The sequence below is a fragment of the Miscanthus floridulus genome, chromosome 10 (assembly GCF_019320115.1).
Source record: "Miscanthus floridulus cultivar M001 chromosome 10, ASM1932011v1, whole genome shotgun sequence".
Classification (NCBI taxonomy): Eukaryota; Viridiplantae; Streptophyta; class Magnoliopsida; order Poales; family Poaceae; genus Miscanthus; species Miscanthus floridulus.
In genome coordinates, this window is record NC_089589.1 from 102671536 (window position 1) to 102743624 (window position 72089).

Here is a 72089-nt window from a genome sequence, read left to right on the forward strand (position 1 = left end):
GTACTGCTGAAGTAGTTCAAGCTCCTCAAATATAGTGTATTCTATAGCTTTTGATTTTCTGTTGTTTTGTTTCAATTTCATTTGTTTCCTTTAGGGATTCAACGAAAGTACTCATACGGAATAGGTTTCCTTGTATAACGTGAGATGCGTCCAGCCTGGTTAGATTTATTATGCTTGGACTTTCTTGCGTGTGCAGTAAAATTTAAATAGCTATGTGGCTCCTCCTTTAGGCATTAGATCGACGCGAGACTTGATCAAATGAATTTCATTATGCATGTTTACCATACTACAGATCAGAAAGAGAACCAAAAAGAAACCTACAGGCAAAACCAACCAACAGGGGCTAGAAACCGGCTACCAAATGACCAAAGGACTTGATCTACACCATGCTCAACAGAGTTTAACCCACCTAATACAAAGTTGAACAAAAGTAAACACAGACATGCAGAGGGCTAAAAAAGACACGCCAGCCCCTCAATACTGCAGCAGCAACAAAGATCCTTGGCAATTAATATGGGCGTTCTAGTCTTTTTTAACTACTTTAGTCTCTTTTAGTCACCTAAACCAAAGACCCTAGAATCTTTGTTGTTAAACTTTAGTCCTATATTCTCTTGTTCTTGGAGTCCTTAGTAGAGGAGTAAATAAAGTTTCATTTGATGTTATGTCATGTTGCATTTGATGTATCTTCCTTATGTTGGGACTTGGGAGTTTCTTACGTGTCAGACGCGTCCAAACGAGGAAAAACTATGGATGATACTGTCAGACGCGACCAAATGTTGAGAGGTCAGACTTTCTTACGTGTGCAATAACATTTCAACACCAATGGCTACTCAGCTCTGCATTAGATAGGCGAGGCTTGCTCCTTGTTGCAAGGTTCTTGCAAGTTCAACAAAGATTGACAAAGACACCAAGGCAACAAAAAAACAAATAGAAACCAAATGACCTTAGCTACACCACACTCAACAGAGTTCAACCCACCTAATACAAAGTACCACCCCACGACCAATGACCAATGAGGCGTTTGCATGGTTTGGCGGTGCAGCTTGGCCACGTCACGTCAATGCGACGGGCTGTGAGGCGACATCCCTGCTGCAACAGGCTGCTGATGCCATGTCGGCCCCTCAATTTGAGAGTCCTAAGTGCATCTGTATTTGCGTCAGGATCATGCACAAATACGCACAAAATCACAAGAATGGTACACAGATATATAATAAAAGGTTCTGAGCTTTATTGATATCTAGAAATAAGGTCTTACAATAGTGGCCCAAAGGGGCATGGTCATGGGCTACATATCTAGCGAAAGACTACGGCCGTGAAACGACATTATTGGTGGTCTCTAGAGCGGGATTATTATACAGTGAAACACACCCCAAACCAGTATAAATCTCTGTCTCATGTGCTACCATCTAATTCGGCCTACGCGATTACATTGCTAGATATTGCTGGAGCAAAACAATCTGACACAATGTAAACTGATTTTTAAATTCTTCATCAATCTATGAATATCTCCTTGTATATGATTCAGCTGTAGTATTCAACATAGGTAGATTTGGAATGTAGGTAATTGGGTTCTTTCGGCGTGACTTAAAATCTGCCTCCAACTCATTTTCATGAAGAACCTTCTCACATTCTACAAGGAGTTCCGAAAGACCGAGTTTCCTACTCATTTTCAGCGGATGTCTGTTGTAAAAGAGTCACGGTATATAGCAGCCCACTTTGCCCTCAAAGCATATAGGTTTGCCATCCATGAGTTATTCTCAAGGTTGTATTTAGCCAGCAATTCATGTCATTTCTATATGAAGTAAACCTCTGATCTATCTTCGTACACACATTTCTTGAAATCTGGTAGGAACTTGTTATTCGACTCATGAATGACAAGACTAAGATGTTTACTAGCATTTAATCAGATGTGCCACAAACAAAGACGGTGGCTAGTATTTGGGAATACATAAGCAATTGCGCCTGCCATTGCCGTGTCTTGATCAGTGAAAATTCTGCTTGGGTGCTTTCCAGGCATTGCTGTGAGGAAGGTTTCAAAAATCCAAACAAATGATTCAATAGTTTCATTAAATAGAAGCGCACACCCAAAAATTAATGTCTACTTGTGATGGTTGGAGCCAAGAATTGGAGCAAAAGGCATGTCGTGTCAAATGACACAGCATCACCAAAGCATTTGGAATCCATGATAGACTGACCATGTGCACAAAAGAAATTTGCAATACGACCATCCTCCTTGTCTACCTGAATCGCATAAAAAATTGTAGGATCATGTAGCTGTTTATTTCTCAGATATTCAGATAGTGTTTGTGCATCATTGGTTTCTAAGTACTATCTGCGTTCGCAACCAATCTCATTATTGCAATCCATCTTAGACATAGGCATTTTGTCTTCCCCTCCATAAAACTCCTTCATGAATTCATACACTTGGGCTGGCTTCATTCCGGCTTTCTGTATCTGCCCATTTAACTTCGTGTCTACCTCTATGACTTGTCGTTAGGACCTCAGTTTGTGTGACTTATTTGGACTAGCAAGATAATGGTTGTGCTCTACTAATACCTTTTCCACGGTCCAAATCCCCTCCCTGCTGATGCTAAACTAAACATGAGCATCACAAACCGTCCTTGTGATGTCCTTCTGTGACAACTCATTTTCTCTATGTCCCTGGTTACTGCAAACTATATGTTACTGACATAAAGTACTATCTTGGCGGTGCTTTGTCTTGCTCTTTCTAATACTGAACCCAACCTTACCGACATAGGTGTTGTACATCTCATAAGCCTTTTCCTCTGATGGATAAGTCATTCCAACTTCAGGAGTGATCAAATTTTTTCTAGCTTTATCAACCACATCCTGTACATAACAGTTGTCACTTAAAGTTGTAACATAACAAAACAAAACATCATATATCCTGTCAAGTTTGTTACTTATATTTTTATTACCTTAGCATGTACTTCATCCTCTATTGATCCAGACATGTTACCAATGCCATGCACACTGCCATCAATACTGTCGATGGTTTCTACTCCCATGGTAACCGACACAGTGTTCTGTAAAAATATGTGCACTATATTCATGACCAAACAACAACATAGATGAAAAGGCCAGATCATCTAAACGAATACACAAGCTGTGTTAGCTGATCTTCGTCATCTCCACGAGTACCACCAACACCATCAATTGGTAATGCGCATAAAGCCTAAATCAGAGAAGATGTTGCCATTAAGTACGATGTCTTCTTGGTCTCCAACGCTGGCCATAGAGGTTGATTGATTCATCAAAGTGCGGCTGCAGCGGTGTGCAACTCCCTGCACGCAGCGACGGCATGCAACTGCCTGCAAGCAGCAGCGGCGTGTGCGACTGCGTGCACTAAAAATTCAGTGGACTCTGGGCTCATTCCGTCGAGGCTGAGCCCCCTCCCTAGATGCACGACGCGTGGCCTGGCTTCTAATCAGACGACCAGCGTTCACTCGGCTCCCTGGCAGCTCGTATACGCATGTAAGGCCGGCTTGCTCCTATCGGCTCGGCTCCTCCAAGGTAAGCTCCTACAGATGCGATTGAAACTAGGCAAATAGATGGTGCCGTCATCGGCATGCAGACAGTTGCACGCTGCAGCCTCCGCCGTGCAGGCAGTTGCACGCCGCCGCCTCCGCCGTGAATCTAGGCGGACCACATCCCACTTCCCCTGGCCAGATATAACGTCATGCTAGGGACACAATGGTTCGCGTCATTGGGCCCAATCCTAACGGGTTTTGGCGCCCTCACCATGTCATTCTGGCGTTAGGATCCACTATCTTCGCTGAGCCACATGCCCTGCCACCTCCTCGCTCCGGTGACCACGACATCACCATGGTGCTGGGCTCGCAGCCGGTGGACGTATGGCCATAACGATACCTGGCGATCCACTTACAAGGATGGGTTGGAGCACCAGTGTGCCGCCATGCAAGGATGCAAAACTATTAGAGTATGGGTTTTCGACACTTTGGTCAAAAAATAAATTTTATAAGTGGCTTGTAGTAGTTCTTGGCGATGTCTAGTATATATGTGTGACTAATGCTCCTTACTAGAAGGGGAGGCCATGTACGTAGGCACCAAGCAGTGACACCCATAAGTAATGGTTATAACTAGTGCCTCGTATATATTATATGCACCTCGTTCACTTATTATTACTCATGTGTCGTTGTTTTGTCGACCGACTAATGAATTTGTATGAATGCCGTGCTGCTCCAGGAATACGACTGTAGCATCCAAAAGACATAAGGAATTATATTGGTTTAGGCCGGAGCCCCACGTCTAGTCTCAGAGAAGATCGAGTGCGTGTTCCTCGGTTGAATGCTCCGAAGTTCTTACATTGGGGTTGCAAGAAGAGTGAAAGGGGTAGGAGAGTGGAGAGGGACTGCCTGAATGAAATCTCGAGAGTCCGTCCCCTTGGATGGGTGCCCTGCCTGCCCTTATATAGAGTCTGGGGCCAGGCCAAATACAAAGAAGGAGGTTCTCCCGATCGTGCGGTCGTGAGCCTGAGGGAGGGAAACTAGCTAACTTGGCTGGCAAGGAAGGTGGTCTTGTCTTGGTGTAACGCTTGTCCGGGCGTGGTTGTGGTCATGGTCTTGTGCCCACGTCATGGTATGGGGTGGCATAATGCTACTGTGCCAGCTGTGGCGGCACTATTGGCACAGTTGTGGTTCGCCAGCCATCCTGTGCGACATGGTATTTGTGGTGGCCTTCGTCATCATCTCCTGATCTCCCAGGGGCATCGTATTGTAGTTGGTAGCCGCCCCTAGGTCGTTGGTTGTCTCGCTGCTTGTGCAGCTACTGGCCATGATCTCAGGCTCCGGGGTCGTGGCCCTCGTTGGCCTAGACGGCCAGCCGCGAGCCTCATCCCGTAGTGGGTGGGACCGTATGCCCGTCGCATCAGGCCGTATCTGCACGGTGGTCAACGTATTTGTCGTCACCGCCAGTCGGTCCTGTCTTATCTGCGGCATGGCATAGGGATGGCGCCTCCTCCGAGACGGTTGTCCCCTCGGTCCTGGCGGACTGAGTGGGTGCGCCTGTCCTTGTCTAGACAGTTTTACCTGGTGAAGCTCGACCCCTCCTCGCCTCTTCTAGGGGTCAAGACGAGAGAGGTCGTGCGACGCCATGAGGTGTGTGGTGAAGGGGAAAAGGGAGAGGTCGTGGCATTCGGCCCATGCCCCAACAACTTAATTGGGCCGCGGTTTTTCAGGCTTGTTCCAGCTTACGTAAGGTGGGCCACCTGAGCGGCTAACTAATCGGTGCCTTTAGATACCCGGTGTATCATAACCCCGACATCATGTCTTAGAAATGATGTCGATCACTAGAAGAATTGGATCAAAAGCTACTGCGACATTAATCCATGATGGGAATGCTAGGAACCATCCCCAAGTGTCAAATATTGCTCGCCAATTTCTCATGACATAATTGTGCCTAAACAGGACTCATACTTCACCAGACATACGTTACTCATCAACACAAGACATCTCATTGTTTATTATTACATATATATTGAGTAGGACACTACAGAACAAATTCATCACAGACGCGTACATATATGAAATCAACCATGAAAGCAAGTTGAGATGTCACACTCGCTCTCGCTCGCATTATTCAATTGATGTTTGCCTTTCATATATCAAGGCATAAAAAAGTATAGAGGTAGCCTTTGCTAGGCAACCTAGCCAATACGAGGAGGCAGCGCCGGCGGGGCAGAAATGCGATAGACATTGTATGCATTGTCCATGTAGCAGTTGATAAGAAGGCGTACAACGTCTCCATCACCTTCTGGTGGCTCCGAGTCGTCGTTAACTATGAGAAGAAGCGCTTCTATATCTGTCCGCTCTTTCATGATTCTCCAAGTTGCATCTGGAACGCTCCAGCCTACCAGTTCGGGCCACGTTGTCCTCGAGCCAGCAGGACCAGGAGCAGGGGCAGCCATGATCACGTACTATCCTTAGCTTTTCTCTACTTTGAAACTGTTAGAATACCAATAAGAATCAATAATATAGCAACATTGTCATAATCAATAGAAACATAACATGTTGTTTCAAACTAATGCTATCATAGTTTGGTACTAAGCAGATGTCTTAATGGAATGCACTACATACCAACCGAGCAGCAGACTGTCTATTAAAATGTTAAAAGGAATTTTTTTGAAAGCAATAACTAACAAAAGAAATATATGACAACCTCTGCAGAAGAAGAAGAACGCAGTAGCCTATGGCGATGATACGTGCTCTATGTAAATGTGCATATATACACACTGACATTTGTAGTGTAGCTTGGCTCTTCTCGGTGAAAACAATATAAGTGTTTTGTCCACAGTTAATTAGGAAACACCGTCATAGTGCCCTTTTGCTGCAAAAGACGATAGTTGTCGACAATAACAATGCATGCAATATGTTCACTTTAACTTAGTAAACATCATCGTTGATGTCATACACACTGATATTTGTACAGTAGCCTGGCTCTTCTCAGTGAAAACAATGTAAGCGTTTTGTGTTAATTAGGAAACATCATCATGAGGTCGTTAATGACATCAGAATGGGAATTTAAATATCCTATGGTGACTGTACATGCTCTGGATACAGGTGTTTGTGACCATACGCCTTTGCTACTTTGCTTAGTAAATATCACCATCATATATGGTCCTACTTAGTAAACATCATCCTTTATATGGTGCTACTTAGTAAAGATCATCGTCCCCTTGTCGTTTCTCAGCCAGGCTCCACCGTACTGTCCGTGACATTTCCTCCCTTGGCCATTCCGCTCTTGGTGATAGCGAAACCTGGGAATCGCCTGCAAATGAAACGACACTCACCGGCACCTCGCCTAATCTACAAACTTACTATTTTGATCCAAGCTCCGATGAAATAAGATCAAAGCAGCCTAACCAGATGGTGGAACCGGTACTAACGAAAGACAACTAAACAAGAGATAAACTATGGTACTAATGCTGAGAGCAAGCACCTAAGCTCACTAACGATGGACAATAATGAACTAGAACTTGAACTACAAACTTACTACGTCGATGCACGCATCATCACCGCCGGATTGTACGCCGGGCCGACATCGATGGATGCATCATCACTACCGGATGGTACACCGGGCCGGCGGTGGTAACATACCATCACTGCTGGATGATATGTCGGACCGACAGTGGTAACATACTGTCACCGCCGGTGCGCAACCGGCGGAGTAAAGGTCACCGATTACCACTGACTTACAGCAACGGTGGCCAAAAACATTGGTAATGCGGGTTCTAGAGCCAGTGGTGATTACATTTTTGTAGTAGTGTATGTCATGACACGCTGAGTGTCAGGCTGTGTCGACTTGGACCGGACTCCACCAGGTGCACCTTCTGGAGGCTTCGTGGTGGCTAAGGTGGCAGGTTTGAGGGGCTGATGTGCGGGTTCGGGAGCCCCTGAGCACCTAAAGCCAATGGAGGAGTTTGTCTTCTTGCGTCATGCCCCATGTGTGACCCTATCGGAGGAGCGGTTGACAGAGCCGCGCCTATGGGGGAGTGCTAGAGAGCCCCAAAGTCTCCGTGGTTCGGGGCGCCCCTTTCGTGCCCAGGCCATGGCTGGCGCCAAAGGCTGGGAGGGAGCCTAGGATTGGGTCCAGGCTTCCGTCGATCGGGAGCCCGTGGCTCGGGCGAGCCCCCGAGTCCTGAGCAGAGGCAGTGAGCGTGCTGGAGCTTGGCCTGATTTCTTGCTAGAGGGTACGCGTGAACATACCAGATGGGTATAGCCCTCGAGCCCCGGGCGATCCAGGAGGGGTTGGTCTGGAAGCCGTAAACCTGAGGCTTGACATACCCCTATGTTAGGATGTCATCACTACTCCTATGTTAGGATCTCGTGACCATGCACGACACGTCTCTATAGCTAGAACGCCACAACAACATTATGGTAATCGTGACCAATGGCCAACGCATCTCCCTTGCCTGGTCATGTTATGTAAGACACCCTTCTCCATCGATGGCGAAGCATTCTAGGTAGGCCACTTCCCACTTCCCCTGTCCAGATATGACGTCTTGCTAGGGACACAATAGTTCGCGTTATTGGGCCCAATCCAACGGGCTTTGATGCCCTCACCATGTCATTCTAGCGTTAGGATCACCGTGTTAGCTGGCGTGGCTTGGCACGTCTGCCTATCCTAGCTTTACAGGCCTACACCAGCTACAACCTCTTGGAGGCTCTGCTCGCCGAGTTTTCCCCTAACTTCGCTGAGCCACATGCCCTGCCGCCTCCTCGCTCCTGTGACCATGACATCACCTTGGTGTTGTGCTCACAACCGGTGGACATATGTCTATAATGATACCCAGCGATCGACTTACAAGGATGGGTTGTAGCACTAGTGTGCCGCCATGCAAGGATGCAGAACTATTCAAGTATGGGTTTCGACACTTTGGAGTAAAATAAATTTTATGAGTGGCTTGTAGTAGATCTTGGAGATGTCTAGTATATATGTGTGTCTAATGCTCCTTACTAGAAGTGGAGGCCATGTACATAGGCACCAAGCAGTGACACCCATAAGTAATGGTTATAACTAGTGCCTTGTATATATTATATGCACCTCATTCACTTTTTTATTACTCATGTGTCGATGTTTTGTCGACCGACTAATTAATTTGTATGAATGTCATGCTGCTCCAGGATAACGATGGTAGCAGATTATACTGGTTTAGGCCAGATTCCTACGTCTAGTCTCACAAAAGATCGAGTGCATGTTACTCGGTTGAATGCTCTAAAGTTCTTACATTGGGGGTTGCAAGAAGAGTGAAAGAGATAGGAGAGTGGAGAGGGACTGCCCGAATGAAATCTCAACATTGGATGGGTGCCCTGGAGGCCCTTATATAGAGTCCAGGGCCAGGCGACATACAAAGAAGGAGGTTCTCCCGATCGTACGGTGATGAGCCTGAGGGAGGGAAACTAGCTGACTTGGGCTCCAAAGAAGGTCATCTTGTCTTGATGTAGCGCACGTCTGAGCATGGCTATCGTCATGGTCTTATGCCAATGTCGCGGTATGGGGTGGCGTAGTGCTACTCTGTTGGCTATGGCGGCATGGTTGGCACGGTGGTGGTTCGCCAGCCGTCCTGTGCGACATGGTCTTCGTCGTGACCTTTGTCATCGCCTCCTGAACTCCTGGGGGACATCGTACTGGAGTTGGTAGCCACCCCCAGGTCATTGGTTGTTTCGCTGCTCGTGGAGCTAATCACCACGATCCTCGACTCTGGGGTCGTGGCCCTCGTTGGCCTGGATGGCCTTGAAAGTCAATGTTGTAGTCGCAAGCCCCATCCCATAGTGGGTGGGACCGTACGCCCATCGCATCGGGCCATATCTAGATGGTGGTCAACGTATTTGTCGTCACTGCCTGGCGGTCCTATCTTATCTACGGCGTGGCAAAGGGATGACACCTGCTCTGAGATGGCTGTCCCCTCGGTCCAAGCGGACTGAGCAGGCGCGCTTGTCCTTGGTTGGACAGTTGTACCTCGTGAAGCTCGACCCCTCCTCGCCCCTTCCAGGGGTTGGGACGAGAGGGGTCGTGCGGCGCCTTGTGGCGTGTGGTGAAGGGGAAAATGGAGAGGTCATGGCCGACTCCCCGTTGTAGCATTCAGCCCATGCCTACACAACTTAATTAGGTCGCAGTTTTTCGGGCTTGTTCCAGCTTATGTATCGTGGGCTGCCCGAGTGGCTAACTAATCGGTGCCTTGAGATACCTGGGTTATCATAACCCCGACATCATGTCATAGAAATGATGTCCATCACTAGGAGAACTAGGAGAATACCCCGCGCCTTGCTGCGGGGATTCCAGATAATATAAAAATAAATTAGACTATTTATATTTGTAGTTATATGAATAAAACTATCTTAAATTAATTTTGGTTAATGCTTTGACACTACGATGTGGATAGCTAAATGCATGTTAGTAGATGAAGAGATAACTATCATAATTACATGTGCTAGTTGGCTATAATTGCAAGTTGTAGTGGATTGTTGATGTGGGTAGCTTGCATGTTGAGAGAAATCTCTAGTGGGGTTTAGCTTTATAAGAGTATAGGATTGGATCAAAAGCTACTGCAACATTAATCCATGATGGAAATGCTTGATGCTAATGTTAGGAACCATCCACAAGTGTGTCAAATATTGGTCGCCAATTTCTCATGACATAATTGTGCCTAAAAAGGACTGATACTTCACCAGACATACGTTACTCATCAACACAAGACATCTCATTGTTTATTATTACATATATTGAGTAGGACACTACTGAATAGATTCATCACAAACACGTACATATATGAAATCAACCATGAAAGCAAGTTCAGATGTCACACTCGCTTACATTATTCAATTAATGCTTGCCTTTCATATATCAAGGCATAAAAAAGTATAGAGGTAGCCTTTGCTAGGCAACCTAGCCAATACGCGGAGGCGGCGCCGGCGGGCCTTTAACGAGTTTGACAAAGTATTGATCCCTGTAGTAGTTGACAAGAAGGCGTACAACGCTTCCATCAAAATCATCATCTTGAGGTGGCTCCAAGTCGTCGCCATCTATGAGACGAAACGCTTGTATATCTCTCCGCTCTTTCATGATGTGCAAAATTGCTTCTGGAACGGCCCAGTCTACCAGTTCGGGCCACGTTGTCCTCGAGCCAGCAGGACCAAGAGCAGGGGCAGCCATGATCACGTATTATCCTTAGCTTTTCTCTATTTTGAAACTGTTAGAATACCAATAAGAATCAATAATATAGCAACATTGTCATAATCAATAAAAACATAACATGTTGGTTCAAACTAATGCTATCATAGTTTCGTACTAAGCAGGTGTCTTAATTGAATGCACTACATACCAACCGAGCAGCAGACAGTCTATTAAAATGTTAAAAGGAAATTTTTTAAAGCAATAACTAACAAAGAAATACATGACAACCTCTGCAGAAGAAGAAGAACGCAGTAGCCTATGGCGATGATACGTGCTCTATGTAAATGTGTATATATACACAATGACATTTGTACTGTAGCTTGGCTCTTCTCGGTGAAAACAATATAAGTGTTTTGTCCACAGTTAATTAGGAAACACCGTCATAGTGCCCTTTTGCTGCAAAGGACAATAGTTGTTGACAATAACAATGCATGCAATATGTTCACCTTAACTTAGTAAACATCATCGTTGATGTCATACACATTGATATTTGTACAGTAGCCTGGCTCTTCTCGGTGAAAACAATGTAAGCGTTTTGTCCACCGTTAATTAGAAAACACCATCATGAGGTCGTTAATGACATCAGAATGGGAATTTAAATATCCTATGGTGACTGTACATGCTCTGGATAGAGGTGTTTGTGACCATACGCCATTGCTACTTTGCTTAGTAAATATCACCATCGTATATGGTCCTACTTAGTAAACATCATCCTTTATATGGTCCTACTTAGTAAAGATCATCATCCCCTTGTCGTTCCTCGGCCAGGCTCCACTGTATTGTCCGTGACATTTCCTCCCTTGGCCATTCCGCTCTTGGTGGTGGCGAAACCTGGGAATCGCCTGCAAACGAAACGACACTCATACCGGCACCGCCGAAAAGGAAAACGTTGGTGCAACGCAAACGAGATCTCGCTCCGATCCCATGTCTGGTCCTACTTAATAAACAACCTAATTAAACTAGCGAGAGAAAAGTCCTCCTTCCTCCATGCGCCAGTAGCGAAAATTTCGCATTTGATTTCTCCATTGCTAGAGTAAACATAACGTCTAGTCGCTTGGACTTAGTAAACATGGTCTAATCTTCTCTTTGTTCGAAGGATCTAGAAATGCATGGTCACACGAAAAAACAAAATCATAAGAAACAAACGCAGTGGTAAACGAAAACCAAACCGAAGCAATCAATGACAAATTCATTGGTTTCTCCCTTTTGCAAATTAAAATACAAATATAGACACTTATACATGTAGGCATACTCACCCTATCTCTATGAGGACCTCTGAGAGACTGAAATTGAAGTGACAAATCTCGAGATTAACAAAGTCAACATAGTGGTGTCGCTGTCGACAGGCATGTCGTCTACCACTGAAAGAATAATTACTTTAAAAGATTGAGATTGAACCGACATATTCGAGATTGATGAAGTCACCGCAAGGTCTCACTTTCGACAGGTATACCGCCTACCACTAAATATACATCCGAAAGATCGAGACTGAACCGTCAGATCTCGAGATCGATGAAGTCACCACAGGGCTCTTGCTGCCGATGGACATGTCGCCTACCATTGAAAGAAACACCATTGCTGCAGTCATAATGGGTGAGTCTCGTTGCTGACGGGCACGTCGTCTATCACTAAAAGAGCAATACCATCGACGAAGTCACAAACATCTCACTGTTGATAGACATGTTGTCTACCATTAAAAAATTATTAAATCCAAAAAATAAATCAAGAAAACACAAGCACTTGCGTCAAGTCAAGAACATGTCACACCGAGTAACCTAACCAAGTGAGCTTGTCCATTAGTTTCTACCGATCGGTTTTTACATTTTAGTAAGCCCAACACCGAACTTTCACCAACCTGTGAAATCAAACTGAAATTCTTGGGTTACACAGATTGCCCACACTAACTTGCGCTGGGGAGTGCATCTGGGCCACATGCTGTGGGTGCGGGTGTGCTGGGCTCTTTTCCGATGTGAGACTCCCCATTGTTTCACGATACGCTTGGGCCCTTGCACTACTACAAGTCTGTGACTTCACAGAACGGGCTGCTCCCTCCTAGGCGGCCTGGCTAAGAAGACATTGGGCCACTTCCTGTCAACCATCGCAGCCAAGAGAAAGCCCAGAAGCCCATTTGCGAGAGGGTTCTCACAGAGCATGCATCATTATTGTTTTTTTTAAAGGAACATGCATCATTATTCATTTACTTACCTTTTTTTGTGACCAGTTTGCCTTTCAATTATATTTGAACGGCCTGAGCCTCAGAAGACACCAAGTCACGCACACAGGTCGCAGGGTTTCATGTCACACCTCCGACTGGTTTGTATGTGTGACTTGTTTTGCTAGTACATAAGCAACCTTATTACATGATCGACTAACAAATTTAATCACGAACTCACTAAAGGCAAGCTTAAGCTCATTAATCTCTATCAACACCGGATCAAGTAGGGATCGTTGCATCTCCTTCTTTTCCCACAGGTGAAAAATCTCATTAGCTTCCAAGAATATCATTACCTTATTACAAGAATATAATTACCTTACAAGAATATCATTACCCAGAGTTGAACAATCTCATTACCTTACAAGAATATTATTGACTTACCTCACAAGAATATCATTATGTTACAAGAATAACAGCCTCACGAGCGTTTGCCTTGCGTTTTTACCCTCAAGATTGAATTCGTTTTTTTTTTATGAGTTTGGGTGCACTATTGTGTGATTCTCCTTTTGGCGAGCTTTGCCATAACCATATGGGCATCAAAAGCAGAGCAGACTTACACCTCCCCTTATAATATGTAGGAGTAGGGATAAGGGTGGCAAATGAAAAATTAAAGCCAGAGAACAAACGACAACTACGCAGGCTGGTCATCATGCACACGGGGGACATGGACACACTTAAAACTTTCAAGTGTTCGGATGTATAAAAGGAATTTGAGACGCAAGCGCATGACTGAAAAACTTTTATTTCGTTTTGCATACAATAAACACATCTAGAAAAACTGTCGCGTCAACAAAAAAAATCCTTCAACAAAATATACAAGACACAAACTAACACATGGATACTACCGGGGAACCGTTAACTGTTTGCTTCTTCATAAGTCGTAACAGTTCTCCAGCGATCTGTGTATGTTGAGGGTTATTTGGATCCATGCCATTGCAATTTCGTACTTATGAGATTTGCCATTACTATTCAACTATTTGGAAACTTGCCATTATAATTGTCTTGCTACCATGGCATTTTCTACGCCTGAAATGACATCGGACCCCCTTGCAGATTGACGTATTTTCGTATAGCCCAAAATACCCTTCTGACTACCCTCATGTCATTGACTGCGTGGGTCCACATGTCATTGAGTAGAAAGAGGGCAGCCTTAGGGTTATTTTGGGCTATACAAAAATACGATATGAAAGTGGGTTCAGTGTCATTTCAAGCTTAGAAAATGGCATGAATTATGTATCGAGACAATTATAATGGCAAGTTTTCAAAAAGATAAATAGTAATGACATCTTAGAAAGTACGAAAATTGCAATGGCATAGATCTAGATAACCCTATTATCAAAGAGTCCAAGCCAAGCGGCCTGTTCGCTGGTTGGTTTCTAGGCTGGTTTGAGCTGGCTGGTGCTGGTTTGCTGTGAGAGGGAAATACTGTTGGCTGGCTGGTGCGAACAGACTGAAGAGCTATTCAACCAAGCTTGCTGCCCATTGGAATCAGTGGCAATACCATTGGAATCAGTGCACGGTATACCGTTGGTCTATCCGAAGCAGCAGCAACCGTCGAGCGCGTGGCCACGCACGTTCCATTGCCATTCAATGCTATCACCTCAAGCGACGACCCAAGCTAGCGAGCATGACCCGCACAGATGCTTCAATTGTTCCGACCTGTGTCGCGATCCCTCTGATCGTCAGTTGGAGGGGGCCAGCCGCGGGCCGCCGCCCTACGACGCAGCCGCCCAAACGCCCAGTTCCGTCGCCGGCCTACCCGGCCACGCACTAACGCCACCCATGTGATACATGGCTGTCGCCACGGGCACCCCCTGCGTGCCGCGCGCCTCAACATGAACCTGTAGTACCCGTACAGAGACAGCTGAATGCCCACAGTTTACACAGGTCGTCACTCATCAAACAATGTGGGTGTAAGCTCAAACATGTATATATGTGAAGTGGCATGTACGTGATAATAACAAGTATGTTGAACTAACACATACATAGTATATATGCGTAAATAATGTTTAATCACTGAAAATTTACTGTAAATTCATCCTAGCTCAAATAAAATTATGTTTATTGCACCAAAAACTTACTATTACTAATTAGAAGCTCCAACGTTAATTCTCACCAGATACGTGAAAAAAGATATGAAAATTTGAAAAATTCTCACAATAATCAGAAATATCTAGACTTTAATTTGATATACTCTAATCATCATTGCCAACAATAGCCATTGGATATGTTTTGTTTTATAAAAAATAGCCATCTTTATACATATGAAAAATACATAAAATAACCCCTAAATTTGTATATAAACCAGATGATTGCCTATACATTGTAACAACAAGAATAAAATATCATAAGATGTAGTTTAATTTGATAAGTCAAAGTTAAGAGGGCGGCAACATGGAGCTTCGGTAATTTAGCTTAGAATATTTATGTTGAGGAGAGAGAATATGCAATAATTGAGAGATGGACCAAGCCTTGACCTAATCATGATCCACCCAATGCGATCTCTCTGTAAAAAATCAACACAAATTTCGGTGCATTAGATTAGGTTTTATTTATGAATTATGATTTTTGACCTATGATCCCATCCAACTCAAAAAAATGACCCACGGTAGATAAACATAAAAAGCCCGAGCAATATGCCAACCCGCCAATGCATCTGGAACGTGATTCAGATTATCATAGATAGTAGGTTGAACTTTTAAATTTCCGTCAGGTAACGAGGCGCCTATGGTAACTTTGTGAATTTCAAAATCTACCGGCTCTCATAGGGTAGGTGTTGACACCTGTGGGTGCACGCCGAATACATCCGCAAGCGCACAGATATCATAGTAGCTTTTCACCCGGAGTATTCCAAAGTATCGTATCCACAGGAAAACATGTGAGATTAAGTACAATCTAACTTAACTAGGGATAGCAACAAGGTTAAGGATGAACAGGAGTGTAGAGACGACTACTAAGATTCTCTATTTCTAACTTAGGTAAGCTGTGTATTCTAGTGTTCACCTGTGGATATTACAAAGGGAAAGCACAAACGGAGTATGTTGTTGCCATCGCAACCGGGTCCTACTTAGCCTACGGACGAGAGGCGGACTACAGAGGACTCAACGAGGCTATCACCCTCGTGATCTACCACGATCCGGAATGCAGGGTGCATCTAGAAGTAACCAAGAGTTTAAGCACCACGCTTACACTAACGATTACTACTTTACTCCTCTAAGGAAAGAATAAAGCACTCAAATGAGTTGCGATCCCGATGAACAATATAAACATGATGCTCACTTGAATCAGAAATCAATTACGAGAGATGTCTCAGAAGCAAGCTAAGGTAGAACTTGGATCCACCAAGGAACACGTTGTAGAGAGCGCACCGACATGTCGACACTTCCCTCACTCCCTATCTCACTATTTTCTATTTACAAAGAATAGATCCTAATGTGGAGGACTATTAATTGTTCTCTTAATTGTTGTCCCATCTGGAGGAGGTATGGGTGTCCTTTTACAGGGGGCACAGCCTATGGGCCCATGAATCCGTGGCAACTCATCATCTCGACCCTCGATTCAAACCGACCTTGATACACGGCAAAGATGGACTCTCAAAGGCGATGGAGCACCGACCTTCGAAGCAGAGACCGAGAGGTGGGCCAGGGAGACCAGCCGGCCTACCTATAGGTGGGGACGATCGGCTCCACCTTGTGTCCTTTCGTCTTGATCTTTCACAAGTTGTCTTGGATGGTGGATTTGACGTCTTTTAAGTCAGTTCCGTCATGGATGATCGTGATTTGCTCTAATAATATGGTCCTGATGGTCGGTTTTCTGATTAAATCCTGCTGCAACCATAAAATCACGAAAACTTATGGAACTTGTTAATTTAAAACACTATACCTATGTTGGTGATATATTTTGAGCATATATGTAGGGTATATTAAGGTTTTATGATTGACATTAACAACCGTAAAAGGTAGGGTTTGCATACGTGTGTTGATAGGGGTGAGTGTGCGTGCGTGTTATGCGCATCTATATTGTATTGTGTAATTCTTAAAAAAATGAATGAATTGAATCAACATGATTCAGATTATTTGAGATAGTAGGTTGAACTTTTAAATTTCCGTCGACGTCGAGGCGCCTATCGTGACTTTGTGAACTTCAAGATCTGCCGGCCCTCATAGGGGTAGGATTTGCGATAGGGGTAGGATTTGCGTACTTGTGTTCATAGGGTGAGTGTGCGTGCGTATTGTGGGCGTCTACGTTGTACTGTGTAATTCTCAAAAAATGAATGAACTGAATAATTGTGATTCAGATTATCAAAGATAGTAGGTTGAACTTTTAAATTTCTTAGTACATCTATCAATAAGCACGGCAGTACAACAGTCACTGAGACCGTGGTGGTCGTATATATATGAGCTGATTAAATGAACTTTGCAATCTTGAAATGCTGCAGTTGAAGTAAGCAGCACCATGGTTTACTATGGACATGATTGAATAATGTTATATATAAAAAAGTAGACTTTCAGTCTCTGCCAGCTCATTAGCTTCAATCTGACATTTTTATGCTATAATAAAAACAAATGGAAGGGCTTTGTAGGATTAGTTTCGTTTAATAGTACATAGTACAATATATTATATCTTTATTTGCCATGCAAAAGATGGATTTGAGTAGGTAGAAAGACGGGTGGGCATACAAAGAAATTAATAGGGGTGTTGGAAATATAGAGTCGAGGACTGGGCTTGGGTTCAATTGAAATATTTGACATTGATTTTTTATTTAAATATCTTTAAAGGGCTCAGTTGAAATTAATCGACACCAGTGTCATGTTCAACCATATGCCGCACGAGGCTTTGCTGACCACAGTACATGGGCCGCTTTCACACTAATGCAAGGCCTTTTAGTGCTCAGTTCAGTGCTATGGAAACAGATTTGACAAAACACAACTAACTAAGCACTTCAAATTTGATAAAATTAAGACTTAATGTGACCCGTAGCGTTATCATGTGCAATATACTATGGTTTAGAAATAGAGAAATATATAGTAGTTGATCAAAATGAGTATAGAGAGTAGATGGTGACTGCTTTCGGGTCGTGACCCTCGCATAGGGTTCCTGAGTGACTGAGACCGGACCGCCCTCTCATTGCATGTGGCGAGTGTAAGTAGAAGACTATGTTAAAGTACAGAGTGAAGCAGCAGTGTCCCAACCATGGTCGCGTCTTCTACAAGTGTCTGGATCGCATTGTGAGTTCTTTTGGCCACGTTTTTTTATGCTTTATAGCCTTTTTTATGATTTTAATTAAAGTTCTTGATTTGGTGTTCTAATTTTAGTGAGATGCTATGGATATAAAGGTTGGTACTAGGAGGAAGACTATGTAAAGCACGTGCAAAACAATGGTTGAGGCGGCTGATGAGAGTGCACCTGTGCATAATGAAGAGGCAGTGAACTAGCAGAACAAGCCCATCAATGTAGGAATAAATTTATCTATTTTAGTAGGAATTGATCGTGAAATCTGTTGACGGTAAGTAACAACCATTATAAACCGTCAATAAAACAAGTATAAGGGCATAATTGTGATCACCAACAAAGGTCTAGGGGTTTAAACTAACAAATTCCATGAGTCTTGGTGAATTTATATTTTCTGCAGGGTTTATCCAGAAAACCGTCAAGGCGGACCTACATGTCAAAATTAATCGTACTTATCCGCCATGAAACGGGCACTAGAAGGTTCCAGAGGACTCCAGAGGACTCCACACCGAAGCGGGAGCCGAGGGGCTGCCGGCCCCACCTACAAGCCGCCTGGCCCCTGGGGCCACCCATCAGCCTCCACCTCGTTATGTCGGTTCTCCACCACCTAGGTTGCATCTACGCCGTTCTTTAAGTTGGTTTGATCCAAGGGCTCACGATGGACGCTCTGGCCTATATAAACAGCCATGTACCCCCTCCCTTAGCAGATCCCTGAAACCCTAATTTATATCTTCAGGATTAGAGCCAGTAATCAAGAAAATATTAGTCCTCTATAAGATCTAGTCTTATAAATAGAATAGTGAGATATAGAGTGAGGGAAGAGTTTGGAGGAGGTGCCGAGCTATCGGTGCTCTCTCTATAGCATGTACCTTGGCGGATCCAAGTTCTACTTGAGCTTTTGAGATTTCTCTAGTAATCAACTTCTGATTAAAGTAAGTAATTGTTTATATTGTTCATCAGGATCACGACTCTCTTTTGAGTGCTTTAATCTATAGACGCTCTAGGTTAAAGTATTAATCGTAAGTGTAAGCGTGGTGCTTAGACTTGGATTAATCGGCTAATCGTGGAGGCCTCCTACATTCCGGAAGGTGATAGATCGCGTGTGTGACATAAGTTCTATATAGCTTGTACTATATAGCTTCGTTGATCCTTTGTAGTCCACCTCCTGTCTATAGGCGCACGTAGGACGCGGTTGTGAAGGAAAGCATCCTCTGCTAGTGTCTTTCCCTAGTAATGTCCCCAGTTGAATAGTAGTAGACATAAGCTTACCCAAGTCAAAACTAGAGAACCTTAGTTATCCTCTCTACGCTCCTATTTATCCTAACCTTATTGCTACCCACCTTATTGCTACCCCTAGTTAGGTTAGACCGTAGTTAGTCTCATATGTTTCCCTATAGATACGACACTTGGAATACCTCCGGGTGAAAGCTACAGCGGTATCCGTGCGTTTGTGGATTTATCTATGTGCGTTAAAATATACCAACAAAATCCTTTTTTATTGAAGTGCATTATAGGTTTAGTTTGTTTAGTGCTATTTGGGATTGTCTACATTGTATCAAGGCTTTAAGAAATTAACGTTCAAGTGAAATAGTTGTCATATGATATTAATTAATCATGTTGGGTAATGTATGTTGGTATTTATTAACTTGTCACTTGTTTTAAGTAGCCACCTATTATATGCCTACATCTCTTAGCATTACTTGTACTAGGTTGTCATCCCTAATGATGGCGCCAGAGATGCTTGTTGGCTTTACCTAGTATTACTACTAGAATGATACTGAGTTGTTCTTTATTTTTTCATGTGACTAGAAAAAATATATATAGATATGAATGAAAAGGAATATGCAAGCGCACAGATAATATACCATTGTAGCATTTCACCCGAGTATTCCAGTTATCATTATTTATATTTTTACCACAAGGAAGATATAGTGTGGACATGTATTGATAACTTATACTATTAATGGAGAAGTAAACCATAACCAATGTTCTACTCATAACAGTGGTAAGTCATAGGATAAGATATATGATAAGTATTGATCAATGACAATGATAAATCACTCAGAGTACTTCTTTCTATGGCATTAGCATGGTCAGGTAGAATATTAGAGGAATAATTCATAAGTCATTCTTAATTACAAGTTAAAGCATACATTGATTAGTGCAATTACACCTAGTAGTCATTGCTAAGACCATCGTCATATCTACACATAAGGAATATTACTAAGGAAGATTAAGAACAGAGCTTGTCTTCCTTCGTAACCGCATCCTATGTGCATACCTATATTTGGGGAGTGGACTACAAAGAACTCAATGGTAGTGTCATATCCGCGTTCTACCACATGACCTAGAATATAGGGTGTATGCGCAGGTAAACAACGTATAAGCACCACACTTACACAATGTCGAACACACACCCATGGATCCTTAGAGTGAGCGTTGTACAAACTTATGCATGAACATGATGATAATCCAACTATACTAAGCATATAATCAAAGTAGACGATGAACATTATAACTAGAAACATGAACGATATGAATAACAATGTCATAACAATTGTAGCAAACATATAAAAGTAATGAGAGATACAAAAGAGAGGGTGTACAAAGATTATACCAAACCATGCTCTTGACACGATCAGGAATCCAAGCGAAGCCTGCTTACCTCCCTCTAGACCTAGCCTAACTAGCTATGCCCTAGAATTGATGGAGCTCTAAGGATGATTAGGGTTTCTATCTTCTCAAATGACTTGATGACTATGGATGCCTCAGGAGGGGTGGCAGGGGCTAGTATATATAGGCTGGAGCGTCAATCTTGAGCCCTCGGATCAAACTGACTTGAATAAATGGTGTAGATGCAATCCTTAAGGCGATGGAGAACCGACGTAGCGAGGCAGGACTGACATGTGGGCCCCAGGGGCCGGTTGGCCCCACCTGACAGCCACTCATGGTCTGCCTTGGCGCGGTGTCCTTTGGAACCTTCTAGTGTCCGTTTCACGATGGATAAGCATGATTAATTCCAATATGTAGGTCCACCTTGATGGTTTTCTGGTGAAACCATGCAGGAATCACAGATTCACCAAAACTCATGGAATTTATTAGTTTAGACCCCTAGACCTTTGTTGGTGATTGCTTTCATGCCCTTATTCATGTTTTATTGATGGTTTATAATGGTTGTTAACTACCGTCAACAAGCTCCCCCAAGCTTAACCTTTGCTAGTCCCTTAGCAAAGCTAAACTCGGCAAAATGGATTAGGAGTTGCTACGATGCTTTGACTCCTCAAAAGTACACATGCGTTCAAACTAGAATTCTCCATCGGATTAGAATAAACTGATCTGACTTTCAAACTTACCCATATTACCTTCAACCATGGGCTTCTTAGCCTTCACTTGGGTCTTGAGCAATTAAAAGACAGAATGATCAAGTTAAGCACTATGTCTCAAGTTCTTTGCTCAACCATTATTCTAGAGTTTTTACAGATTTTCAAAATAAAACTCAGAGCTTCTATTTTATGACACTCTCAAATCTCTCAATATATATGGTATTTATGGATCCTTACCAAGGCAATAATGTTATTATGCCTTTCTCTTCCTATAACTAAGGATTATGTGGAGCTCATAGGAGTGGAAATAGCATGAAAGAGCATACTTGCAATACATATATTGTAAAGTCAAACCTCGAATCCAAAGAGAGTTTAGTCATACAATCAAATCAAGATGTGCATATGTATGGATATATATGGTGGATATATATAGTGGCTATCCTAATTATACTTTGCTCCTTGAAAACATATCTCTCTTTTTGGAAATTAGAAAAACAAGGGCTATCTTATTCATCTTTTTTATCTTTTTTTCAGGCGGGCATTTGAGTACCCATTATTTTTAATATATCGGACACTTGTCCATTTTCTCAACACTTTTTTTATGAATAACTTTTGCATAGTGTAACACCCTAAAATTTCATGTTTTTAAAATAGCATAAAATGATTTAATTCAGAATTTGTGTGCTAATGAAAACATAGGAAAAATAATAATTTACATTAAATTAAAATTTATCATAGGAATTTAGTAACATTTTTGTGCATTCGTGCTGATGCATACGTATTTTTGTGATGAGTGGTTTTGTCCAAAATTCAAAATAATTTCAAATGCTTTTGAAATCATTTGAAAATAGATTTGAAAATAGAATTTAGAAAAAAAAGAAGAAACTCTCTCTCTTCCTTTCTCGGCCTTTTTTCGGTGGCCTGCTCGCTCCGTCTCCGCTGGCCCAGCGCGCTGCGCTCCCTTCCAACCTAGCTCATCCTATGACCTAGTCACCCGTGCGGCCTGCCCTGCCTTTCCCCGCAGGCGGCCCAAACCCGCTTTCTCTCTCTCTGTCGAGCCAGCCCAGCAGTAAGCGGCCCAACATACCCGCGCCGCGCTTCTCTCTCCCGCGCCTCCCCTGTCACTGACTTATGGGACCCGCCTATCAGCGTCCTCTCTCTCTTCTACCTTGCATCGTGTCCGCACCAGACTCCACCACCGCGGAGTTCGCCACTGCTCCGTATCGTCGCCCTACCGTGTTCCCCACGCCGCTTCCCCCCCCCATAAATAGTAGCTCCGTGTGCGCCACTCCTCTCTACCAACCTTAGTGCAAACGCGCTACATCGTGCGAGCAAGCAAAGCCAGCAGAGCACCCATGCGTGCCTAGTTTTGCTCTTGATAGCTTGATGGCATCATCATCACATCACCCACACATTATGGCCGTTTCTTATAGAAAAACAAATCTAGAAATACTATAGAAAAACACCGCTTACAATCAACAATGGATCCCCACCGTTTCTTTATTTTAATTCTGTTTTGACCCATTCAAGTTGTGTTAGATTCATAACGACGAGATCTACGCCTTGGTAACAATGTTTAATATATCACTAACTCTAGAATTTTATGGTTTAACACCTAACTTGAATAATGAATATGCAACAAATATATAAATAAAATATGATTAAATTTACTTTAATTTCCTAATTTCAAATATAATTTGATTTAATTCCAATTGGATATTTCTTTGAAATATCTTATATATGCTTTTATACAGTTAAAATAAATGAAGCTAGTAGTTTTCTTTATCTCCTATAAAGTAAATATTTTGGAAGATGTTTCTTTTGCACCATAGTTCCGATTAGCATGCTTCATAGCAACGTGTCGGACATCTTTAAAACCTTTTCACTTGTTGTTTCATATGTCGGGTGTACTATTCTAATTTAGTTCTATTGTTTGCTTCGTGTATGATTGCATGGATATTTGTGTTGTGCTTTATGAACATGTCCCGTCAGTGCAAGAAGCATATCTTTGAAGATTTGGACTAGAAGAAGATCAGAGTTTTAAGGAAAATATAGCATGGGATCTTCTTTGTTGTCCTATTCACCTTAATATCATTTTAATCATATGCATATGTCTACCTTGGCAACCGTAGTAATTTTCCTAGCTATTTGATATCCTGGATTCCTTGATACCTATGGGATATGCATTGGGTAGTATGATGCTAGTGCTCAACTAAAGCCATGATCTTGTAACTTGACTAATGGTATATGCAATAAACATTAAAAGATGTTTTTAGCAACATGGAACAAGGGGGCTAGAGCGTTGGGCTATTTTATGGTGCTCTAGATTCCTCTCCCTAAGGACTTATCTGTAAGCGAACATCCAGGACTTATAGTACAACTGTGAGGGCTACATGGCTCTGGCTTTAGCTTAGTATGAGGACCTTTTCTAGCTTGTTAGTGGTTACCTTTATGGCGCAAGAGGGGCTCCGACAGGTATGATCTTGGCCTACCAAGAGGATGCACTTTGGTTTCTTGGTATTTTGTTAGTCACTCCTTGGAGGGATGTTCATGCTTATTGATGGGGAAATCTTAGCGGCCCTAACTTGTTAGACGAACATTTGAAAGGCTTCATAGTGAACCTTGTCGACCTTCCTTGGAAGTGGGTCAAGAGATTAGCTACCTCGAGCGATAGGATAAATCATGACTCATAGTGAAAGTGTACAACTTCTGCAGAGTGTAAAACTGGTATATCAGCCATGCTCATGGTCACGAGCGGTCTTGGACCCTTATGGAATAGATGATAAACACTGATGATACTGATGATGAAGATGCTCACTAAAGATTATTGTTTATGCTATTCATTATTCATGTTTACCAGATCATGTGTTTATATGGGCTTGTGAATAAACTTGTTGTCACCCAATTGCTAAAAGATGACTCATTAAAAGCTAATCGCAGTTGAACCAGTGTCAGCCTTTTGAGCCTCATGAACCCCATGATATATTTGTTGAGTACGACATGTAGTTATGCTTGCTTTATTTTTTCAATTATTTGGATAAAAATCCCAGATGGGTACCAGATTGCTAGAGTTTGAAGGAATTAGGCTTGTGATCAACTAGTCAGTTGTCTCTGTTGAATTGGAGTCTTCACCCAAAGATCGGAGTTATCTTTCCGTTGTTTGCTATCTAAGGTTATATCCTTTATACTAAGTACGTTATATATTGAGCATTGTCTTTTGATATTACCCTTATTTGTGGCTATATGTGAGATTTGACTTCCTGGGCTCACATATAGTGTGTATCTGGTTTAGTTCTTAAAACCAGATGCTACACATAGCCACATACTTCTTTTTAACAAAGCTTTTGAGAGATGGCAACGAGACTTGGAGCATTTATTTGGTGGATATCCTATCAGGCATTTGTTTTGCATTCACTCCCAGTGTAGGATTAAAACATTTTTGGGTGGATCTAGATGGGATGGCATGTTTTTGTGTCTACCACCAGTGTAGGAGTAGTGCATATGTGGGTGGTGTGTACATGATCTTGATTTTAAGAGCATGACAAACCTCTCATAAGGGTCAACAAAGCTTGACTAAACTCAATGCAAAACAAGCAGCATATATGTGGAAGTTTTCCTATTCTAAATATCATGTATGGCTCTGGTAGCAATTCAAGCTTTGTCATACAAGAGCTCATCATGTAACATTTTTATGTTTTTCAAAAGATAAATCTCCGGAACTCTAGTACAACTTGTGTCGGGGAGCAATACTAGGGTGCCCGAAGAGGAGCTAATGACCATCAATATTGATTCATCCGAGCAGTCAAGAGCGCGACTATGGCTCCAACCGTCCCCCAGGTGCGTGGGCTCCACCTCGACCAACCTCTGGGGAGCCTCTAGGGGCAGGGTCCACCTTGCGCCGACCTCTGGGGGCAGGCTCCACCTCACCCGACCCTGAGGTCACGGGCTCCGCCTCGCCCAACCGTAAGGCCATGGGCTTCGCCTCACCGAACCTCTGGGGGCACGCTCTGCCTCGCTCAACCCTGAGGCTACGGGGTCCGCCTCGTCCGACCTCTGGGGGCAGGCTCTGCCCCACCCGACCTCGAGGCCACGGGCTCTGCCTCGACCGACCTCTAGGGCTAGGCTCCGCCTCGCCTAACCCTAACGCCACAATCTTTGCCTCGACCGACCTCTAGGGGCAGGCTCTGCCTCGCCCGACCCTAAAGCCACAGGCTTGGCCTCGTCTGACCCTTCGGGGCAGGCTCTACCTCGCCCTACCCTGAGGCCACGAGCTCCGCCTCGCCCAACCTCTGAGGGTAGGCTCCACCTCCCCCGACCCCAGGGTCGCGTTCTCCACCTCACCCGACCCTGAGGCCACGATCTCCGCCTCACCCGACCTCTAGGGGCAGGCTCCGTCTTGCCCGATCCCAAGGTCACGGGCTCCGCCTTGCCTGACCCTGAGGTCGCGTGCTCCGCCTCGACCGACCTCTTGGGGCAGGCTCCGCCTCGCCCGACCCCAAACCACGGGCTCTACCTTACTCGACCCCTTAGGTGTGGGATCCATCTTGCCCGATGGGGTCCCATACCACCGCCAACCACTCCCTGTCCATGCGTATGGGCCTGGGTCAAAACTCTAATACCAAGGAAGAGATCGGCAAGCCCCGATGTAACCCGTGGCCATGACAGGCTATACTTTGGGATTCACATCAGGAACAATGTCGGGCGTGTCGGTGCTATTCCGCCTTACCTCGGTACGAACGCTGACAGGTGCATCAGCTCACCACGACACCCTCTACGACAAAATGGAACACCATGACTGGCAGACGACGCCTGCGCATGGTGCCAGTGATGGATAGGGCCACGACGTGGAGCTATCCCTGTTGACATCTATAGGGTTGGTGGGACCCACATGAAGGAGAAGAAGGGTCCGACGATCCTGAAGGACTTCTTCTCTGTCTCTCTCTCGTTCTCCTCTCTTCCTCCGCTGTAACCCGTGCTTTCCCTTGGCCTATAAAAGGGAAAGCAGGGCATCCCACAAAGGGGACTAGAATCTGACTCAAGCTAGATCGATCGATTCAGGCCAGACCCGATCGAACCATGACAAACGCATCAAACCTCGAACCGATCAGAGCACGACACAAGCACACGGCTAAGCAGCAACTAAGCTCTCGGCACACATTCACTCCTTCCATCAGAGACCTAGGATCCTTTCCCTCTCTCGCCCATTTGTAACCCATACTGCATATTTTTAGTGCTAGTAACACGAGTAGCAGCGACGAACTGGACGTAGGGACATGCTGCCTGAATCAGTATAAACCTCGTGTCCTCTTAGCATACCATCTGAGCTAGACGTGCAATATTAGAAATTTACTCATTGGTGGTCACTCGAAACAACGATAGTTGGCGCGCCAGATAGGGGTCTTTTGCGCGTCTCGACATCTACACCAGGCCTCAGATGGCTAGTCACAACGTCAGCTGGGTCCCGGGCGTGCACGTGCGCTTTGGGGACCTGGACTTCATCATCACGATGGAGGGAGGGTTGGTGCAAGCTTCCGCCGCCGTCCAACCTCTCCACTTCACCGGCCTCGACACGATCGCCGAGGCGCTTGAGGAGCTACAGCTGCACGCAACAGAGGCCCGCGCCCTCGAGAGTGACCAGCCCCTTGACTTCGACTATAGGAGGTTAGAGCACCATCTCAGCGCTTTCCTGGGACCCCGATCGTCCCTGAGAGGACATGTGCCACCTCACCTTCTCATTCGCCAACTTCATGGTGCAACTTGCCAGAGGAGAGCCGCTCTCCCCAAAATACCTCATCCGAAGCGCCCCGATGGCACTCCCGCTCGGTCTACGCAACGTCATAGAGACCATTGGCCACCATATGGTGCAACACACTCCTTGGTCCACCACGAATGACGAGTTTGTGGGGATGACCAAATATGTCGTGGAATCTTTCCACGACCTCCTCGTAGGAGAATCGGAGTCACCCTCTAGCTCTGACTCCAGCAAGGGGAGCCATCACCCCTCTCATTAATGTTTTATGGTAGGTACCCCTGGGGGACACATCAAAAGCATCCATGAGGGGGAGGCGACCTCGACAAACGACCACAACGACGAGGTCGAGGGGGATGTAGGGGCCCCACCTTGACTGCGGATGGAGTAGTTGAAGGCCCAGCACCAAGAGCTCGAGGAAGCAGCACTCCAGCTCGAGCAGGAATGTGCGGAACTCGATCGAGAGATCAAGGGCCATGGAGACGGTGGGCGTGCGTGCGCCATGGCCAGCGACGTGAACTAGAGGTTCATCGAGGACAATAAAGCCCTCCCACACTTCACCCATGCAAGCTAGAACATTGCTGCTATGGCGGCCTTGCTCTAGGGGCTTTCGGGGCCCGCGACGCCTGAGGATCATCAGGCCCATCGTGAGATTCGCACGCTACTTGAGTGTGCAGTGGTGCAGCAGGCCGAGAGCATGCTGTCCTAACGATGCAAGCTTGACGCCACCTAGCACGCGCCCTCAGAGTGACCCGACAAGGATGCGTCAGTCCACCAAGCGCCGCAAGGCGGTAGGCTGCGCACCGTGGTCCTGGTGCATGAGCGTCTTGGCTACCACCATTGATGCCTGCACCACGGTCATAGAACGCTGGCTCAGATCCTAGGGAGGGGGTACGTGCGAAAACTAAGAATAACATTTCTAAAACAAGAGACGCTTTCTCCTACTAGTTTCGCTATCCTCTCCTCGATCTTTAGTGACTCCCGACCCCAGCAACTGCAAGGGGTCAGGTCTCTCTCGGGGCTGATAAGGGAATATATATACCCTTTCTAAAACATTCGCCGTGCCCGACCCCTTCATCACGTTAAAAACCTAGTGGTAAGGTTCGCCGAAATGAACGACTGAGTAATGCTGGTTGGACAGTAAGAAACCTACGCCCTAGCAGCTATGGCATTCTTGCTTACCAGCGTAATCAGAGTTTCCCTCCTACACCTTGAACTCTACGGTCTTAACAAACGGAAGGGTCGGAACGCATTAACCCCTTTTCACACATAAAAACGCAGGAAAAACAAATTCATTCACACCGAAACAAAAGAATAGACTTGTTCAAACAAGACACAAGGGTCGAAACTTGTCTGATTATTACAAAAATGATCGTCTGACCTATCTAACTAACTAGCCCCTCCAGAGGAGAACTACGTCTTCTATCCTGTCTACCAAGTCTTGCGAAAGGGGAGCCACCGCCGCTTCCATCTCCTCTAGCTCGTGGACTTCATAGCCAGGCGCGTAGCCATGGCTCATCGTCTCCAGGTCGATGTTGTCCCCATAATGAGAACAGGCAATCATGAAGGGTTGATTGACCCCAATGCGAAGGGCATTCTTCTCGAGCTGGCACACCCGAGCCATGATCTCAACGGCACAGGCCACAAGCGAGCTAGTCCCCTCCAACCGTACCACCTCAAGGTCATCGCAGACCACTCCGAGGGTGGCGCTTAGGATATCGAGCTCGTCACTCTCTACCTGAAGATTCCTCCTCACATCGGCAAGGTCCATCGCTAGGTCGGCAGAAATGCTTTTGGCCTCTAGCTTCTGGGTTGTAGCGCTTTTGAGCTCGGCCTGGAGTGAGCCAACCTTCTGCTATGCGTCATCACGCTCTTGGCAGGCCTAGTAAAACTCTCAGAGGGACTGGTCGTAGTCCTCGTGAGCCACGCCACGTTCTGAACAGAGCCTCTCCGTGGTTTCAAGCAGCTCATCCCGTTCCTTGCACAGCCGAGCGACCACCGTGGCATCCAGGCTCGCCCTCTTCTCTAAGGCCGTGAGCTTCTCCTCGGCCCCTAGTTTTAGTTCCCTTTCCTTCTCAACCTCGGCCAGAAGGTCAAGGATCCACTGGCGGGTCTCGGCGTCCTTCTGGAGCAGCTCATCCCGCTCCTTCCTAACCTTGGTGGCCTCCTCGTCGTCCTTCCATGACCTCACCGATAGGGCCTCGAATGCTTTTTCGGCCTCGTCAGCATCCCGACGGGCCTCGGCCACCCACGACTGGAGATTGGCCGCCTCCTCGACAAGGGGAGTCAGCTCGGCCACCCTCTGCTAGGTGACAACAAGCTGAGCTATCACCTCCCCTCGTAGCCATGCCTCCTTGACGAGGCGGTCCTAGGCTTCCTTCTGTTCATGAAGGAACCAAGACTTCCCCTGGCTGCGAGCTATGAGGGACTACAAGAAGACGATGGTCAGGATACAGAAAATATAAAAGAAGATAAGGGCAAGAAGCAAGACCAAGCAATACCTGGCAAGAGGGAATGATGATGTCGCGCAATGTGCCCGTGGCGTGGTTTAGGGCCTCGAGCACGGACATGATCCCTACGTCGAGGCTCTCCCGCCCCATGCTCTCGGTGGCATCATCAAGGGTGAAAGTGTCGACGCTGGATCCTCCGGAGTCATCCACCAGAGCAGGGGCTCACCCCGTGTAGGCGAGCCGCTGCCCACCGACGTCAGGGCCAGGGATGACTCTTCACTGGCTCCAAGCACCGCTGACCCCTCTCGCCGTGACGTCCCCACCGGAACGCCCCCTCCGGCGACGGAAGGGGTCCGCAGTGCGGACGCCGACCCTTCTTCCAGCACCACAACTCCCGGGGACCCCTCGGCCGCGTCCCCCTCCGTCCGGCCCTCGCCAGGCACCATCACTTGGGCCGCCGATGGCATGGGTCGCACCGGTGCCTTAGGCGCCGCTGTGGTTGCGCCTGACTGTGACCCATCTATCACGGCCACCGCCACCTCCACCTGCGTTAGCGGGGTCACGACCGGCTGCATCGCGCCCGCCACGGTCGGCGCCACGAGTGCGGTCGGCAGCCCCGTCCGCCACGTTGCGGCAGCAGTATCGAGGCCATCATCGGCTGCTCCGCGACCTCCGAAGGCGCCCCTTGAGCCCCCGCGTTCGTATGTCCCTCCAAGGGCACGGGCGCCACCATAGGCAGCACCTGATCGGCCGGCGATGCAGTCACACTGGCGCCGCTCCCGCCCGAAACAGGTGCGACACCAGCCGATGGCTGCCGCCTCAATTAGAGGGCGACGCTCTTCTTCAGCGCCAGCACCAAAGGATTACGCTGCCTGCCAACGCTGCAAGCGACGAAAAGCATAAGTCACGATGAAATCCGAATAAAACAGGAAAAAACAGAGGAATTGATAACTCACCTTAGCTCCGTCGGGTGACAGATGCGTTTGGGGGGCGATTTAAAGCCCTAACAGATTCAAATGAAAAAGTTTCAACTATAAAGTTTTAGATTTCGTTGAGATCAACAACTTTGCTTTTGATCTTTTTTTCATCTGAGATCATTTGAGAAATTCCAAAAAATATGAATTTTAAAATCATTAATCTTAAAACACAATTTCTGAAACATAAATGAATTGCCCGGACCCACATATTATGAATCGCCGGTAGAAAAATAGCAACCATCTGCAAAAATCAATTGTGTACTAGTGGATGCTACCTAGTTAGTGTACATACCGTGAACGTGACGGCAGCGACGGCCGCCTGAACCAGCTGCAGCAGGAGCACGCACTTACCGACTTCTCGCTTGGACACCTTTCCTCGAATGCAGCCTGTACTTGTCCATGGACTTGCCAAGTACCATGTACATGCCAGAGTACACCCAGTACACCAGGATGGGCACGAAAATGGCCAATCCTTCGTCAGAGAAGAACTCCAAGGACGCGGTCGCGTTCTCGTCGTTGCTACAATTATCAGCTAGCTACACGCAGCTTTTGCATCTACTGCATGCATGGTGGCAACAAACACCAGACACTTGTTTAAATACAGCTCGCTAGTGCACACGCATCGAACCTCAGCGCTGATCACACCAGGTTGTTGCTGTTGTCCCCTCCTTCCATCTTCCTCACATGCAGCCTGTGTTAGATTGATCTCTAACCTAACTGGACCCAACGGCCTATTTGGGCCTTTGATTCGCGCTCTCATCGGGGGCACCCAGCCCACCATGCCTGGAGGGCCCCTGTCACCCTGCGCTATAAAAAGAGATGGGGGCCGGTGGCTCTAATAACAAGGTTCGCCTGAGCCGAGCTCCCCACTGACAAACCCTAAACCCGATCTAAGTGAGGGGCGTAGCCAGTGACGGAAAGTACCTCCACCACATCACTGCGCCTCATCGATCTTCACCGCCGGCACCGTATCTCCGACACGTCTTCCCCGACCGTCGCTGCACGTGCGCAGACTTCACCAACAAACCCGATGGAGGCCTCTGGATCTACCCCCTCCGCGGTGTCGGGTTCGTCAGACATCATCCACCTCTCTCTGTCTCTCTATCGTTGCACTAGAACGTGTTCTAGATTTTTATGTCATCAAGCACCCCGGCTAGATCTATGGTCCTAGCGTCCAACAGATCTAACATTGGCATTGGAGCCAGGTTTAGGAATAGATCTAGCTTATCAGTTTAGATTCTTTCAGATCTGAGAAAAGAAAGGAGGGTTCAGATGAACCCTAACCCTAACTGGGTAAAAGAAAGAAGAAGGAGAGCTCGGTTTCACGTTTAAACCGAACCCTAAAACCCGCAATCAATTCGGGAAAAGAACAACAGCGATACCATAACAATGAACCTGGAACCCTAACCCTAACCCTAACTTCCATCCCCATCCCCAACCCTGAAATTGGATAGATCCGAAAAGAAAAGGTAGAAATTGGATAGATCAGAGAAGAAAATACGAAAGAAAATCCAATCAAAGAGAAAAGGGGAAGGGGAAATGGCTGTACCGCCGCCGGGCGCGTGCTCGCAAGGCTGAGAGAAAGAAGGTGGAGAAGAGGACGGGAGATCTAGGGTTTCGTGGTTTCGGGAGCTCCTCACCGTGGGGAAAAGGGTGTCGCCGCTAGTCCTCTCGACGGCGGCGCGCTCACCCGCGTGGGGAGCGCGCGCGCTGGCGAAGGGTCCGACAACGACACCAGTCGCTCGGTCGCCGCGGCTGCTTGCTCTCGGTCGTCGTCGCTGCTTGCTGGCTGCTGCTGCGCTGAGGAAAGAAAGAAGAGAGAGCGGCGAAGAGAGAGAGAGAAGAGAAGGTCGAATGGCCGCTGGGGTTCGGGGACCGCGGCCGGGAGAGGATTTTATTCGGCCGAAATGACCGGATGGCCGTCGGATGAGATCGACGGCGATGGAAGAACGGGCCGTTTCGCAGCCTAGGCGGGCGCGCGCGGCTGCGACACTTTGCCGGCCCAGGCCCACGTTGCGGCCTGGGTGCGGCCGGGCGCCGCGCAGAGGTGTGGGCCAAGCCGAATTGTCGGTTTTGGGCCTAGTAACAGTAAAGAACGAGCCCGGTTTCATATTTTTCTTTTTCCAGCAAAATTGAAAAACAAAAATTGGCTCAAAAGAAAATAGAAAAAGTATTTTTCCCTGTGGGTAAAATTCAAGATAATGAGTTCATTTTTTTCCGCTGCGTATTTAAAGATGTTATTTTCATTATTAAATTCGAAACAACAGGAGAATTTATTTTTGAAAATTAGATATGTTTTAATTGATTATAATATTGTTATTATTCTTACCAACATTGATTAATGGCAATATTATGATGTTTTGTCATGCATTAATTCTATATCTGCCCAACGGTGATGTAGAATTAGTGTAGAGAACAATTGTATGTTTTAATTTTGACCAACGTTGAAACTAAGACATGCAATTGTTATTGTTATTATTTATGTTCTCACACTATTTGAATTGTGTTTTCAGGCGGATACAACTTGATGAGTTGTATCAAAGAAATCCCCACTCTCAAAGGTGATAACTACATTGAGTGGAAGAAAAAGATCGACCTGGCCTTCATCTTGGCTGAGGTGGACTGGGTAGTCACCACACTGTGTCCCACAGAGCCTGTGGCGCCGGTGAGGGTGACAAACGAGGCTGATGCTGCTTGGGCAACCAGAGAGAGGGATTTTGCATCCCTAAAGATGTCCTATGACCTTGAGCATAGGAAATGGGTCACTGCCAACAAGAAGTGTTTGGCTGTGATAAAGAACACGATTGAGCCTACAATTGTGGGCTCAATCGCAGAGTGTGACACCGTCATCGAGTATCTCGAAAGAATAAAGAGTCAGTTCACTGGCTCTTCAAAGACATATGCTACCCAGCTGATAAAGCAGCTGGTGACAGAGATGTACTCAAGTAATGGTGGCATAAGAGAGCACATACTAAGGATGAGCAATTTGGCATCCAAGCTAAAACCAATGGATTTGGCTCTCAAGGATGAGTTCCTTATCCATCTGATTTTTGCTTCCTTGCCAAAAGAGTTTAACACTTTTGTTGTCAACTACAACATATAGCCCGAGAAGTGAGACATGGAGAGGCTCATGGCTATGTGTGTGCAAGAGGAGGAGAGAATGAAAGATGCCAATGGTGGCTCTATCAATTATTTGAAAGACAATAAGAAAAAGAATAATAATGCTAACTCCTCCTCAAAGTCAAAGGGAAAGGGTCCTATGCTGCATCAGCCTCAGCAAAACAAGTTCACAGTAGAGAAAGATCATTGTCTCTACTGCAAGAAGACGGGACATTATAAGAAAGATTGTCCCGATTACCTAAAGATGATCATGGCAAAGAAAGGTGAGAACATTATTACATTCATAAATAAATCCCTGTATGTACAGTATTCGAAATCTACTTGGTGGATTGACTCAGGTGCAACTGTTCATGTTGCTAATTCTTTACAGGGATTCCGTTCGACGAGGACTACGCAAAGAAGCAAAAGACACGTTAAAGTCACAAATGGAGTCTGAGCAGAAGTGGAAGCCATTGGCGATCTTTCTCTAGAGCTTGCTGATGGTTTCAAACTTATACTTAGAGATGTTCTTTATGTTTCCTCGTTACAGAGAAACTTGATTAGTGTTTCATGTTTGGACAACGATGGATATGATTGCCATTTTGGAAATGGCAAATGTAAGATAACATTTAATGATGCATGTGTTGGTCTTGCTATCTTACAAAATGAGCTTTATTTGTTATCACTATGTGATGATGAGAATGTTGTATGCAATGATGGGAACGTTGCATGCGACAATGTGAATGTATCCTCGTCTGTGGATGTAAACAGAAAACGAAAGAGAGCTCACGATGCGTTGTCGAAATTATGGCACTGTTGTTTAGGCCATATTTTGAGGGGGAGAATAGAAAGACTAGTTAAGAATGGTATTCTTCCTCCATTAGAGCTCTCAGATTTAGAACAATGCAGAGATTACATAAAAGGAAAGTATATAAAGAAAATTAAGAAAGATGTCAAACGAAGCGCAGGAATTCTACAGATTATTCACACAGACATCTGTGGTCCCTTTCCTGTAAAAAGTGTGGATGGTTATGATTCATTCATAACATTCACAGATGATTACTCCCGTTATGGCTATATTTATCCAATCAAAGAAAGAACAGAAGCATTGGATAAATTTAAGATATTTAAGGCAGAAGTTGAAAACCAACACAACTTAAAGATTAAGATAGTCAGGTCCGACCATAGAGGGGAGTACTACGGTCGGCATACCCCATATGGCCAAGTTCCTTGACCTTTTGCAAGGTTCTTACAGGAGAATGGCATAGTTGCCCAGTATTCAACACTAGACGAACCTCAGCAGAATGGAGTAGCTAAAAGACGCAATCGTACCCTGATTGATATGGTGCGCAGTATGATAAGTTACTCCACCTTACCTTTGAGTCTGTGGATGGAGGTGTTAAAAACCGTCATTCATATTCTCAATAGAGTACCAAGTAAGTCGGTGCCCAAAACACCGTATGAGTTGTGGACAGGAAGAGTACCCTCACTAAACCACTTGCGTGTGTGGGGGAGCCCTGCTGAGGCTAAAGTATTTAACCCAAACATTGGGAAGCTAGATCCCAAAACAGTGAGTTGCCATTTCATTGGCTACCTAGAAAAGTCAAAAGGTTTTCGTTTCTACTGTTCAAACAGACATACAAAGTTTATGGAAACGAGACATGCTGTCTTCCTAGAGGATGAAATGATGAGGGGGAGCATGGTAGCTTGAGAAATTGACCTTAAAGAGAAACGGGTGCATGCGCCCACTCCGATGATTCATGAGCCATTTTTCTCACTACCTGCTGTCGCTGCACCGACAGTGCAGGATACTGTGGTGCCAGCACCTGTTGTTATTCCGCCTGTGGCAACAATGAATGATGATGAGGAACCTGTTCTTCAGGATCCTGTAGAACCTATTGCCACAAATGAGGGGGAGCAACAAGAGCCTCAAACAGAAGATGTGCCAAATGTGGAGGCCCCTAGAAGGTCTCAAAGAGTTAGAAAATCAGCTATTCCTGCTGATTATGAAGTGTACAGCACTGAGGAATTTCAAATAGAGGATAATCCCACCTCATTTGAAGAAGCCATGAGAAGTGATCATTCATCAAAGTGGCTTGAGGCCATGGAAGATGAAATAAAATCAATGAATACCAATAAAGTTTGGGATTTAGAGATAATTCCTAAAGGAGCCAAAACAGTAGGCTGTAAATAGGTCTACAAAACAAAGCTTGACTCTCAAGGGAATATAGAGAGATATAAAGCCCGACTTGTGGCAAAAGGCTTTACGCAAAGAGAAGGGATTGATTACAAAGAGACCTTTTCTCCAGTCTCATATAAGGATTCCTTCATAATCATAATGACATTAGTGGCACATTACGATCTAGAATTACATCAGATGGATGTAAAGACGACATTTCTCAACGGAGACTTGGAGAAAAATGTTTACATGGCACAACCGAAAGGTTTTGTCATGGAAGGAAAAGAACGAATGGGATGCCTCCTAAAGAAATCCATTTATGGGTTAAAATAAGCTTCAAGACAGTGGTACTTGAAGTTTGATCAGACAATAAAGAATTTTGGGGTTAAAGAGAATGTAGGGGACAATTGTGTCTATACAAAGTTTAAGAATGGTAAGTTCATCTTCTTTGTCCTGTATATGGATGATATCTTACTTGCTAGTAGTGATATCAGTCTACTACTGGCGACAAAGAAGTTTTTGTCCTCAAAATTTGATATGAAAGATCTTGGTGAAGCTTCGTTCGTTTTAGGGATCGAGATTCACCGAGATAGAAGTAAAGGGGTATTAGGACTGTCACAAAAGGCATACATAGAGAAAATCTTAAAGAAATTCAGTATGCACAAATGTAGTCCCTCACCTGCTCCTATAGTCAAGGGCGACAGATATGGGGATTTTCAATGCCCCAGGAACCAATATAAGATCGATCAAATGAAAGCGGTTCCATATGCTTCAGCTGTTGGAAGCTTGCAATATGCTTAAGTATGCACGCGCCCTGACTTGGCATTTATTACCGGGTTACTTGGCAGATTCTAGAGCAATCCTAGAATAGAACACTTGAAATTAGTAAAGAAAATCTTGCGTTATTTGCAAGGAACGAAAGGCCTCATGATGACGTATAGAAGATCTGATTCACTCCATATAGTGGGGTATTCAGATTCTGATTATGCGGGAGATGATAGAAAATCCACGTCTAGATATGTATTCACTCTCGCAGGGGGAGCTATTTCATGAAAAAGCTCAAAACAAACCGTCACTACATCGTCCACAATGTATGCCGAGTTTGTAGCATGTTATGAGGCAATAGGGTAGGTGAACTAGCTAAAGAAGTTCATACCCGGTTTGAAGGTGGTTGACGACATCTATAGACCACTAAAGTTATACTGCGATAATAATTCGGCAATATAGTATGCTCACAACAATAAGTCAAGTGGTGCTGCCAAACACATTGACATAAAGTATTATGTTGTGAAAGATAAAGTCCGGGATCAAGTCATAAGTCTTGAGCATATAAGTACAGTAAAGATGCTCGCGGATCCGCTTACAAAAGGCTTACCACCCAACGTGTTTAGAGAACATGTAGCTGGCATGGGTTTAAGGGAAAGCCTATAATTCCTGGACAAAAGAAGGCCCAAAGATAAGTATCTATTTCAGAACAGAGTAGTGTGTTGTAGCTGTTAAATCTATCGGCAATAGACCGTGACGATGAGACATGCTCTATGCGCTAATCTGTAATGGAATGAACAAAAGTAAATGATATGAAAGTGAAAGATGGAAAGAGATCAATGGGGAGATTGTTAGATTGATCTCTAACCTAACTGGACCCAACGGTCCAGTTGGGCCTTTGATTCGCGCCCTGATCGGGGGCGCCCAGCCCACCATGCCTTTAGGGCCCCTGTCACCCTGCGCTATAAAAAGTGGTGGGGGCCGGTGGCTCTAATCACGAGGTTCGCCCGAGCCGAGCTCCCCACCGGCAAACCCTAAACCCGATCTAAGTGAGGGGCACAGCTAGTGACGGGAAGTACCTCCACCACAGCACTGCGCCGTCATCGATCTTCACCGCCGGCACCGCATCTCCGACACGTCTTCCCCGACCGTCGATGCCCGTGCGCAGACTTCACCAACGAACCCGATGGAGGCCTCTGGATCTACCCCCTCCGCAGTGTCGGGTTCGTCAGACCTCATCCACCTCTCTCTGTCTCTCTATCGTTGCACTAGAACGTGTTCTAGGTTTTTGTTTCATCAAGCACCCCGGCTAGATCTATGGTCCTAGCGTTCAACAGATCTAACAGCCTGTAGTTGTCCACGGACTGGACAGGTGCCAGCCATGTACATGCCAGAGTACACACCAAGCTAGGCACGATGAAAATGTCCAATGCTTCGTCGGAGAACTCCATGGATGCTATCGTCATCATTACACACAGCTTATCGGATGAATATTAATTAATTATCAGCAAGCAAGCAAGATCTTGACAAGAGATCTCGTCTGCAGCAACCAAGAGATAGACGCCATAGATAGCAGCCAGTGAAACCAAAGCTCCATACAGAGCATGCATATAGGTCTCGAGGAGCCCATGGATAGAGTCGTCAATCTGCTGGATCTACTTGACAAGGAGCCAAACCTCAAGCTGTTACCAACCTTTGGAGTTGCAGGTGTTGGCAAGACTACACTTGCCACAAGATTGTACCATCATCACGGAGGCAGCTTCCACTGCCGGGCTTTTCTTCGGGCGTCTCGAAAACCAGATATTAGAAGGCTTCTCACAATCATGCTCCCACAAATCAAGGGACCAAAGCCTTGTACTGATGTCCAGGACCTAGCTCATCAATCAAGAATCAACAACATCCGGAAATGTCTGGATGACAAATCCTACGTATCTACTTTGAAACAATGAATAATACATACTTATCTTTTGTCCATTTTCTACCATAATTTTTTGTAGCTTTGAGCCCTTGGTCAAAGTTTGACATGGAAACAAACTAAAACACACCTTACATTTTTTAACACAAGGAATAAATAAATATTAATAAGATAATTCTATATTTAATATTTTTGCCAAATTAATATGAAGTATACTTTACAAATGATTCTTGCGTACAGTTGAGTTCACTTTCGATCTATAGTACAAACTTCAGATTTGTGACCACAACCATCATTTGTCCAATACACAAAAGAATTATTTTAAAAGAAACTGTTTCATTTATTACAACATATAGTTGGAAGTTATTCAAATAATATTTTGGATATTTTGTTCATAACAATTTATTGAGCTGAACAAGAGTTAAGAAAAAACATTGTTCCTGCTTCTAGGTTGGCCAAAAAATTGTTCCAGATTCTAGAGATTAAAAATATTCCAGCTTCAAGTGACGAATAACGACAGTCTGCCAAAAAAAACAAGATATAACGACCGACCGAATGTTACTAATCTTTAACGTCCGACCATCTGACCGACCCAATGTTACTAATCTCTAACGTCCTACTGTCCAATGCTGTTTTGATATTTTTAGCGACCCCGTGTTACGGACTACATGATATAGACAAGTGTTTTATTACTTATGACAATATGTGTGATGTACACAATTGACTCAGATTTTAATTTTCACTCAAATGCTCTTTCCATTTTGCGTGACAGACACATGTAAAGGCCTCAAATCCGCTAGCATCAAAAGGGAAAGAGACGTCCACTGTCCACACGCACAGTGAAATGAGGATTATTTAAGCTTACGACGAGCTAAGGCTGGATATCGAGCCAGCTCGGCTTGGCTCGGTCCAGCTCAAGCTGGCTTCTTAGGCTAACGAGCCAGCTCGGCTTGGCTCATTAATATTACGAGCTAGAGGGGCAGCTCGGCTCGGCTTGTTACCGAGCTCGAGCTGGCTCGTTTAGCTCGCGAGCTACTAAAAAAATAGGACACACATGTTTATAATGTTTATGCTACATTAATTCCAGAAGGTGATGTCCACCATTATGCAACCATACATGATTAATACATATCAGGTTCATCAAAAGTATCAACTATATAACATAGTTGGTCCATCCATAATCATGCAGTTCCAGCATACTAACTAGTTGCTTGCCACCACAAACTTAGGAAAATCCACGGATTCAATGTCAGCACCATCAAGTTCTCCCTAGAAAATAATCCATAAAATCAACATTTAAGTACCACAACAATTATAAAATTAAAATTCATATGAAACAGCTCAAAATAAGGATTACATACTAATAGAATAGGTGTGCACTTCTAGATCAGCATCATCATCTTCTGGATTCATGGTCGTGGGCAGATAGGCCTGAGCTCGTTTCAGCTCGTGAGCAGCACGCGAGCTGGCTCTAGTTGGCTTGTTAAAATAGCGAGCTAGACTTTCAGCTCAACTCGTGAAAAAGTTAAAACGATCCGAGTCGAGCGCGCCCGAGTATTTTGTGAAGACCTACTACCAGCACCTAACGTAAACAATGGAGCTGGACGGCTACTTACCCCATAATCTAGCTACTTAGCTAGCTAGCACAATCTAACATCTACGTTGGATGACCCTCTTTTATGTCTCAGAGACACGAACATCCAAATGGGTTGGCCGGCAATGAATGAATATTCATGGACCGGCTCTTTGGTTTGCTGGTCCAGGAGTAAAGACGACAAAATCTAGTACAGAGCCAGGGGGAACGAATGAGTCCAGTTTGCAACGCTAGCTGTGCGTTGCACTCCCATGGGCCACCATAGCCCATCTTTAGCATCGCCCGTGTGTCGTTTTAAGCTGTTTCAACGAAATATGGTCGGTTGTTATATATGTGTACCGACCTTCTACGCGTCGTTGATATTGGCATCGTTATAAATCTTTAACGATCGACTGACCATCTGACGCTAAGTAACAGATATAATGACCGACGGTCTGACGCCTATTATATAAACTTAAAACGACACACTCTCTGACGATATATATTTATAGCGACCAACTACCTAACGCTAGGCATATGAAAAATTAACTATATATTTTCATTTGTTTATAAGTTAACCATACATTCAGTCTTAACCATGTCAAACCAATACAAACTCATGAAACACGTATAAACTTGAACAAAGCTCACAATTTATATTAGACCATCATTATTTTGACATATGCCATCTTAGACACACAATTCATGGCAAACAAGCCAAGATGAAATGAGTCCAACTAATAGGCTAGACTCAAGATGTTTGGGCACAGACATATCTCATATGGTTTGCTTGCACTCTTTACAAAATGATCATCTCTAGGAAGTCCTTACAAAAGATTTCATCTCTAGCTAGGATGACCAAAGCAAATCGGCAAGAGCAATTTGATCCAACCGTTGGTTGCATACATCAGTCTACTTACACAGCTCTTACCTCCCACCTGAAAAATAAAAGTTCACATTCGTCAAAAACACAACCTAAAACACAGCCGGCTTGATAGCAAGGTTGCAAGCAGTAGAAAAACAAAAACTACTATCAACAAATATGTATGTGCCATCTATCAAGAGTGACCTATCACTCTACCTTGAGATTGAGTAAATGTACAATTTAAATAATTGTGGAGCAGTAAACAATTAAGTGCAAAGTGGTTCAAAATAGAGTAAAAGAAGCAAACAGCTACTGTGAACATCAAGGTAAACAGAATGCTGATAAGGATTGCGTATCACACACTAGTTTTTTTCACCATTGTGGGAGGCCCTTGTCATGAGGGGACGTGATTGGAGCCCGCCACCTGGTCTCTCCTCCAGCACATAAGGCATATGAGTCCCGAAGACCTTATCCCACGTCACAAAGAATGGCTGTGAAAAATTGAACCTGCTGCCGTGCAGCTGGTGGTGCACGTCATGGTATGCCGTGTTATTCCAGAAGCACAGGTGGAACACGTTCCCTGGCAGCCATATACCGCAGTGGTCGTCCACACCCTTGATGGTGCAAAGTGAGAAGAAGAAGATGGATGCACGAGGTGACATGCCCGACACGACGAAGGCCAGCGCCCCACCGAGCGTGTCTAGAAGGAGGCCCTCGATGGGGTGGTTGTACTGTGAGCCGAATGCGTAGGGCACAACGAGGCGGTGGTGCCACGAGTGGATGTGCCGGTACAGGAACCTGTTGTGGTGCATGTACCTGTGCCACGCATACTGCCACCCATCTAGCACGACCATGGCCACTGCAAACTGCCGTGCCACCCTCTGGTACCGATATGATGATGAGCCTTGTGCTTCTTTATTATCGTATGCCACCGTTAAGCTGCTATCTCCCGTGAGCTGCATGTGTTGTATACAAAAACTTCAGATGTGCTACCTTCTTGCGGAACCATACATGTACTACCTACGTCCCAAAAAGAATGTAAATCACGTTTCCTGAGAAGTCAAAGAATCTCAAATTTAACCAAATTTATATAAAAAATAATAAATATCTATATTTTGAAATATATTTATTATAAAACCATATTCTATTCTTAGTCTTCCTAACGATACTTATTGTGCATCATAAATATTATATAATTTTTTACATATTTGGTCAAACTTGATATTGTTTAACTCCTCCAAAAATGAGATTTATACAAAAAAATTTTTACGGGGGGAGTAAGAGGAAAGAGTGGTCTAACGTACGTACCATGAACGTGACGGCAGCTATGGCCGCCTGCACTAGCTGCTGCAGGAGCACGCACGTAGCGACTTCCAGCTTGGACACAAGGTTCTTGCTGTCCTCCTGCTTCCTCGAATGCAGCCTGTACATGTCCATGGACTCGCCAAGTGCCATGTACATGCCAGAGTACACCCAGTACACCAGGATGGGCACGAAAATGGCCAATGCTTCGTCAGAGAAGAACTCCATGGACGCGGTCGCGTATTCGTGCTCTGGTTGCTACAATTATGAGCTAGCTATACACAGCTTTTGCATCCACTGCATGGATGGTGGCAAGAACACACCAAACACTTGTTTAAATACATCTCGCTGGTACGCAGGAGGACGCACATAACGATTTCCCGCTTGGGGACCAGGTTCTTGCTGTCCTCGCCTCCTTACTCGGATGCAGCCTGTACAGCTTGCATGTCTCCATGGACTGGACAAGTGCCATGTGAATGCCAGAGTACACCCAGTACACCAAGGCACCAAGCTAGGCACGATGAAAATGGCCAATGCTTCGTCGGAGAACTCCACGGATGCGACAAAAACCTGTTACGCAAGCAGTGGGCAGGTTACATGAGATATTCTGTTTAAAGATTTGTATTTAGTAGCTAATCAAATTTGATAAACAGCTGTTTGTGTACTGGGATGATGAGCTGGATAAGAAAACGAAGTTATCACAGCTCAATGATGACGAGTTAAATCTAAAGAATACATTGAATGAAAGACTGGCCCAACTTCTAAGGGAGGAAGAAATAAAATGTACCAAAGGGAAGGCTGAAAGAATCTATTGGAAGGAGATGCAAATACTAAATATTTCCAATTAGTGGCTAATTGGGAAGCATAGGAAAACTCGTATTTTCCAACTGGAACAAGACGATGGTACTATTAGTGGTGATGCTTGTCTAAAAAAGTTTATCACCAAATACTATAAGATTTTGTTTAGTTCTCCTAAACCCTCTTTTTCAACAATGGACAAGACTCGCATAGATGACATCCCTAAGTCAGAATGTTGAAAAATGAAATCCTTATGCAGAGCTTCGGTAAATGATGCCATTTTTCAAGTGAAACATAATTCGGCCCAGGGCCTGATGGATTCCCTCCACAATATTATTAGGCTTTCTAGAAAATCATAAAAGGGAATTTGATGCTGCTACTCGAGGAATTCCATAAAGGTGACCTTCCACTTCAATGATTAAATTTTGGGACAATAATCTTACTACCTAAAAGTAGTGATGCTAAACAAATCCAACAATACAGACCAATCCATTTGTTGAATGTTAGTTTCAAAAGTTTCACCAAAGTGGCCACTAATATGATGGCTTTAGTAGCCCAAAAAGTTATTTGTCCTTCACAAACTGCTTTCCTCCCTGGGAGAAATATAATGAAAGGTGTTGTAGTTCTACATGAAACTTTACACGAGTTATATAGGAAAAAGATGAGCGGGGCTATTTTTAAGTTTGATTTCGAAAAGGTCTATGACAAGGTCAATTGGACATTTCTACATCAGACCCTTCGAATGAAAGGTTTTTCCCAAAGATGGTGTACTTGGATCCAATATTTTGTAAAAGGTGGTAATGTGGGAATTAAGGTTAATGAATAAATGGACCCTTACATCCAAACACGAAAAGGCCTTCAGGAAGGTGATCCACTGTTCAAAATACTATTTAATATGGTGGTAGACATGTTGGCTATTATTATTGCCAGCCAAAGAGGATGGACAAATAAAAGGGGTAGTGCGACATTTGGTTGATGGCAGGTGGTCCATCTTGCAGTATGCATATAACACCGTGCTATTTCTAGATCCTGATATTGAACAAGCAAAGAGCATGAAGTTAATTCTTCGCACTTTTGAACAATTATGAGGTCTTAAAATTAATTCGCACAAGAGTGAAATTTTTTGTTTTGATGAGGCAAAAAATAGCAAAGCAGCTTATTCACATCTTTTTGGATACAAGTTAGGCACTTATTCATTCTGATACCTTGGTCTCCCAATGATTTACCGAAAGCTAAATAACAAAGATTGGAACAAAGTAGAAGAACGAATACAAAATAAAAAGACTCAGTAGTTGGAAAGGCAAGCATTTATCAATTGGAGGTAGACTGGTACTGATTAATTCAGTGTTGTCAAGCCTTTCGATGTTTATGCTTCCTTCTTTGAAATTCCTAGAGGTGTCTTGGAGAAGATAGAGGGCACATTTGGTTGATAGCCAAACCTTGCCATACCACGCCGTAATTTTTGCTCCCGTTTGCTTCGTAGCAGCAGTTATGGCATGCCGCGGCCTCGCCATCGCTCGCCAGTTCAATTTTTCTGCCTAAACGTGCCAAGTTTGGTGGCCAAATCGAGCACCACGTTTCTGGCGACGCCGCTATTGCGGTGCGCCGGGGTGGGGGTGCCAGTCAAATGCGCCCAGAGTATTACTGATCCGGATTTTTTTTTTTGGCAAATGACAATCATAATAAAAACTATAGACTAGTTTGATGGCCTCTATTAAGCCAACCCAAACAACAAGGGGGTTTAGGAATTATGAATCTGGATTTACAAAATAAGTGTCTCTTGGACAAATGGCTTTTTAAATTAAGCAATGAACATGATATTTGGCAGGACTTATCAAGGAACAAATATATTAAGGATAATACTTTTTCACAGGTACAGAGAAAAGCAGAGACTCTCATTTGGATGAGTCTCATTAGTGTAAAAGAAACTTTCTGAAGTTTAGGGACTTTCTGGTTAAAGGATGGTAACCAAATCAGGTTCTTGGAAGACACCATGTTAGGGAACCAACCACTAATAAAATCCCAATACACAACTTTGTTCAACATTGTTCGAGATACGTATGTAACTGTATAGTAGAAGCTATGTATCCATAAAAAAAAATCAAAGTGTCTTATAATTTAGAATTAGAGGGAGTTTTCACTAGTACAGAAACAGGCTTTACTCCCGGTTGGGAAACCCCTTCAGTCCCGGTTTCCCAACCAGGAGCACGAATCCGGGACTAAAGGACCCCTCCTTTAGTCCCGGTTTCTCGCCCGAGACTAAAGGTGGACCTTTAGTCCTTGTTGGTAATACCAACCGGGACTAAAGAGGCCTCCCGGCCTAGCCATGTGGGCCGGCCTTTTAGTTCCGGTTGGTATTACCAACCGGGACTAAAGATTTTCTTTTTTTTCTTTTTTTTTGTTTCTATTTTCAATTGATGATTCGTTTTGGTTTTCGAATACGCATTCTATGCTGCTAATAATATACGTATTCTACACGCTTATAATATTCGAACATTTTGTACAAACTAAAGTATGAAACTAACGTATATATTACATGCATATACATATATTGTATGTTATTTTATGTACATATATATGTATATATATTACAAATAAAGCTTGTATTGTATATTCTATCATATCATTGGAATAACAAATTCACTCCATCTGGTTTGGCTTCCATGTTTCGTTCACGTCATTGTAGAACTTGCCGGCGGGGTTTAAGACATGGTCATTAAGAAATCCTGCTATGGCCCCTTGAATTGCTTTCAGTTGGTCACGTCGTATGACTTTTTCCTTCAACCATAGAGTCTTCAATAAAAGTTAAAGGAAAATATATATATATATATATGTGCGTGTGTGTGTTGGTCACATGACTACTTATATATATGAGCAATAAAAGAAATTGTGAATATATGAATATATTTATATAACGTACTTTGAGGGTCTCTTTAGGAGTTCTTTTTGCGTACGCCATGATGAACTCGCAAACATAGTATCCGCAGTAGTTGTTCCCCTGTTCTTGCCTCAGAACCCACTTTTAAGAGAAAAAAGATCCGGTGAATTGAAAGCATGCATGGTGTTAATTGAATTATATATATATATATATATATATATATATATATATATATATATATATATATATATATATATATAGTACTTACTTTGTGTGCGATTACATCCAGTGGCGCTTTGCAATGTTTCATGTGGTGTTCCTCAATGAAACGTTTCCAAATACTGCGCCCAATAAAATAAAAAATTAATTTGGCCTTTAATAATTGTTGCAGTTAAGAGATCGGGGTATATATAGTTGCTAGAGAGACCAAATTACCCTTGGATAATATCTATCATGTCTTGGTACTCTGTTTGCTCTTTTCTTAATGAGTCTAAGATGCTCAACCGACTATTGGTCATATCGATGACCATCAATATCCGATGATTGTTGCATATGTTTTTATACACAAATATGATTGACATTAACTAGAGTCAATATATATATATATATATATATATGGGAGATAGCTTAGCTAGTAAGCAAATAATTGAACAAATGTCCATATGATCGACATTAATTATTTAACACTCACTTGAAGTTGTAGGGGAAGAGTATGTCCTTGTTTTGTTGGTTCACTAAGAACCTCATGAGATTTTTCTCGAGTTCAGCTTTCCATTGAGGCGGGGGATTAGGGTGTTTGAATACGACATTTGGATCAACGAAACCAACATTATTATCCTTTCTCTTTATGAGTTCTGTCATCTCATATCTGCATAAATAAAAATATAGTGTGAGGATATATAATTTATATATATACATGTAGCTTTATATATACACATTTTAATAGTAGAAAATAATCACACTTACAGACAATAGCAGCTAATGAGACTTTTGTCGAGAGAGTCTAGGTGGCATAGTTGGTGTAATTCTAAAAACTCGACATATATAACGTCATCGCCACGGAAGTAATGTTGGTTTCTAACTCTGACAGAAACAAAGTTCTCTCCTTGTTCACACGCCATCATGTACCACTTGTTTAGCAGGTACATTTGCGTACCTAGTTCACCTAAGGCCTCAGGGTTGTATAGACTCTTTCTATGTTCAAATTTCTTCTAAGGATCCACTTTCGGAGCAGATGGTCCTTCAGCGAGCACTTGGGCAAGGTCCAAACTGGTATCCTCGTAAAACCGAGCCAGGTCCTCAAAATCAACATTCAGTACGTCTAAGTTTGAACCATATTCATTATGAATGACAAGAGGGGACTAATTGTTGCGATTGTTGTCCGAGTTGTGCAACACCTTTCCCTGCTCTAGTCTTTTTCTGCGCCGCTTCAAATGACTTGGTGAGAGAGCGGTCGTAGTCCAATTTTGGCAGGGTCTTTTAAGATTCCCGCTTTTTCTGGTCCACCTTCTTTCTTAGAAGATCTGGAGGTAGGTAGAAGTACGGTTTCTCCGGGTTCTCCCTCGCTTCTCGTTGCTTTCTTACTTTTTCGAAGAAATTGCTCACATCTTTTTGTACTGCAGCATTTAATTCCTTTTCACTTTTCTCGTAAGCCAATTTTTGGGGAATAATAGGATTAGAGGAGGCTTTCTTCTTTGCTGGCTGGTGGGCCAACGGCTTCGTTTGCGGGGCGGACCTTTTAGGAGCTGGCTGCTTCTTGGTCATGAAGGGAGGCGGGGCAGCCATTGGAGACCTCCTTGGAGGTGTTGGAGACCTCCTTGGAGGTGGCGGCGGTGACGGCGTTGCATAATCATTGCCCGGAGCACTATGATGGTCTGGAGATTGAATAATTGGACTTAGGTTGGCGGAGGCCCTGCTGTGTGAGTACAAAAAAGAATAATTAGGTATAAGAAATTATTATTATTAATCATGCATGCGAATAGAAAATTAGTGAAAAAATTGTTTTGTTCACTTTTGTTCGCACCTATTGTCTAGCTGTTGAGGAAGCGGCGGTGGACTAGAGACCCCAGGAATAATGATGTAGCGCTTGCGCCATAGTATGAATGTCTTCTCTGCTTCTCCTAGAGTCTTCTCTCCGTCACCTCCTGAAATGTCAAGAGCCAGATCACTAAAACCTTTGTTAACTCTATCCACTGAGACACTAACATATTAAGATGGTATTATTGCCCCATAGATTCTTGGTGTCTTGGTAGGATCTGGAGGAGAAAAAACACCGAGAGCCACCATGATTGTGGCATTTCCTTTTGGAATATGTAGCTCACATGATGTCAACAGTGCAGTGATGTCATCCACGGGGAAATGTAGTATTGCGTCATCTTGATTTGGCAACTCCGTGGAAGCGCAGCTGCTTTTCAACTGATCAGGAGGGCTAATATTAATGTTGATTCCTGGATCTGATGCCTACCTTTGGGCACTCATTGCTATTTGCACTTGCTTTATGATTTCGTCCTGCATTCTAGCTTGCATGTCTTTTTCGTGCTCTTGTGCTTGAAGCAACGCCTCCCATGACTCATGAACATATTCCTCCAACCTGTTGATCCGTACTACTTCCTCATCCTTCCTTCTCTGCCGGCTTCTGTAGGTATCTCTGTCGTTAGGGAAACCATGCTCCCAAGAAATATTCCGTCCTAAATCTTGTTTGATTGTCCTAAAAGATTACTTAGAGCAGGCCAATCATTGATTGTTATGAACAACAATGCTCGCAGGTCAAAGTGCTCCTATTTGTGCTCATCCCACACACGTACACCTGGCCTGTTCCACAAAAGTAGAAGTTCTTCAACTAGTGGCCTCAGGTACACATTGATGTCATTGCCAGGTTGCCTTGGGCCTTGGATGAGCACTGGCATCATAATAAACTTACACTTCATGCATAACCAGGGAGGAAGGTTGTAGATACATAGAGTAGCAGGCCAAGTGCTATGACTACTGCTCTGCTCCCCCGAAAGGATTCATACCATCCGTACTTAAAGCAAACCTTAAGTTTCTTGCGTCATTTGCAAACTCCGGGAATTCTCTATCGATTGCTCTCCACTGGGACCCATCAGCAGGGTGTCTCAACATATTGTCTACCTTACGGTCTTCTTTGTGCCATCGCAACAACTTTGCATGGTCTTTATTTCTGAACAGATGTTTTAAGCGTGGTATTATAGGAGCATACCACATAATCTTAGCAGGGATTTTCTTCGTGGGACGTTCACCCTCAACATCACCAGGGTCATCTCGCTTGATCTTATACCGTGATGCATGACATACCGGGCATGCATCTAACTTCTCGTACTCCTCGCCATGGTAGAGGATGCAGTCATTAGGACATGCATGTATCTTCTGGATTTCTAATCCCAAAGGGCAGACTACCTGTTTTGCTTCGTACGTAGTGGCGGGCAATTCGTTATCCTTCGGAAGCATCTTCTTTTGGATTTTTATTAACTCCCCAAATCCCTTGTCAGATACACCATTCTTTGCCTTCCATTACAGCAATTCCAGTGTGGTACCCAACTTTTTTTGCCCCGCATCACATGTTGGGTATAGCAATTTCTTGTGATCCTCTAGCATGCGTTCGAACTTGATCTTCTCCTTTTCACTTTTGCATTCTCTTTGTGCGTCACGAATGGCCTGACCAAGATCATCAGCGAGCTCATCTTCTGCCCCTACCTCTTCTTCAGCTTCCCCCATTGCAGTATCATTGAAGGCACCATATTCAGCAATAATGTCATCATCGTCCCATTGTTCTTCTTCACCTTCTTCCGTTACAACCCCGGTTTCTCCGTGCTTCGTCCAACAAATATAGTTTGGCATGAAACCCGACTTCAACAAGTGTGAATGAAGACTCCTTGAGCTAGCATATTCCTTCAAATTCTTACATATGGCACATGGGCAGCACATGAAACCATCGCGTTTGTTTGCCTTGGCCACACGTAAGAAAGAATACACGCCCTCAATGAACTCTTGGGAGCGGCGATCAGCATTATACATCCAATGCCGGCTCATCTGCATTATATGACATACATACCATATTAAAACCTAGAACATAATTAGTTAATTATACGACATGCATGCCACCACACAAGGTATTAATTTATGAAAGTCTCGCTACAATGTAGACAATCTCAACTACCACTAAAAAACTAAAGCTAAAATGCACTTCAGCAGCATAAGGATTTCGCGACCAATCCTAACTAAAACAGACAGATCATGCGTTTGTTGAACATCTATGGGCTTCTTCCGCATGATCACTGCCTCATCAGCCGCTGTAGCCGCCTGTGCAAGAGAGTATTGCACGTGTTCAACATACTCTTCCTCCCAGTACTAGCCTGAACATCCAGTGCCATCCCACTGAAATTAAAACAAAAAATTAGAACTCTAATCACAATCATCATGAAAATAAGTATAAATTAACCATAATCATCAAATGCGACAAAATAACTCACATTGCGATCCGGACACTTGTAGAAGATACGGCCCTTGTTGGGGCACTCCTTCCTCACCCGGTACTCCATCACGATCTTCTCCTCACACTTGCCGCATGCAATGAGAGGGAGGTCCGGCCTCAGTCGCTTTGGAACCCGATGAGAGGCCGAGGACCCAGAAGCAGTTGACATCTACTCTCTATACTCATTTTTAATATAATATAAATTTCTCATTTTATAAACAAATAAAATTAAAAAAAAACTCTAAAATTCTCTATATCTCTAAACCATGAAGTGTGCTATGCATGCTAGAAATGAAAGCTGAATACTAGTTTTGAATAACTACTTTAACCTTCCTTCATCCAAATATGCAAACTTTAAAGTGATTTTGAGCTTAAATGGCTTACAAATAAAAAATCCACCATAAAAAACCACATATATCTAGCCCATAAAATGAGATATGCTACTGATGAAACATGAGAGTATAAAATTGGCAACCTTTAGAACCGAAGAATCGATGGAGGAATCGAAGAAATCTTGTGATTACCGGCGATGAGGAAAGAAGAGAGGCCGGTGATGAAGCAAGAACACTGAGCTCGAAGTGGCTCGGGCTCGGGGAGCAAGAAGGGGTATATAGGAGGGGACCTTTAGTCCCGGTTGGAGACAGCAACCGGGACTAAAGGTCCCTTTCTAGTCCCGGACGAAGCCTTCAGCCGGGAGTAGACTTTTACTCCCGGTTGGAGGAACCAACCGGGAGTAGACGTTAACCTTTAGTCCCGGTTGGTAGCTCCAACCGGGACTAAAGGTCCCCTGCAGCAAAAGTCTGCCACAGTAGCCGTTGGGCAGGGACCTTTAGTCCCAGTTAGAGCTACCAACCGGGACTAAAAGTTTCTCTAGTCCCGGGCGCGAAAAATACCAGGACTAAAGCCAAATTTCAAAGTGGATCAAAGGTCATTTCTCTACTAGTGTTTATGTGTTCTCGAGAAATGTTGTGTACTGCTGTGAATGCAGGGAAAGATATCTAACTCGCTGCATGAATTATCATTTTAGTTCTTTATTTGTGCTGAGTCAGAAATTTGCAAAACGTTGAATTTGTGGTGCATATCTCTAGCTAGGTTAGGTTAAATACTATTAGAAATTGATTTCTATGATGACATTTGTACGGACTACACATGATATTGACAAGTGTTTTATTACTTCAAACAGGATGTCACGTACACTATTTTCAGTCAAACGCTGGTGCGCTTTTGCACTTTCCATCTTGCGTGACAGAGATATAACTACTCTTTTAATACACCAGGAATCCCTAGCCTCTAGGGGCGTCGGCCACTATTCGTCACGGTTTATTTTCTTAATTTTTTATTTTTATTTTTATTTTTTGCTCTTTGTTTTGGTGCTTCTTTTGGCGGATTTTATCCCCTTCAACAATTGGCGCAGCGTAGCGCGCCCATCGTGCTAGTACATATAAAGGGAGATAAAGCTACTAGCACCAAAAGGGAAAGAGGCGTCAACAGTCCACACACAGAGTGAAATGCATGAGAATTATTTAAGCTTGGGACGATAGGCACCTTAATTACGTCATCACTGGCGATCACACGAACATCCAAATGGGTTGGCCGGCAATGAATATTATTCATGGACCGGCTCTTTGCTTTTCTGGTCCAGGAGCAAAGACGACAAAATTTAGTAGAGCCCAGCTGGAGGAAGAACGAATGAGTCCAATTTGCAACGCTAGCTGAGCGTCAATTCGCCGTGCACTTCCATGGGGCCCAACCATGTCAATTTGCGAATCTGTCCGGCCTGTACCCACTCGTGTAAATCAGTAAACAAACTACACCGCTGTGACCCCCTCCTCCTTCTCTTTTAATACTAACTTTGGTTAATATCAGAGTTTTGGACGCAAATATTGGTCACGTACCAGCTTGGCGGCTAGATCGTCATAACCAACACTCTTTCGTGGTGAAGAACGGCGAGGTTTGTGAGCAAACCACCAAACGATAACCAACCATGCTTACGTAATGAAGAATAGCTAGTTTGCGGACAAACTAGCAAATGAACCATGCATTGAAGCTCTCGGCCAGGAAGGACCCCATCAGGGCAAGTACGTCGCCAGGTTGCCCTAGATCAGCCAGCAAGGCTAGGCCACCATCCTGGGTCATCGCATCAAGCGATGAAGAGCATCAACATGAGGTCGGAAGAGATTAGGGCAAAAAGGGCAATAGATGTGAAAAGATCGATTGGATGTTGGATCCCTCGGTCGGTCATGTAGTACTTGTATTTATAGTATTTGGTTGCAGGACAAACCTTAGCACAACTTGATGACTCTGTGCTATATAAGAGTGTTTTCTACCGGCGGCGGCTGAAGACAGTTCTTTGGAGCGGCTGACCCACCAGACACTTCATCACTCCAAATCATCGATTTTTTCAGAAATCAGAAAATCGGACTAAAATTGGAAAAAAAAAATTAATCCGGCCAGGAAGCCCACCTCCAGGCCAGGCAGCCTGCTGGGCTTGCTTTGGCAACCACACAGACCCATGGTTGACGCAATCTCGCCGAAAGAGTAGGGATGAAAACGGTACGGATATTTTCCGACCGTATTCGAAACCGAATCCGTTTAAAGGGGTTGAGATCTGTCAGTATCCGAGTCCGGATATCCAACATCCGATACCGTATCCGTATCCAAATACTCAAATCGCATATTTATGATGTCGATATCCAATCGTATCCTATCCGACATAGTTGACACTATCCGTATTTGAATCCGAATCCGGACAGAAATATGAAAACAAATATAATATCGGTGATATCCGTCCGTATCCGATCCGTTTTCATCCCCAGGAAAGAGCATGCAGGCGGCCGGTGGGTGGGAGGCGCTTGTTCCACTGTTGTGATTGAAAGGAGCAGAGCAGCACATCACATGGGACGGAAAAGCGGGAGAACTGACTGAGTGCTCAGGGTCTTGTTGATGCTTCCTGATTGGCCGGCCAGCCGTACGTTTCGGCTAGCTTATATTGCAGTCAGATCGAGTTCAGTGAGTAACGGACAGACGATGCTCCTCTCGATCATTTGGCCGGCTTGCAAGGCTTGTTTGGCAGGGCTCCTCTCCGGCTCCGGTTCCGGCTCCTCTAGAGGAGCCCTGCCAAACGTTTTCTTGGAGGAGCCGTTTTTCAGTAAAAAACAGAGGAGCCGTGCCAAACAAGCCCTAAAAATCTGATACATATAGATAGATCAGATGGACTCCCTGCACGTACAACAGAGTCAGAGAAAGAATCATGCATGCTCTTGATCATCGTCAGTCGCACAAGCTAGCAAAAGCATCACATGTTACGTCACACTTAGCCGCAGTGGCATCTCCTCTGTCCGGTTTAACTATTGTGTCAACAGAGTCTGATTTACCCATTCACCCTGAACGGTTTCGAAAGCAATTTTTTATGACATGGCGCCATGTCAACCATTCAAAATGGAGCCACGGTAAACAATCGTTCTCTTCACCTCTAGTCATTATTCATACAAAACGACCATCTAAAAAAGGATAAACAGATGATTAAATTAAAACAGTGTACCACCGTGTAGGGTTTAGGCGAACAGTGTTTAATACACACCATGAATATCAATTTGTATCTTCAAATAAGTTTATTTTATAAAAATATAATATGTTGATACTTATCCATGATGGTATTCTAAACGCTAAACTGTAAACAATTGTTCTCTTGACATTTAGTTACTGTTCGTTCGAAACTACCATTTAAAATAGAATAAACAAATGATTAAACGAAAATGATGTACCACAATGTAGCATAGGTGCTTAGTTTTTAATACACAACATAGATATTAATATCTTTTGTTATATAGTGCCATTTGATTAAACTTTTAAAAACGCTTACTCCTCAAAAAGTGAGTGTGTAGTTATTTTGGGGGAGTACTGCTCAACCCCTCGGTAGTCCTTCCCGTGTAGCTTGCCTTGGAAAATGTACAGATTTTCTTGTCAGCTAGTGTTAGCACCAGCAGTAATTCTTCCGACAGTAGAGTAAATGATTTTAATAGGATTGTCACTTGTTTTCAATTCCAGAAGTACTCTTCCACATGGTGTATACCTACTTTCTCTTGTTAGTATTCTGCGGCATTATAAAATCCAGTTATGGTGTAATTTTTTGGTTTCTAGGTTTTCAATTTACAGATGTACTCCATGATGAAACCTAGAGATACGGATATAAAAAATTCTGAAAGTTACATGCTAATAAATTTGGAAATTATCTTACGCCCTGAAGAAGTTAATAAATTTTACCTCTTAATTTTTGCATGGCCAATAATATATAAATTCTGAAAGTAAGAAAAGAATTTAGACTAACTATATACCATAAAGAAAAATGTGAACCCGTTTGTCACTGCACATTGATCATTCGTCACTCTGCCAAACTTACAACCCGCAACATGTGTGCCCTTGTCGATATAGTGGTCGTGAGCACCGCTAGCGTCTTCGAGCACTTGCCACTATCATTCATGTTACCTTTCACATCCCTGCTTTTTCATCGAAATGAGTGGTGCATCCAAGATTTGGTGAATCTTCCCTGCCCTGCATCAACCTTAATTATAGCCTCACTTGGATCTAGAGAACGTGGGCTCGATGCCACACATACTCTGTTGATGAATTATCGGTATCAAGTTTCTGGAGCTTTTCTGGTTTATATCTCAACACATATATATTTATGATGCAGTACTTTTGTATATTTCTTCCCTTTACAATTTATGTAAACAATAATAGAGAACACTCGTTTTTTAATCACACAGTAAAAATGTTGACGCTTATGTTCGTGCGGGCAAATCATCTGGAAGAATGAGCCGACAATTCTTGAGATTGACGAAATCACCAAACCCCGTGAAGAAGGATGCGGAGTATATTTTTTCTCGATCAGAAAATACAGCCCGTTTTTCTTTAAGAAGAGTGAATTACACAATGCAGCTATGAGAGAACCCTCATAGTACAGATTACAAACCAACAAGCTTGTGATATGATGAGTGACCTGGAATAAACATAGGAAAAAGAAAAAAGAAAAAAGAAGAAAGAAGAGCGACTACCCTCAACACACCCAGGACCTACAACTGAGCCTGCAATAAAAATAACAAGCCAGGGTTGCCTACAAGATAGACAAAGCTGTAGTGGGAAAGCATCCACCCTGATAAGACATAGGAGCATCCAACAGCAATAGTGGCAAAGCATCTGCTAACGAAGACCAAGCGACCACGGGGGCCAAGCATTCGCCAAGAAGAGGGTCCACATGCTCTCTGCAGCAAAGCATCTACCAGAGAGGGGACCAAAGAGCCAACAACGGCAAAGTATCTGCCGGCGAAGAAGCGAAGACAACCCCTATGACAAGTATCCGAAGAGTGGAGCAGCCATGACACTCTCGACAGCAAAGCATCTTCCCGAGAGGAGACCAATGACAACGACGACAAAGCATCCGTTAGATAAACCAAAGGGCGATGGCATGGTCAAGAGCTACAGGACAAACCCAAGCGAATAGAATGAAGGCACACACATGCACAATGAGGAACTCCACCAAGAGCCAATGGCAGGAACCATGAATGACGGCGACCGCACGGGGGATAAGTGACGGGCCGTAGGAGATTCTTCAGCGACGCCTTCAGGAAGAAGGTGACGCCCAAGGGTATGACCCTAGACGCCATCGTTGCTGGCCTTAGAGGCTTCTAAGGTGGGGCTTTCGCCTAGAATCAGGTGATGTTGGCACAGAAGCACGAGCTTCAGTAGCAACGCCTCCAAGGTGGTATGTGGCACCCGAGGCGTCACCATCGCCCGCACGACTAAAACTAGGTTGAACTTCCACCTAGAACCCGTGCAACTACCACTATTTCACCATGAGCACCGCACCACCGGCCCCTAGTGCATCGACTAGCCACGTCGTGCGGGCTATAGGCCGGTCTATAGCTAGGCCCGCTCAGTTGTAGCCAGCTGTAGGCGAGGGCCTAGAATAGCTAGCCAACAGTCGGCCAGTCAGCCGCTGGCCAGGGCTAGGTAGTCACCGACCAGTAGGCAGCAGTCGGACAACCATAGGTGCTCCCCTAGCAGCCAGATCTGGCCGCCGTTGGCGCTGGCCCAACCATGCCATGTGCCAACAGCCGCCAGCTAGCCCTGCCTGGCCACGCTCTAGCTGGCCACCAGATCTAGCCACCATAGGGGGTGGCCCCACCCTGCCCGTACGACCTAGCCATGGCTAGCCGCCGAAGAGGGTGGATCCGACCACTAGAGTAACGCTAGCCACAATGGGTACCAGGGCCGCCGGATCCACCGTCCCCGAAGCCGGATGCGATAGGCACACTGTGGTGGCACCATCGGCGCGAGCACCTGCATCACACCAGATCAAGGTAGCACCAGCCAACCAGAGGCTAGATTGTTGGCACTTCTTAGCGTCACTACCAGGTTTGTCCCCGGCAACAGCACCAGAAGTGCTTGTTGGTATTTCTTAGCATCGTCACTAACGATTAGCAATGCCACTAAGTAATACGCTTGATAGTTCCTTAACAATTTTAGATATTTATCCGCAAGCGCACGGAGCTACCATTGTAGTATTTCACCCAGAAGTATTCAGGGTACCATTATTTATATTTTCCCATAGGAAGGCATTTGATTAAGAGTCTATTATGGATATGAACATGAATAATAATGCATGTAAGTACACCAATGTTTATAGTAGGGGTAAAAATGGTGATTTCAAGATAGTGGACACACACTTGGCATTCCTGACAGGATAAAATATAAAAAGAAAGAATAATCCTAAATTGAGCAGGCGTTGGTCTACTATAGTCATACAAATATTAGTTAATCATCATACAAATTACATAATTAGTTTTAGGGCTAAGTGTGAAGTAGGTTAGGAGGCCACCAAGTACTGGTCTGCCAGAAATCTCATGTGATAATTTAGACTCCTACATCCGAAATGAACATGGAGGATTACAAGGGACGGACAGGGCTGTCACCACCTGTCGCCTACCACCTCAACTGTGGAGAGGGACAATGCATTCAACTGTCTCTCCATACCCACGCACCACGCTTGCGTATACAGAAACTACCCAAATCCCCCCGGGTCCCTGACCCTACGGATTGACAGGTAAAGGACTTGGGCACTCCCGAAAGCACGATGAACCAACATCTCAACCTAGCTCTAATCCCGATTACATAAGTTATATGAGTGGTTAAGCATAAAGTTAAGTATACTACTTTCATGACATACAAACTATAGACTAGTTCATATATCAAGATCATAACACAATAACTATACTCTAGTTCATAAGTATGATTATAATTACAATATGAGAGCATAACTTTTGAAGAACTCATATTTCTATTCATACCCAAAGGTCTCTTCTTCCAAGGAGCCAAGCTCTCCAAGATAGCTTTGCCTTGCTCTAAAGCTACTACTAAAAAGGAAAAGCTACAAGAGTGAGTGAGGTGTGAGAGGTGTATCCCAAAGTGGTGTGTGTTGTAGAGGGGGGTGCCCCTCTATTTATAAAAGGAGCAATGGTGGTGATGTGGCTATTCTTGGTGTGAAGTCCCGGCCTCCACTGCCTCAGCATGCTTCCATGCCACCGCCTGTCGAAGGGGTGGCCGAGAGGAGCCGGTGGAGGGTTGGCCACCCCTAGCGGTCGGCCACCCCCTGACCAAGCCCCCTCGCCACCGCCTTCGCGTGGTGAGCTATGGGCTGGTCCTAGGCTGCTCCTCGGTGGGTACTTTGCCCGGATGAGTTGAGTTGTTGGGCGTCTTCATTATTCCTTTGCGTAAATCTACATCGGAAAAGCGCCTTTTTGTGAAATTTTCCATGAATTTGTGTTTATGCCCTGCAAAACAATATTCTCCAAATACATGTGGAACTAGGTCAATAATAAAATACATGTGTTTAAAATTGCCAATTTCTCCTCTTTTTATAACTTAGTTGGCGGTCGGATTTGATCGTTAAAGACTGCCAAAAAGATCCCCCAAGCTTAACCTTTGCTCGTCCTGAGCAAATAGCTAAGTTATTGGTTGTTGATCAGGAGTTGCTACTATGCTGAATATAATTCACAAGTGCCATGACTATAATAAAGTATTCTTCCTCAATTTAAATATGTTTGGCATTATATCCACCCTTTTAACTTAATCCCTGTGGGGCTTATTGCTTTTCCAAGTTTTAGGTGGTTGCAAGATAGAACGGTTTTAACAGAATTACCAATCATTTATTCTTTGATCAACCTTCTATTCGGAGGTTTTATTAGTTTTGTAAAATAAAATATAAGTTCCTCAAATGATTCACTCGATCGCTCAATGTGTATGATCCTCACCAAGGCATTGTTTTGCCTTCTTTTCACCCTATCTCTAAAAGGCTTTGAGTGGAGTTTTTGCTAGGTATGAATAAGAGGCATACTTGCATCACATATATTGCTAAATAAAAAACCGGATCCAAGGAGATACAAGCCATACATATTGATCAAGATGTGCAAGTGTGTGAAATATTTTCCTAATCCTAATATTTTTGGCACTCCTTTTGATCATGACTTTCTCCCTTTTTAATAATTGCCTTGGAAATATGGACTATCTTCTTTTCAACACTTGGAACATTCATGTGTTCCATTTTCTTTCTTTTCTTTTCCTGTTTTGAGAGCTTCATGTGTCTCTCTTTTTTTAGCATAGCCCCATACTTCTTTTTGGCATATGAAAAACTTTGGAGAGAAAGACTCATGACAAATCAAAAGTGCATGACTAGAATCTCTACAAGGGTCACAACAATTTGACAAAACTCAATGTGAGTATAAGTAGCATTTGACTAAGGTTTTAGAATTTGAACATGTCATATGGCCATGGTAAGAATTCATAATCATCGAGGAACTTTTGATTTTAGCATTTTTAAAATAGAAAACTCTGGATGTCAAGTATCTCTTACAATAAAGTCATAACATATTCTATCTACCATACCATAACTTGCAACAACTTAGAAAAGGATCACGCTTTTGCAACCCACAAGTTTCAAGTTTTAGGATGAGATATTTTTAGCCAACAAACTTAAATCTTGGGGAATGCTAAGTTACAGCCTAAGTACAGATGAATTATAGACAGAGTAAATATTCATCATTTCAACATAGGAGAAACTAACCATTCTGAAATCACATATGAGACTGGAATAAATATTTTTGTTGTTTTTTTATCATATTTCATTTTTTTGGATTTTATATTTTTCAATTTTTTTAAATGCTGATAATTAAATAAATGTAGAAAATAAATAATGCAAAAATTAAAATGTGGAGAATAAAAGATACTACTTACCTCTGCGGGATCCTCCCCCAAGTTAGATCGTCGCTACGTGAAAACTCTGAGGTACGTTATTTATTTAGTGTATCAACTAATGTTCATACTCAGTAATTTTGGTACAATGATCAAACTTGCCACTATGTTTCGTTTGATCAAGGTAGACTGATTAACCTAAGCCTCATGCTTAATTTAAAAAGTCTATGAAGGCATGATCGCTAGTAATCACACCCCAAACCAAAACATACTTTTGTAGAACATTGGGAGACAACTAAGATTTATTCAATGGAGATGAAAGGTAAAATTTTAGGTGGATATTTGTTTTGTATATGGTTTGCCAAAATTTATGTTGTTTATTCAACCGGTGTCTATACATGGCAGTTTCGGTTCAATGATTAAATTAAATATCTAATCAAGGTAGGCTAAATAACCTAAGCACCATGTTTAATTTAAAAAGCCTATGAAAGTACGATTGCACGGAAATCAATCATGCCCAAACTTGAACTTACTCCGTGTAAACATGGTAGAATAATTATGCTTTATTTGGCAGCGGTTATAATAAGTGAACTTAGAAATTTTAAGCTTTTATTGATTTTAGCCTAATTAATGTATAGACTAATAATTCTATGTTTTAATATCTTTTATCATTAATGTAAGGGATAACTACCGATTTACTTCGGCAAGGACTTAGCTTTTAAAGTCCAATGAGTAGGACTCTTCTCCATTCACTTACTTGTTGATGGAGCGCCCGATCCCAGACAAGTCGATGTAGAAGGTTGCTTCTTTGGTATCCACGCCATCTTGTTCATCCTTGGTGGTGTGGTGTTGGACTTTGGAGCTTCTCCTTTTGGTTTCCACACTGGTTTGCTCTTTTCAAGTGGTGCGGACACTACTAGAAATATCCGCTTCTATGACAAAAATTTTAATGACAGATCCGAAACCATCATAAAAAATTCATTTCTATGACAAAAATTTCGGTTCCATCATAGATCATCGGTGATGATCCTTGAACTCCCCTTATCTGTGATGAAATTGGGTATCGTCACAAAAAACGTCACAGAACAGCACAGGGTTCATCATAGATCACTCGTGCGACTGTTCCTGCTCATCTGTGATGATCTTATTCAGAACCATGACGAATAGGGCTTCGTCATTGAACTAATTACTGATCTATGATGAATAATTTTCGATCTGTAACGACGGCGCTTCGTCATAGATCTCCATACAATACTTTCTCCATCCAACGTGTACCGGTGGGACCTGTAGTTACTCATCCGTAATGCTTGCAATTCATCATAAAAGTCTCTCCTCGATCCTTTCTCTATGCGACATGTACCTCTAGGACCCTTCTCCATCCGACCTGTGGGATCCGACGGCTTACGTGTCATGTGTGGACCCTTTCTCCATCCGACTTGTGGGCCTCGATGGCTTGCGTGTCACTTGTTGCCACTGGGTTTAATAAATTCAAACTAAAAAAACAAGAGACCTAGGGGTCAAACCCGGGACATAGAGCAAGGAACAGACCGCCTTCACCATTGCACTAGACGCCTGGTTGTGTTGACGTGTCTTTGGAGTAGTATATGTTCTCTGTGTGGATAGGTTGACTTATATATTGGATATATCCCCTGCAAGTGGAAACAAATCTGTGTCCATTGGACTTGCAGCGGTGGTGGCGGCAACGGAGGATCCCCAGTATGTTGTGGTGGATCAGGCGTCCTTTTGGAGGCTAGGCAGTAGGTCTTCCCGGTGGAGCACGGTGGCATTGGCTTCCATGTCCATCATGTGCTGTGGTAGAGGCGATAGATCTGATCCGCAGGTCTCCTTTCTCGCCTTTTCCTGTTTGGTTCACTGTTTTGGTCCTTGGTTGAACATGAGGTATACAAGAAACATTGTTGTGTTTCAAATCTGGTTAGGCCAATGATGATGAAAAGAACTAGGAGGTGGCACTGATTTGTTTTCTACCAGCGCGTGACACTTGCAGATCTATCTAGGCAAACAAACAAGCCCTTTGTTTCTGCCTTAAACTATTTTTTCTGTCCAATGCTTGCTTGATTCTACATTTTTGTTTCGTATGCTCCAGTGCCACCATTGAGTCCTTATGGTATTTTGAACTTGTAACATATCTGAGGCCACATTTCTATACCAATGATGTCTACATGGTTGTTGGATGTATTAGGATATAGCTCATATGTTTGCTTTCTTTGTCTTCTCCTTGTTGACAACCAAGTTATCCATTTGGTTCCAAACAAGATGAAGGCATCGAAAGCAAATCAATGCTTTGTGTCCATCATTCACATGACTGAGGCCACTAATGTCTAAGGTACACTTGTTGCTACTGATGCCAACGATGATCACTACCACTTGTTCATTGACATTCTACTTGTGAAAACTGAGGCAGCCTATTCGGGTTGTGTGGATTTGTGATGAGTCGTCCCTGCTATGTTGTGTTCGATGGCCGTGAGCTTGGAGTTTACTACAACTAGCCTGACTGCCATTGACAAGTTTATAGGTTTTGTGGTGCTTGTTATAAAAAGTACAACTCCTATGTAGAAGGAATTGTTGCCTTCAAATCAAGAACCAACTCAAATCTAACCTTATCTCATGATGATGACTTCAATCTTCAAAACCCAACAACTGCTCCACCCTCTTTGTCCTTCAAAACTATTATAATTATAGTCCTCTTAATCTTTGTCTGTCTCCTATGGAAGAAACTTTGAGCTCGTGTACTGATTGTAAGTGTGATGGTTAGACTTGATTTAGCTAGAATTGTAATGGTTATAGCTCCATTAACTGCTACTCTAGTTTGAGTTATATATATCTATGTGGTGCTACTCTAAATTTAGATGAGGTCATACCATGAAAATTGTTAATGGTTGGTAAAGTTGCACTTTGGTATGAGTTGTGGACTTCACTGATGGATCTTTGTTGGATTATTTTCCTCCTCAGTGATCTCATTACTAAGCAAGCTCTCATCCTATGGCATGCACACTGACGAAATGGAGGAGGCCCCCAACAAGAGGAACGCACTGGCTAGCCTCATGGATGATGTCTTTGTCGAGATCCTCCATCGCCTCCCATCTACTCCTTGTTCTGTTGCACAAACGGTTTATACTAGTTTGGGCCCTCGTAATCGAGTAATAGCCTTTACATTCAGTCGGTGTGTAGCCTTTTGCATTGGATTGATATGTATGATTGTGTATACAAGGGGTGTGCCGTACCTCTCTTTATATAGGGGAGAGGGTAAGGGGACATATCTAGTCCTAGCCAGTTACAATAGAAGAGTCGTAGTCTAATTATAGAATCCAGCTTCCTTAGTAAGCCGACTAAGTTGATCTTGATAGCTTGAAGTCCACGCGACCTTGTCTCATGTCCCTCAGCAGATCGTGGCCCAGCCCAAGGCCCATCTGAGTAGTAACCCCTATGGGAAACCCCTAGGACCCTAGTCCTGTCAGCAAGCGATAACATATGTATACACTAGAAGTGGGCGAGGCCCCATCTACACTACAAGAAGGAAGACGTTGAAGATCTGGCTGCGCGTATTGGCTAGGTTGCCTAGCAAATGTTACCTTTATACTTTTTTATGCCTTGATATATGAAAGGCAAGCATTAATTGAATAATGCGAGCGAGTGTACTATCTGAAGTTTCTTTTATGATTGATTTCATATATGTACATGTCTGTGATGAATCTATTGAGTAGTGTCCTACTCAACATATGCAATAATATGTCATGCTCCTAGATAGAGGCCCAACATAGGGCTAAGCGGGCTAGGAGGAGCCCGCGAACCAACCTTGTCGATTCTGGCACCACTCTGACACACGTTGGCGAGGGCGCACAGCTAGGGGGGCAGGCCACCACCGCTTCCCCAAATCTTCCGGCTTTTGAGGAGATTCCAAATAAAACAGGGAAAAAGTAGGAAAATAAATACAGTATTCATAGATAAAATAGATTAAGATTTTGTTAGAAAGGATAAATATAGTAACTTGTAATGCAAGCAGCTAGAATCTATAAGATATTTCCATGAATTTAGATTACTTGTGAGTCACGTCCCATAGGGACTATAAATATAAGGGCATTCTAACAAATTAAAATCAAGCAAAGAAATAATCTATTCCCTTACCCCTTCTCTCTCCCTTCTTGCATCGCCTCCTCCTCCTCTCTTACGTTCGTGCCCACCCCTGCTCTAAGCCACACGCCACTGACCTTAGTGAGGTAATCCTCCGTACCCATTGCCAACCACTCCTAACCCTAACTAGACACGTTGTGTAGCCGCCGCTTCCTGGCGTTGGCGTACCCCACTCCTTGATGGACCTTCGCCACTCTGGCTTGGGGCCCTCCTCTTCACTGGCGGTCTTGGGCTCTCCCCTGACCTTAGTCGAGCCTCGCACCAAGCACTTGAAAATGAGAGACCAGGAGGAAAAAAAACCCTCGTCATGGGGGTTATGGCCCGCTGTGAGGCTGGTCAAAAGGTCCGTGATGTGGGTCAGGAGACAGGCGGGGGTCAAGCTGGGGTTGCCTTCCCCCAACAACCACCAATATCCTAACAAGATCAAAAATCATATAGGTTTCAGAATATTGTAAGGGCACAAGCAGCATAGCACAATTAAACCATACAGGTGTACAACATTCAGGCATTAGCAACATACCTAGCACACACCAATTAAGCCTAACAAGATCAGAAATCTAAAGAGGCATTAGCAGCAGTTTATCATAACCTGAATTACTAATATGTGATGGCCAACTTGAAACAAGTGCAATAGTCCACTTGCACCTCTAAAAATCTATTATTCAGTTTACATCAAGATGCACCACCCACAGGTAAGGAAATCTAATGCAAATCAGACTACTAGTCCATTAATGCTAGTTCTCCTCTTTGCTTCACGGCTCATTCTACTTCAGTTGACTGATTGGACAATCATCAGAACATTCTAGCGATGAGCAGTGGTGGGTCGCTTTACCTCGAAGTGAACAGAGATATCATCCGTGATGGAGCAAGCAGGGGGCTACTCGTTGTAGGATTCAATGTAGTCCCCCAACATCAGCTGCTACGCCTTGCTGGCGTCCTTCCCCATCTAGCTGCTGTGCGAGCTAAGATCTGAGGATGGTGGTGGTGGTGGCGCCAAGATCTGAGGCCTGAGGGAGGGTGGTTGCACGATGTAGCCAGCCACGGACAGCACAGCCACATCTCCCCAACCCACCATGCTGCTGCAGCCTCATTGCCCATCTCCCTCTCTCTAGATCTCACATCTCGAGCCACCTCTCGATCGCACGCCAGACACATTTCACACTTCGCCTCACCGCCACACTCTCCTCGCCCACAGCCGCCGCGCCCGCCAGCAACGCCGCTGCCTCCCCGCTCTCCCTCCACATCGTGCTCAGCCTGCTCGCCGCCGCCATGGGCGGCGCCACGCGAGACTAGCTCACTACCACACTCGGCGGAGGCGATGGGCAGGCTGCGGCCCAGAGCCTCCACGGGCTCGCGGAGCAGTTACCGCAATTGTCCCTCACCGCCGTGTATGAAGTCATCTTGGTTGGGGCAGGGGGAGAGGTGGTGGCTGCAGAGGATGGAAAGGGGATCGAGGGGATGAGAGAGAGACTGGGATGGGGGCGGAGAGAGATAGAGGGGACAGGACGAAGGAGGGCTGAGGGGGTCCCGAGGTGTTATAGTATAGACGTGTTTTATTGAAACGTGTTGTTGAGATGGAGCCTCTGATATCAGTGACGCGTCTAGTTGGGAAGGGTCACTGATAAGTTGTCAATAGTGACACGTTTTGTTTCTTGGCCATAGGCAACACCTAATGAGCGACGCGTTCCATTTATCCGCGTCACTGATGTTATATTCACTAAGCCAGATTTGCACATCACTGCCAGCCTCATCATTGCCGGATTTGTGAGAACCGGCAGTGATGTACCTTCACTGCCGGTTATGAGCTTGAAAACTGAAAAAATGATTGGTGCTGGGCTAAAACCGGCAGTGAAGGACCACATCACTGCCGGTTTTTGGCTTGAACCGGTAGTGTTTTGGCGGGCACTCATCACTGCCGGTTTAAGCCAAGAGCCGACAGTGATTGGGCACTATGACTGTAGCCAAGACCACGCGGCGTGGGAGGAGACGGCCCCCTCCTACGGCTGGCGGTCCTCCTCCTCCTCCTATCCGATCCCTCCGCCGCCCCCTCTGCCTCCTCCTGCAGCCGGCGTGGTCTTTGGTAAATCGAGTTCACGGACCTATGACGGTCGCCCGCCATCTTTGTTCAATCACCTGCAATAAAAAAGAAAACAAGATGTAATTAGAAATAGGTGCAAAAATGAACAAAACATAATTACAAAAAACATAGTAATACATGTATTAGAAATATATGAAAAAATGAACAAAACATAATTACAAAAAAACATAGTATTACATGTATTAGAAATAATCTTCATGATTGAGATTAGTTGGATCATAGGTCTCTCGTCATCACTATCAACATTGTGCAACTCATCAACACTATTCGAAGGAGGAATGTTGTCTTCATTGTCATTGCCTAAACGTAATCGCTCAAGCATTTATATGTCCTTTAGATTTCGCACCTCGTCTCCAGCGTCCTCGTCATCATCCCTTTCATTGTCTACTTCCATTCCTATCTCTTCAGTTAAGTCTATGTCAAACCTCCCTTGTAGCCCCTCTTCTTGATAGAACTCTCCATCATATGCGTTTGGGTTGAAGTTGTAATCTTCATCGTTTGGGACATGTAGTTTACCATGTGGCGATACCTTGTGCACAATAGACCAACCCTTAAGATGCTCGGCGTCTTTGCATGCGTATGACGTATAATAAACTTAGACGGCCTGTTGAGCCACAATGTAGACATCTTTTCCTGGATAGACGGAATCCTGACGAATCTCGACTAGCCCAAGCTTAGGAGTCCGTCTCATTACTCCAGGATGAAACCAGTGGCATTTGAATATGACAGGAGTAAGAGGTTTGGAACCATAGAATGATAGTTCGTAGATTTCTTCAATTCTTCCATAATAGTCGAGTCCATCAGTGCCGGGCGTAACAACTCCGCTGTTTGTGGTTTTTCGATTGGGCTGACTCTGCTCGTAGCTTGCTGTGTGAAAATGATATCCATTCACGTCATAACCGGTAAATGACTTGAACCCTAACGGCACAGCCGTTTGCAACTTGTCTCAGCTCGTCACTTATAGGCGCATTAGTTTGGGCTTTCTGTTTGAACCAACAAATGAAATCAGGGCTCTCTGGTCCCGCACCCTATGAAAGAAGGGTATCATTTTCTTGCGGGGTAGGTTGCCTTGATCCATGCCAAGATTGACGAAGAAATTCCCTGTACCAATGAGAAACAAGGGGGTTGGACGAAGAAACAAGGACATACTGTGAAATGAAACAAGTTCGTTCAGAACTTACCCAATGAACGGCTGCACCTCGACAAGGTTGGTCAACACATATAGCATGATATTGCGCCACTCTTCATTTTTCAATTGCTTAGTGGTCGATGCACTTGCGCTTCCGAGTTGCCCTTGGAAAAGGTTGAGGTTCGATTCATTTTCACCAGCATTGTAACGAGGGGGTGGATTATAAACGCTAGGAAGGTTCTCAGTGTAGTATTTCTCTGTGAAGTTCGACACCTCCTCTAGAATGTATGCCTCTGCAATGGAAGCCTCAATTTTGGCTTTATTTCTACATTTTTTGCGAAGAATCATCAGACATCTCTCTATTGGATAGCACCAACAGTCCTGCACGGCCCCCGCCATCCGTGCCTCATACGGGAGGTGCACAATCAAATGCTGCATCGGCAAGAAGCAGCCGGGTGGAAAGATCTTCTCCAACTTATAGAGCAACACGGGTGCCGCTTTTTCCAAGTCATCAATGATGGTCCGAGAGAGCTCCTTGGCACAAAGCTAGCAGAATAAGTAGCTCAACTCAGCCAGCACTTGCCAGACATGCTCCGGGACATAGCCTCGAACCATCGCCAGAAGAAGCCGCTCAATCCATATGTGGTAGTCATGACTCTTCATCCCGTTGACTCGTAGAGTGCCTAAGTTCACTCCCCTCTTTAGATTCGCTGCATACCCATCAGGGAACATTAGCGTCTGGATCCATTCAAGTACTTCCCTCCTTTGGTCCTTTTTCAAAACGAAATCGGCCTTAGGCCTTCTCCAGGTCTGGCCACGACTAGGAGGCTGCATCTCTTGATTTGGTCTATCGCACAACGTTGCCAGGTCCACTCTAGCCTTAGGGTTGTCCTTAGACTTTTTAGTGTCCATGAGTGTTGCCCAAAATGCCTCAGCGACATTCTTTTCAGTGTGCATTACATCAATGTTATGTGGCAGAAGAAGATCATTGAAATAGGGGAGCCTCGTCATGCCCGAGATATGAGTCCACATATGTTGCTCACCATATCCCACAAAACCACCTTCTTCATTGGGCACGAGAGCATCTATCTGAGCATGAACCTCGGCACCAGTCATCATTCGCGGTGCAGGGTTTGTCACTTTGACACCTTTCATAAAGTTCTTGATGTCTTGTCTGAATGGATGGTCAAGAGGTAGGAATTGACGATGTCTGTCGAACGACGAATACTTGCCACCCTTTTGCAACCAAATGAACCTCACACCTTCCTTGCATATTGGGCATGGGAACTTCCCGTGAGCACACCAGGCGCAGAATATCCCATACGCCAGGAAGTCATGCAGGGAGTAGTGGTACCAAACGTGCATTTTGAAGGTTGTCTTTGTAGCTTGATCGTATGTCCATACCCCTTCGTCCCAAGCACGGACCAATTCAACAAGCATGGGCTCCATGAACACACCCATATTACTCCCTGGGTGTCCAGGAATTATCAACGACAAGAATACGTTATGTCATTGAAAGGAGACACCGGGGGGAGATTAAGGGGGATAACGAAGACGGGCCAACATGTGTATGTGGGAACCATCATTCCATAAGGATTGAACCCATCTGTTGCCAGTGCGACATGTACATTACGAGCCTCATCTGCTTTGTCATGATGTTTGTCATTAAAGCAGATCCAAGCTTCACCATCGGATGGATATACCATCTTATCAGGATTGTACCGTTTGCCATTTTTGTGCCATGTCATCTGTTTCACGGATTCCTCGGTCATGTATAGCCGTTGGATCCTCGGTAGGAACGAAAGGTACCATAGGATTTTCACGGGGATCGTAAGTTGCCTCTTCTGGCCATCATCAGAGTCTACCTCCAGGTACCTGGAGGATTTACACTTTGGATAGAACTTTGCATGCTCGTGTTCTTTCCTAAATAGGACGCACCCCTTCGGACAAGCATGTATCTGCTCATACGGCATCTTAAGTGCACGAAGGAGTTTTTGTTACTCGTACATGCTCTTTGGCAGAATATGGCCCTCCGGAAGCAGGGTGCCAATCATGGCCAACATCTTATCAAAACCTTCTCGACTCAAGTTTAACTCGGACTTCAACCCCATTAAGCGTCCAATGGCATCCAGTTGAGACACCATTGACCGATCGTGAAGGGGTTTCTATGACAACGTGCACGAAATCTTCTGAAATTTTTATCATAGCCTCCACATACGATATCACGACATCTCAACAAGTTTCATGATTTTCGGACTTTGTTTGTTTTCTATAGAATTTAAAAACACTTCGCACGCAAGTTCGCGGTCATGTTTCGTGAACAAGATGTCCGAAATTTTAGGTCCGTTCCTGGATACAGCCTCACACTACACTCAGTAACATGACTATCATTTTTTGAATCATTAAATTCCATTATTCGTACCATGTGCAGTTCAAATTTATATTTTTCGAAAAAAATCAAGTAAACAAAATAAAGTAACTAAATATATCAAAAAGCCATAAAAAATCCCCAAATTCTAACGAGGAGTTCCTGGTACTTTAAAAGGGCTGCACAAAAAATTTGGAGATCAAAAACAAAAAAAAACTTTGCCGAGCGCCGGGGCATGGCACTCGGCAAAGGGGGTCTTTGCCGAGTGTCGAGAATAAGGCGCTCGACAAAGAGGATTTTTGAATTTTTTTAGAAATTTCCTCTTTGGCGAGTGCCTTCACAGGGGCACTCGGCAAAGGTATTTCAAAAAAAATGTATTTTTTTTTAATTCCTCCCTTTGCCGAGTGCCGAAGCTGTTAGGCACTCGGCAAATACATTTCAAAAAAAAATATTGAATCTTTGCCGAGCGCCGTGTCAGGGGCACTCGGCAAAGTATTTTCCAAAAAAAAAATATTTGCCGAGTGCCTAACAGTAGGCACTCGGCAAAGAAGGACGTGGCCGAACACCGTTACACGGGGCAGCTTATGCCGAGTGACGCGCTTTTACCGAGAGCCTGGCATTCGGCAAAGAAGTCCTTTGTCGAGTGCCCTTTTTTGCCAAGTGCAGTTCTTTGCCGAGTGCGGTACTCGGCAAAGAAGGTCTTTACCGAGCGCCCGATTTTTGATACTCGGCAAAGCAGTTTGCACTCGGCAAGGGCCCTGTTTTCAGTAGTGAAACTAATTAATTAATGCAGTGGGTATGCAGCTATCCGCTAATCAATTGATCTGATCGCTCAACTTGTGTTTGTGTACTTCGTGGTGGACAAGCGGAAGCCCGCATAACTCACAGATCAAATATAGCCCGCATATATACCCCCATCAACATGCTTACCAATAGTGTTGCTATTGATACCGAAATCAAATCTATGAGAGATGTATATATGATCAAATATAGATTATACATTGATCTAAGATGACTGAAGATCTCTTAGCTTCTTTCAGCGAGTTAAATCAATACCTCACAGGGCTTTTGAATATTATATTGATAGAGTCCTCAACAACACTAAAATGATCCTCGTAAAAGTTTAGGATAATAAATCTTTGACAATAACTATACAATGAAGTAAATAAAAATTCGAAGCCTCTTCTTTCTTCACATGTGCAAACTTCAAAAATAAAAACTGACAATCAGAACTGCAGGCCTGTAATATGAAGCCCCAGCCCAGCTTGGTTGCCCTCTAAAATTTCATTAGGCTGTCCTCCAATTTCAAAACTGAGACGTCACGATTCAACTATTCAAGCAACAACAACTGAGAGATAATAACTCTGCAACTTTAAAAAGTAATAAGGCTTTTGAAAGGTCCTTATGGCTAAAGGGGGTGAATAGCCTATTAAAAATTTCTACAACAACATTTAACGAACCGGTTAGACAAATATGAGGCAAAGCGAATGTTGCACTAGCCTACTAAAAAGGCAAGCCACCTACCACAATTCTAGTGACTATGATCTCTAAGCACACGAAGGTTATGTCACTACACTAAGTTAGTGTGCTCTCAAGGACTAACTAAAGAGCCACACTAACCACTAGACCAGACACAAGCTTGCTTTCAAAACTAATTACACTAAAGAGCGAAGCAACACTAGAAATGTAAATATAAGAGGGGATGTTATGATTATACCGCCGTGTCGAGAAATTGAGCCAATCACAATATGATGGAGACAATCAATCAAAAAATCCTCGGAACAACATGACACAAGATTTTTTACGGAGGTTCACTTGCTTGCCGGCAAGCTAGTCTTCGTTGTGACGATTCACTCACTTGGAGGTTCACGCGTTAATTGGCATCACACGCTAAACCCTCAATAGGGTGCCGCACAACCAATTGTAGTCCATATTTAGTTTAAAGGGCAGTTTTCTTTATTGCATTGATCGGTTCTTATTATTGTAGTCCATTTTCAGTTTGAATTAGTATTGAATTAGAACTGAAGCATGTAGACTACATTCCTTGATGGAATCCAGAAATACAGCAACCACATAAGTTAGCATTTAGAGCTTGTATTCACTGAGACACAACTGTGATATTGTTGGAGCCAGCACAACACTACTTACGATGAGTGGAGAAACCACTGTTTAGATGTTTTTCTCATCCTAGTTGTTGCTTTCAAGCTAATAGAATATATGATGCAATATGACTGTTGACAATTGCCCATTTGATTATGAAAAAAAATAGGCATCAATTCCTATTCATAATTAATTCATAGTTATTTTGTAGTGGCTATTTCTTACAATGTTTGCCTTGTCTTGTTTTGCATTGGACAACATCAGTAGCTGGCTCTGGTTGCACTTCACTGATCTATACTATTTGATTGCACTGGCAGCACCTCACATGAAGAAGTCGACAGTAGTTGATTCATCAACTGGAGGGAGCAAGGATAGCCGGTTTGTACATTACTGAAATTCCAAACTGAGAGGCTCTCTCTCTCAAAAAAAAAAGGAACCAAACTGAGGGATGTTAATCTGCAGTCCTCATTTTGCTTG

The 72089-nt window shown here is 44.1% G+C and overlaps 1 protein-coding gene across 1 annotated transcript; it reads right to left on the reverse strand.

Moving 5' to 3' along the window:
* Positions 1-30505: 30505 nt before the first annotated feature.
* LOC136489163 (sphinganine C4-monooxygenase 1-like) lies at positions 30506-42585 on the reverse strand. The gene is made up of 5 exons (XM_066485876.1): positions 42364-42585; positions 41432-42011; positions 41122-41128; positions 31011-31178; positions 30506-30563 (listed from the first exon to the last, which is right to left on the reverse strand). Exons 1-5 carry the CDS (start codon positions 42583-42585, stop codon positions 30506-30508), a joined length of 1035 nt encoding a protein of 344 aa, XP_066341973.1.
* Positions 42586-72089: the final 29504 nt, after the last annotated feature.

Excerpts from the sequence above, each read along its gene's own strand:
- LOC136489163 (XM_066485876.1), bottom strand. The coding sequence starts at position 42,585 with ATGGAGTTCTTCTCTGACGAAGCATTGGCCATTTTCGTGCCCATCCTG. Across the intron at positions 42,012-42,363 it reads TAGCTGCCGTCACGTTCATG|CTCACGGGAGATAGCAGCTT; the intron begins GTACGTACGTTA and ends CAACACATGCAG. Across the intron at positions 30,564-31,010 it reads GGTGTCCAAGCGAGAAGTCG|CGTTGGCAGGCAGCGTAATC; the intron begins GTAAGTGCGTGC and ends CGTCGCTTGCAG.